General features: G+C 42.8%; 2 protein-coding genes across 5 annotated transcripts; one reads left to right on the top strand and one right to left on the bottom strand.

The window, feature by feature from the left end:
- Nucleotides 1–4,559: 4,559 nt before the first annotated feature.
- Nucleotides 4,560–15,993, top strand: spop (speckle type POZ protein). Of its 4 annotated transcripts, none has more exon segments than NM_203672.1 (11): nt 4,560–4,625; nt 5,666–5,821; nt 9,035–9,165; nt 9,277–9,398; nt 9,916–10,067; nt 10,148–10,275; nt 10,787–10,964; nt 11,286–11,341; nt 13,224–13,346; nt 14,724–14,866; nt 15,202–15,991. In NM_203672.1, coding segments are annotated over 9 exon segments (1,125 nt in total). In that variant the 5' UTR covers nt 4,560–4,625; nt 5,666–5,821; nt 9,035–9,087; the 3' UTR covers nt 15,347–15,991.
- A 17,946-nt stretch (nt 15,994–33,939) lies between these two features.
- nxph3 (neurexophilin 3) lies at nt 33,940–56,225 on the bottom strand. The gene is given in 2 exon segments (NM_001103007.1): nt 33,940–35,192; nt 56,089–56,225. Coding segments are annotated over 2 exon segments (810 nt in total). The 5' UTR covers nt 56,143–56,225; the 3' UTR covers nt 33,940–34,436.
- Between the last annotated feature and the right edge of the window lie 15,864 nt (nt 56,226–72,089).

Raw genomic sequence — 72,089 nt, 5'->3', positions numbered from 1 at the left:
CCAGAGCTGCTTTCGGGAGACATGAGACAGTAAAAAATGAAACTAAAAGTTTCGGTAAAAACTTAAAAAACATAAAACGATTTTAAAAAGGTCTATATTTTTGGTTTACGACTGGTAAAAAACGGAAAAAAAGTATTTACAACCCTGAGAAATTGCAGCAAAAAGAACGTCAGGTACACAAAGCTGTAACTCCAGGCTGGATTGTACAATACAGTGCGTACACACAATTGCAGGTAAATTGTCCTGAGTTGTTGTAATGCAAACTGAATAAAGTAGCATATAGGATCACAATATTAAACACATCCAAAACAATTAAAGACATTCCTGAAAGTGAATGTTTTTCTCATGTCGAGTGAATTTAGAGAAGTTGGCTTTAAAAATTTGACTCGACTTCTACACCAATTTAAGATGAGGCCCGCTTTTGTGACTCTTAAAGGGACAGTAACACCTTCTCCTTTTTCCAGCTTGAATGGCTGACCCCAAGGATACAGAGGAGCTTTGTTTATATAAACTATAGTAGGGATACTGAAGCAAACACACAACTTTTACCAGTGCAGGGAAATGGTACATAATATATTACACTGATAGACTTTGCATTTTTTGTTGTTACTGCTCTCTTAACCCTTCTACCCACTGTCAAATAAAGCTGACCATACACCTTAAAATTCCCTCATTGGCAAGGCTGTCAAACAAGCAGATCTCTGGCTAATTTGGCTACCCACCCACTGGCCCATATGCCCTGCATCACATTGCCAAACTACAGAGACCTATTGTATCATGCACTGATGTATTCCTTGCCCAACAGAATTTTAAACCTGGCAATCAATATGTCAGGAAGGCTGCCTGGAGGCCCCCACACCCAGGACAAATAGCAGATGGCAGTCTGGAGGAAAAAAAGATGGCATGTATATGTGAATGTATGCCCAGCAGGCCCTATCAGGTCTGCTGGGAAGGAATTCCATGTACCCCCTTTTTGAAAAGAAGTGCTGCACTGGCAATCAGTATATTAAGGGACATGCCATAGGGCCTGCAGAGTTGCCATGTGAAATAGCGGGACCCCATATGGCAGAATGGCCATGCCCTAGTCTACCCAAACTTTGCCTTTTTTTTTTTTTTTTAGAAAGGAAGCCCCTTTGTCAAAGTGCCAGGCCCTTGACAGGATTGACATCCCTGGCTGTAAACTACTAGAGATTTGGGGGTTATTACCAAAGGTGGATTAAAGTAAAAATGGGACTAAGAAATTTCATAAAAAAGTAGTGATGCACTAAGCCCTCGGTTTTGGTATACAGTGGAATCCCCGAATCCTTGGGGAATAACAAACTTCCTCTGAAAAGGGAGTTGGTAGTGCGGCAAAGGAAGGGGAAAATGCCGGCATTTGCTTCAAACTTTTTTCATTACATAGAGTTCGGATTCAGTTCAGCCAGGCTCTTGGATTCAACTAAATTCTGGTAAAAAAAAGGCTCAGATTTGGCTGAATCCTGGATTCATTGAACCCCTATAAAAAGACTCATACTGACAAACACCTCACTCCATTTACATAAATGCAGGTTGTTTGTACACTTTGGCGCTAGACTGTTGTTCCATGTTTAACAATCTGGAAATGGGTGTAAGTTTTTGTGTTATTAACTTCCATTTTTCTTGTGTTAATAACCTCAAATTTGTGAAAGATGGGCTTTAAATTGGCAACCTCTTGGGGCCGAGATATGAGGTGGGGGTATAGTAAAATCAAAGTAGAAATAGGACATCAAGCACTCCGGACTTCCAGGGTCTGTTAAAACTTGGTCTTTATTTCATCCCATTAAAAACAAACAAGCGCCTGACGCGTTTCGTGCGTTAGTGCACTTAATCATAGGCAAACATTGATACACATGAAATGACTTAAATAGCGGAAGTGATGTGACGATATTACAAAGGTCACACCTCTCCCCATCAAAAAAATAAAAATAAAACAGACGTGACAAATAAACCATTACACATTCTTTCTTCACAGACCCGGTTGAAATTTGAAAAGCTTACCAAATTAAATTAAATTAATTATGATCTAATCAAATTAGAAAAGTTTATACTAATAGTAAAAGTATATATATATTTTTTTAGTATAATTTGTAAATAAATATTTAGTAAATAAATAAATAAATAAATGTATTACAATACAAAAGGGATAAAAAAAAATGTTTTTGTTATTGTGACAGTGAATAACTGATTAGTATAGGTCATTATGCACATAAGAACATCGCTAAATATAACATCGCTAAATATAACATCACTAAATATAACAGCTGATGTCAAAAATTGAATTTAAACCAACGGGGTGGCGGGTATTCAGGATAAAGATCCATTTTATTTCTAAAGGTCCCCATACACGGGCCGATAGTAGCTGCCGATATCGGTCCCTTGGACCGATTCGGCAGCTAATCGGACCGTGTATGGGCACTCCCGACAGGCCTGCCCGACCAAGATCTGGCCTTAAATCGGCCAGATCTCGATCGGGCAGGTTAGAAAATCTAGTCGGATCGGGGACCGCATCGGCTGGTTGATACGGTCCCCAAACCGACTTTGCCATTGCCCGTTGTTGTAATTCGATCATATTACCCTGGATTCTCCCGATATCGCCCACCCGTAGGTGGGGGATATCGGGAGAAGATCCGCTCGCTTGGTGACATCGCCAAGCGAGCGGATCTTATAGTGTATGGGGACCTTTACCGTAAAAGTCTATTCAGTTTATCTGAATCCCTTTCATCAGGCATAACCCTATCTATTATTTGTATCTGTAACTTAGAGACGTTTGATTCGCAACATTGTTTAAAATGTCTAGCTACTGGGCTACTTTCATTGCCAGAAATTATGTGTCTAATATGTTCCCGCATTCTATTTTTTAAAGGGCGAGTTGTACAGCCAACATATTGGATGTTGCAGTTCAAACAGGTCAAAAGATAGACTACAAATTGTGTATTGCAGTCTGCATAGAACTGCATATCGAAGATTTTACCAGTGACTGAACTGCAAAAACTGGTAGAACGTTTAATGTAAACACAAGTCACACACTTTCGTGCTCCACAAATATATGTTCCTTTTGTTTCTAACCATGTTTTTGTTTCAGGTTGTGAACGCCATAGAGTGGGAGAAAGGACGTTACCCAATGTAGGGGCTCTACATGCCACCACCCTACATCCATCTTGTAAAACTATGGCCAGATCAGGATCATTGATCTGGCCATAGTTTTACAAGATGGATGTAGGGTGATTTTAGTTGAATTCAACATGAAACCCAAATTCATTTTTATATTAACACATCCAAACCCATTATAAAGGCATTTAAAAATCCCAGCTGTCAATCATATATTGCTTGCCCCACCTCTATGCCTTAGGCATAGAGGCAGGGCAGGCAATAACTTTAGCTTTCTATTCAGCACTACCTAGATGTCACTGCACATCTCACTTTTACCCTTCCTCCTCCTCATCTAACTGTGTAGCCAGTGCATTGGTATGGGCATCTGGTCCCCCATTCTGGCACATAAACAAGATTTTGGCATGATACAAAGCTTATTTATTTTGCTCAACTAACAATACAGAAAATATTTTGGAGTTATTGCTTAGGGTGACAGGTCCCCTTTAAGCACCAGAAACTGCAATATCAAAATGAATCAGACTATACAAATTTATATCTTATACAACAGTGATCCCCAACCAGTGGCTCAGGGACAACATGTTGATCTCATTGCCCCCAAACCAGGTAGTTATTTTTGAATTCCTGACTTGGGGGCAAGTTTTGGTTGAATTAAAAACCAAGATTTCCTACCAAATAAAGCCCCTGTAAGCTGATAGGGTGCATAAAGGCTGCCTAATAGCCAATCACAGCCCTTATTTGGCTCCTCCATGAACTTTTATGAGGCTCCTGGTGTGTTTATACAAAGACACGGTTGTTTTTTTTGCGCCTATTCTACATTGCCTGATGAAGCAGGAAATGCCTGCGAAACGCGTTGCAATATTGTTGTGAATAAACTATTACTGAGAATTACCACTTTTGCCGGTTGTCTGCCTGGAGGAGGTAAGTTCACCACTACCTCCTCTGAATTACCTGTTGGGTTTTTAAGTGTTTTTAGCTAATTTTATCCTTTTGGCGCCTCTGTTTTGTCTTATCACTATGAACTTTTATGATGCTTGTGTTGCTCCCCAAGTCTTCATTTGACTGTGGCTCACAAGTAAAAAAAGTTTGGGCATCCCTGTGTTACAACACAACAACAGTTAGCAGATGGGACATTTTTCCATCTATGAAAAGTTGTGGTTGTAATGCCCCCCCCCTCCTTTCTATTGTATCTTAATGAATGGTCACAGACCTTCACACAAAAAAGCTCAAACCACTACTTTTAACATAGAAAAAAGACAGCTGATATATAGCACTAACAACACAGAGCAGAGCCTCCTCCTTTTGAGAAAACATATTAATGTTTGCATTTCTATTAGTAACAACTGACCGGTTCCCCGCTCATAATGTGAGGTGAGAAGTCATGTGACCGCCCTGAGCATGCGTACACCGCCTACTTGCTTATTGTTTGCGGGCGGTGACGTCACGGAGGGTTCGCGTACTTCCCAGCTGTATGCAGAGAGTCGGACCGTATCTGTGAGGTAAGTTATAGGCGGCTCCGCTGCGGGTTTTGCCTCTCGTCAACCGTAGAGCACAAACAGTGAGACTTTGGAGCAAAGGCCATTAAGTGAGAGACTAGGACGAAAAATCGAGAAAGTGTAGTGTTGGGCATGCGCGCTGTTTAGGCTGCCAACTCCCTACTGCGCATGCGTCGGGCTGAGGCGATTTCCACATGCGCTCGCCTTTCGTTTTTACGCATGCGCCCTAGTGCTCTGCAGGGCTACTCTTCTGCCAGATATTGAGCACTCCTTGCCCCTCTAATGGTGCCACATAGTGAGCTGCCCTCCATGGCGGCTTCTAAGGGATGTTAGAGGGGAGGGGGCAGGATCGCACAAAACACAGGTACCGCGCGTCTTGGTGAGAAAGGGGGGGGGGGGGTGAAAGGGGCCCTTGGGAACCTGAGTGGGAGGAGCTCTAACCAGGAAATTGACAGCTGGAATGTATACTTCCTGTGATTGGAGGGGGCTGTTGAGAACTAATACATTATAGTGAGTTCGAGAGTGGGATGCTGTATAATAATAAGTATGTATGCGGATATATTTATATATGTATGTGTGTCATAGAGGGGATTATGTATCTTGTATGTGCTGACAGGAGCCATATGTGTCTCTGTTCTCTAGCTTCTATACTTGCCTATGTATCTGCCTGCTCTTTGTATTACTTTGTATTAGAAACGTCCAAACCCAGGGAGGTGACTGAAACATTATTATTCGTTACTGTTGTATCTTCTCCTGGCCATGACAAACAATGTATCATTGTACTAACACTGACAAAATCAGCAGTTCTTTTTAAGCAGGGTTGTTTGGAGCAAAACAAACCCAATAATCCCAGTGATGGGCAACTGGGGGACTTCAGATAATGGGGGGGGGGGGGGGGCTAATTTAATAGACATGGGGGAATCTAACTTTATAACTTGTGACACAAGTGTGGTGTACTTCCCAGAGGTTGCAACCTATGTCACGTATGTGTGTGTATATCATTTTATAATTTGTCTACCTTTATTTATATTTTTTATATTCAGGCACAGATACTATTGGAATTATAATTCGGGATCGCAGTATGTCTTAACTCACGTCTGTTCTGTAAGGTTGGAAAAAAAACAGTCACCGGTGGGGAAACATCCACCCATCATTCTCTAACTGCTTCTATCATCACTGCTCTGATACCCTAGTGACAGGTGAGACATATGAGTATGGTTGCTTTTCATTTCGTTCCATGTTCGCTGGATATGCTTACCTGGGCTTTATTGGTAAGCAGTGTTGGACTGGCCCACTAGGATACCAGGAAAACTCCCAGTGGGTCCAGGGGTCAGTGGGCCCTCCTGCTTCTAATGATTTGGCCTACTTCATGGTCATTCCCTATTTCTGAATGAGAACAAAGAGGAAAACTAGATGGAAGAATAGATGCTAGCATGTAAATAAAAGAATGTTAGAAGAGGAACATCAAGCACTCCGGACTATAGAGATCTGCTGTAAAAAAACGGACTTTATTTCTTCATTTTAAAACCAATATGCCTGACGCGTTTCGTGCGCTCATGCACTTATTCATAGGCAAACAATTACAGACATGAAGGGCTTTAAATAGCAAAAGCACAATAAGAGGAACACCCCCCCCCCTTTTTTTTTTTCTTTTTTTCTCTTTATATAAAAAACAAACATGAGAAACAAGCCCCTCAGAATTGTCATTTAGCAGATCTCGTTCACAAATTAGCATTAATTCATGATCATATTAGGTAGAACCCATTAAAATACACAAATATATTTAGAAAAATTCACATAATTTAAAGTATATATAATCAATCAATTCAAAATAAATAATTAATTAGATAAATATGTAATAACTACAAAAAATCTCTGTAAGAACAACACTCAAAAATACATCAAATGGAAAAGAAGCTCATCTTAAGAATCACTCAAAATATCAGAAATAAATGTAAATGTAAATAAAAGAAACTTTGAGAATAAAGGGGTTGAGTGAGGAAAGGAGGAAAATAGTTTGGAGAGTGGGACTATGGTCTAAGGTTTTCTGGTGAGCCCCTGGGGTCCCAGTCCGAGACTGTTCATAAGGAACAAATATGAACTGTGATATTTTATAATACACACACTGTAAATAATACAGGGAATAATGATCCCCTATTGTACAATGGAACAGTATTGGGTATCACCCAGGACATTCATCAACAAAGTTTGAGGTTGCAGGCAGAGTGCTTTGATATTGGTCATAGAACTTTGAGCTATATCCTTGTCTAATTAGGAGGTACATTATTCATTATAACGCAGAAGTTTCATTGAGTCACATGACACAATTTAGATTACTGAGCACTGATTATATTTAATATATTTATACCTAGGGGCACATTTACTATGGGTCGAATCCGAGTCCAAATTGGAAAAATCCGATTTGAAAACGAACATTTTGCGACTTTTTCGTATTTTTTGCGATTTTTTCGGCGCCTTTACGACTTTTCGGAAATTATCACGACTTTTTCGTTACCAATACGATTTGCGCGAAAAAACGCGAGTTTTTTGTAGCCATTCCGAAAGTTGCGATTTTTTCGTAGCGGTAAAAAAAAAAGTTGCGCTTTTTTCGTAGCGTTAAAACTTAAAAGGTGCGACGTTTCGCGCAAGTTTTAACACTACGAAAAAATTGCAACTTTCGGAATGGCTACGAAAAACTCGCGTTTTTTCGCAAAAATCGTATTGGTAACGAAAAAGTCGCGTCAATTTTCCGAAAAAAAATGGCAAAATACCGATCATTACGAAAAAAACGCAATCGGACGCATTCGGCCCGTTCGTGGGTTAGTAAATGTGCCCCCTAGAGTATACATATCTAGGTTGTAATATGAGGAATTATGTGCCCCTGATAGATATATATATATAACGCTATTAGACAGCCTGCTATCTCTTATGTTTTGGACTCCATTTCCTGCCATTTGCAGAAAGTCTAAGTTTATTAGTAAGTGCTGGAATTTGAAGTTCAGCTATGGCAGAATGGGCAGTAAAAAAAAAAAAAGTCTAGATTAGAGCCTTGGGATCTATGTAGTAGTACGAGACCATAGGTCAACAAGCAATTAACCCCAAAGATAGACCTGAATTACTAAAAAATGTTTTGCTACCTTTTTCCAGAAACTTAGATAGTATAGTTTATCCTGTGGCTTTTTGCCTGTATATGTGTTTACGTATCTGTGCAGTTTACATTCTACCCTTTCTATTAGAAGTAATGGGTAACCATGTAAGTCTTTTGGCAGATGAGACTTTCATTTCTGCTCATATTTGCTTTATTTTTCCCTTTTTCCTCTGTCCTGAGTACTTTTTTCCATCTGTATTGCCTCATCCATTGCCATTTCCATCTGTATTGTACTGTCTCAATCAGTGCATTTTACTCTCTCTTTCTAGGGCCCCGTCAGTCTTTTTTTTCTTTAGTGCCCCTGGTTGCACAATAGACAGTCTGATGATGCAGCATAATTATGTCTAAGGGCCAGTTTTTGGGGAATGCAAGTGGACAATGTCCGCAGTAAGGGTGTATCATTTGTGGCTTGGGCTTGTGATTGACAATAGTAGTCATAGTTGAATGGAAATACAGGGTTTTAGCTCAGATTACACATTTAAACTGAAGGTATATGAGGTCACACTCTGCCATGTTATAACAGAGCTGTTATAACAATCTGTGAGTATTGCTTATTGTGTTCACAGAGCTAAAGTGGTCCTTTAAATGTCAAGTTTTTCTGTGGAAACACTGTCTCCATAGCAACAAATCTTCATGTGCAATATGAGCTTTAGTTGCCCTTTAAGATGTGCTAACATATTTATTTGTGACAGTTTTCCCAAGATACAGGTGTCCATGTTTAAGTGATTGCTTCCAATACAATGCGCTTCCCATAAAGTTTAGAGACCTTTTCAGACATTTTGTTACTGATTGTTTTCCTATGAAAAGACCAAGTGACAAATCACCATGTGACATGCCCATGTGTCTCCCTGTTTTCTGCCTGATTTCTCTGTTTTTCTGGCTGTTTCTCTGTACCAGACTGTTCCATTGGTTCCCCTGGGTGCCATATATGTGTTTGGTAGTGTATATGTGTTCTATTAAGTTGTGCTTCTTATGTGAGCTGTGTTTGCCTCTTGTTGCAAGCGCTGGGATTTGTTTAATAGCCATTATGTACTGAGACACAACTAGAGCAGGTCTGGAATAATGAAATTGGGCCATATTTTTCAAAAGCAAAGGCCCTATGCAGTATTTTCTTATGATGAATATGTACCAGTCTGTTTGCACAACTATTGCTTCATTTATATTCTGGTCCATCAAAACCTTTTGAAACACCCAATATTCCTTTGTTTTGGAGACTGTGATCACATTGCTTATACTCACTTTTTCAATGAATTTTTGTTGCCAGGAGAAGGTCCCTTGGGTTCCTTACTCCAATCCTAAGGAGTTATCAAGCTGGCGATGTCGCGAGTACCCAGTCCCCCTCCCCCGGCTGAGATGTCCAGTGGCCCTGTGGCAGAAAGCTGGTGCTATACTCAGGTGAGTGACCAGAGCATAGCTAGATTGCTGGTCCACTGGGAGACCTAATTACATCACTGTGATATATGGAAGATTGACCCTTTTAAAATGTTTATTTTATGACCTCCTCAGATTAAAGTTGTCAAGTTTTCCTACATGTGGACCATCAACAACTTTAGCTTTTGCCGAGAGGAGATGGGGGAGGTGATCAAGAGCTCAACCTTCTCTTCGGGCGCCAATGACAAACTCAAATGGTGAGTCTGTTGCATCTCTTTATTTAGATCCCTTTCCAACTTTGCTATCACTTTCAATATTCAAATCCTCACAACCTCACCTTTCTCCTACACAAAACAGAGCAATAACCAGCATTAGTACATTAATGACCATGTTTGTAGCTCCTAACTAGCTTTTTAAATACACATTTGAACAGGAATTTACTGCACTAATTCACAGATGTCTTTTTTAGAATTTAAACTAGTATGGCTGGTGGGTCTCAGCTGGTGCGTTGTAAGTTGGAACTCGCAGTTATAAATAGTGAACTGAATCATATGAATCTACTGGAATACAGCAGATATTTATTAGAAATGATTGACTGTAGGTGATTATACCACTTTTTGTGGTTCAGATAAAACCCAGAATGTTAAGCTGTATGGGACAGAAATTCTGTTTCTGAAATGTAATCTGCCAAGGGGTATATTTAGTAGCATTAGCATTTATCACAGATATTAACTTGAGACCTGATTGATTTGTATTTTACTTCTGTACATGCAGGTGCTTGCGTGTTAACCCCAAGGGACTGGATGAGGAGAGTAAAGATTATCTATCCCTCTACCTACTGTTGGTTAGTTGTCCAAAGAGTGAAGTGCGCGCCAAGTTTAAATTCTCCATTCTAAATGCCAAGGGAGAGGAAACCAAAGCAATGGGTAGGTGTGCCTTCCACCCTCTCACACTTTACTTCTTTTTGCTATTTGCCTTTCACATCCACCCATTTCTTCAACCACAGAGAGTCAGCGTGCCTACCGGTTCGTTCAGGGGAAGGACTGGGGCTTCAAGAAATTTATCCGCAGGGACTTTTTACTTGATGAGGCCAATGGCCTGCTTCCGGATGACAAACTAACTCTGTTTTGTGAGGTATATGTTTTTGGTAACCTTCTAGCATTCCCCAAGGACATCTAATGGCTTGGCATATGTGAAATATATTTTTATGATGCTATTCTGTAAGTGAATTACTATAACAGGGAGGGAACTATATCCTATGCTGATTTTTTTCAAAGAAACCAGTAGTGCTTTTCTTTTACTCATTACACCAATGCTGTAGCAAAAAGTACCGATGAACGGTCTTGCCTGTTTTACTGTGATACATTCAGGAGTGTGTCGGGTGCACGAGGGCACAGTAAAAAACATGGTCCACTGCCAACAATGGATTTCTGTGCACAAAGACAAAGCTAACAGGACAAGCAATATTAATCTGGAGTCATACTTTCCAGCCAGTACAGCACCTTAGGGAACGGTGCCCATATAATACCATTGTTCTTAGTGCTCTTTGCAGTACAGCTTTCCACCAATAAACCTCACATCTATAGATGTCCTTAACTCAAGAGACTTGATATAACTCACCCTGCCGTTCTGCTTTCCATGCTAGGTTAGTGTGGTGCAGGACTCTGTCAACATTTCTGGCCAGAACACAATGAACATGGTCAAAGTCCCAGAATGCCGCCTTGCAGATGAACTTGGAGGACTGTGGGAGAACTCTCGTTTCACGGACTGCTGTCTGTGTGTGGCTGGCCAAGAATTCCAGGCACACAAAGCCATCCTGGCAGGTCTGAGCTATTTGTTTTTTTTCTTCCAGTGAAATTACAGAAATATTAAATGCAGTCTGGGTTAGGCAAACTTTACCTGTGTATATGTATAAGTTTGGAAATGAATAGCAATCAATCTGATGGTGCTTTTCGTTATTATAACTGCACCTCTAGAAGTTTACTTACAGGGCTAGGGCTAATTTTGCTTGTCTTTCCCTATAACCCTTCTTTTTTTTCTGGCATATGTTACAATCATGTGCACCTCTTTCTTAACCAGAGGATCAATGTCGTTTTACATGTCACTTTAAGTAAATTTGTGATTTTGTTTTTTCGTTTGTTTAGCACGGTCTCCTGTGTTTAGCGCAATGTTTGAGCATGAAATGGAAGAGAGTAAAAAGGTATGCTTGTTTTGCTTTTTCTTGGGATCCATAAACAAATATAGGTCTCGTTTCTAATCCAACTTTGCATTTTCAGTAATGAAATGAGGCTACAGTATGGGGTTTATCTGGGATTTCAGTTCACTCATATTGCCCTATAGGTAATGAACATAATACACAACAGTCTGTTGGGCAGGTTTGGATATTGCCATTCTAATCATATACCATTCCTATAAGCCAAGGGAAGGAAAGATGTATCAGTTTATCCTTCAACAGATTTACTATATGTAATTTACTAACATTGATATATAACACAAAATTCACAAATAACCTGGAAAATAGCCTTGCTACTTATGCTTAATTATGCCACAAGTTAAAATCATTATTCAGAATTTCTACATTACCCTACTTTTTCATGATGCCATGTATTTTCTGAAGTGAACCAGTCCTTTTTCCCACCTTTCCCCACCATTCCCCACAGCATGATGCTGCCACCCCAATTCTTCAAAGATGAAATGGTGCTCTTTGGCATAAAATCATCATCATACATAACGATGACTGTTATGGTCAAACAGCACAGCTTTTGTTTTATCTGACCAGAGAACAATCATCTAAAATGCTAGGGCTTTGTACTGTTGAACATCTGCAAACTTCATTCTGATGTTTGTGCCGTGCTAGAAGCATGTCCTTCACCAGTTCCTTTGCTATTGTCCTCCTATGGTTGAGCTAGACTTTACACAGCAAAGTTTGGTTATGCCTGAGCATTAATATAAGCTTTCTTCCCGAATGATGCAGTGTCTGTGTGGTCCCCAGATTTTTATATTTGCATTTAATTGTTGTACAGATGCTTGTGGAACCTTCAGCTTTTTAAAATTGTCCCTAAAATGAAACCAGACTTGTGAAGGTCCACAATTTTGTTTCTGAGGTCATGGCTGAGTTGCTTGGCTTCTCCTTTAGTATCAAGGGCAAGCAGGAAGTGGCTCTAAGGTACATCCTCAAATACAGCTACAGGTGCACTCCTATTTAACTAACAATTAAGACAATCGGAAGCTTGTAGAAGTCATTACATTGCATTCTTGAATCTTTATTTCTAAAGGCATAGTCAACTTACATATGTTCAATAAAAGCCGAAATAAATTGGAGTCTAAGCTGTTACTCTAATATGACCTTTTGAGAGTACATAAGTGGTTTTTAGTATAGGTATATGTAAACTTAAAAGAGAAGGAAAGTCATTTTGGCATTTTACTGCCAATAGATTTGCCACATTAGTGCCACCGAGAATGCTATATTTATTCTGCAGAAAGCTTTATCATACCATAGTAAACAGCCTTAGAAGCTTTCTCTGATTGTTTAAGATTGCAGTTGCCATTTTAGCTTGGTCTTCATAGCTTCCTACAGCAGCTCTAGCCATTATAGCTCAGATTACAGATTCCTAAGGGTGGGGGGGAGTGAGTTTTATGAATTTTTATGGGAGGGGGGAGCAGGAGAGAGGAGAGAACTGTGCAGACTCTGGTACTGGTAATGAACGATTTTTTATGAGAGAGGAAGTCAGAAACCCTAAGGATATGTTTACAGGAAATCCTGTGTTTCTTTTGATAGAGGACTCTAGCTTTTCTGTGAGTGCTTATGGCTGTATTTACATAGACCTTTCTGATAAAGCTTACTTAGTTTTTACCATTCCTTTTTAAGACTTAATTGTAACTTATTCTGCACAATAGGGGTAAATTGTTCTCTGTATGAAATATAGATTTGCACTTTAAGTATTGTTTCCTCCTCAACAGTTATAGTTATGATACATTCAAATATTCACATACAGCGGAGGTGTCAGGGGCTGGTTTTTTGCACTTCTTAGCTTGCTGTTACTTTGAACTTGTCAGAAGAGTAACAGGTTTCTTGATTCCAGAATCGTGTGGAGATAAAAGACGTGGAACCGGACGTGTTTAAAGAAATGATGTGTTTCATCTACACGGGGAAAGCCTCCAACCTTGACAAAATGGCTGATGATTTATTGGCTGCAGCAGACAAGGTAGGAGTTTTGCAGACTGGGGATGTGCACTGAATGTTGCTGGGCTGATGGTGCCTTTTTATATGAGCTTCTATAAATCTGACGAGTGTGTGTACATGTAATATAGAATCATGCATTTTTTTTTAGTATTACAGTATTTGGTGGCTTTATCCAGGGATATGCCTATTTTTTAAAAAAATATTTGCACAAACGTACATGTTATGTATTTTCTGTAAAGATTCTTTGTTCAGGGGCCTGAGAGAGTATAATCACGTAACAAAACAGTTCACAGTTTGGTCAGATCTAAAGCTTAAAAAAAAAATCATAGGATTTGTCTGAACTCTTTAAAATAAGCAAAACCATTTTAAGAATCCAGCGTAGTAAAATAACAGTAGAATTTTTAAACTTGGATTTGAAAGTAGAGTTGTCACTTTTTCCGGATAAAAAATACCGGCCTTTCTCTGTTTTTATCTTTCTTCCCTCTCAATAACAATGGCACCAAGCATCATTTTTACTGTCCAGACCGGCAAAATACCAGCCAGGTGGCAACCCTTTTGAAAACGTTGTGTAATATTTAGATATTGGTTGCACTGTTACAAGCATTTGGGTTAATGAACTAGAGAAAGAGCGTCCGGAACAGACTGTGTTCTTTTGTCATGTGACTGTAACCTAATCAGGGACATGACAGAGTTGGGACTTGGCTCCCTTTCTGCGGAGGGAAGGATACTGGTGAGAGGCCCAAGTAAAGAGAGAAACAAGATATTAAAATATGCCCTGAAGGTGCAAATGAAAAGTAAAACACAGGAAGAGGATAGGGAAAGAGAGGAGAAACATTATACTAAAATGGAACTCCCCAGAGCTAAGAATCCCTGGCAGTGGTACTTTAACCAGAAATTATAAATTGGCTGTCGCTGCCACAGAGAAAGACTGGATGGCAAGAAAAATGCACAGACAAAATGCTCAAATAAACTGGAAGATTAGGGGGCACTGGGTAAAGAGCACCCTGCACATTAGGGCTTTCAATCTAAAAGGAAGAAAACATGAGACAGAGCAAAAATGTGAGTTAGGAGATTAACAAATATGACACTATGGGGGGGGGGGTTATGTATTAGCAGCTGCTTATAGTGTATCACGAAGGAGTGGACAAAGAGCAAAAACAAAGAAAAACATGGGTACAATTCTCTAAAGAAGTGCAGTTGAAGAGCTTGTTTGAAGGCTGGAAATGGTAAACTGTTGAAATTTAATCCAGTTACACAGGATATACCATGTTCGACAAGTGGCAATTTAAGGGAAAGTGAGATCTGAAATCGGTATGGAAAATGGTACAACAACTGGTACATTTTTAAAAAGTACCTATATGTATTATATTATTATTATATACCCCTTTTATTCCTGCAGTATGCTCTAGAACGCCTCAAAGTGATGTGCGAGGAAGCGCTTTGCAGTAACCTGTCAGTAGAAAATGCAGCAGAAATCCTGATCTTGGCTGACTTACACAGTGCAGATCAGCTGAAAACGCAGGCTGTGGACTTCATCAATTAGTGAGTATGGCACAGAGGGAAAATGTGATGCTTAGAAAAGGGATGCAAGCTACAAATGGGTATGGGGTGGGCTGAATATTCCAACTTTTTCCATTGAAGAAGCCCACAGATATTTTAGATGCAGGTTTTCTTGTATCATGTATGGGGGGGATTAGGCTGCAGGACCCACCCTCCACTAGAGTGAAGGAAAAGTACAACAAAGATAACCTGCCTTTGTTTCTGAATGTATTAGCTACACCAGTGACTGCATGGCTCCCATTTTTTTTCCATAGCGTAGCTTTCTTACAACCCCCTCCTACATTGTTTAATGTTTCCTTTTCAAAATCTTTCCTTAGCCATGCCTCTGATGTCATGGAAACCTCTGGATGGAAGTCTATGGTGGTCTCTCACCCACACCTGGTAGCAGAAGCATACCGCTCGCTAGCATCCGCCCAGTGCCCCTTTCTGGGCCCTCCACGCAAACGCCTGAAGCAATCCTAAAGCTGCTTAGTGGATAGCCCAACGTTTCTCCTGGAGCCACTCTACTTTTCCTCAAAGCATGAGAGACATTGGTGGGGGAGACTGATTGGAGGTTCCTGTCTTTACCTCCTCCACATTGTGTGATTTGCCACCCTACTCCCCATGCCGCGTTGGCTGGACTGAGCCTCCTCTCTCCCATATTTCTGAGTGAGGAGCAGGGGCCATAGTGGATGTGCCCTGAACTGCGGAACAAAATTTTATATTTTATGGATGGCCGGTGTGTTTAAGACTGGGACTTTCCTGTTATTTATAGGGACAGAAAGCAGCTTTAATTAGCCAGTTGCATTTTTTCTGTCCCAAAGGACATTGGAGTAGAGAAATTTAAGGGCTGAGCAATTTCCGCAGCTCTCCTCATCTTCCCCCCCGCCCCCAAAAAGGACAGAGTTGGAGGCGGGCACAGTTTATACCATTTACTCTGGGATGTTTTACTTTTTTTTGATATGCCTCCTTCAAAGTTTGTTGTTAATCCTTCCACGTTCTTTTACTTCTCCTGTCCATCTTGCCTTTTAGTTCTTACAGATATCCCTAAGCCTAAAGGTCCTTCACTGATGCTTCAAAGCCGTTAGATTTATTTTGATTTTCGAGAATATAATAATTCCTATTTTGTATTGTGCAGTACAATCCTTTAAGCGTCATATCTGAAGGCTTCCCACCAAGATGGCCAGCTTGGGCTTCCAGGTCAAGGGGTCAGACACATGCACGTGACAACAAAAGCTGGCCAGAACTAGCCTTCATGTCAACTCTAATGCCCATCATGCTTTCTGGCAAGACCCCTGCCAACATTTATGGTTATAACATGCTGAAATCTCTGTTCTATAAAAGCACTTTGACATATCAAGCCTAAAAATGAAGCCTGCAGAGTTTACAGGAAAAACTACAAGTCGCTCCATTTGAGTGTTTTGAATCATTATCAAATATTTAAGTTTAAGCTTATTCCTAAGCAAAAATGTATGGCGCCGAAGTGCCATTAGCTTGTCACTAGGATAAAGCATTGGTCTTGGTTAAGCTGTTTTCCTTTGGTCACTTGGCCATTATGTAAGTTTGTCTTAAACATGGTTAGACTATGTATATGTGCGTGTATGTGTGTGTTACCTGTGCAAACACAGGACTGTAGCACCCCAAGCTTAAACTGATTATGGATTTCAAAAACCTCATATCTGCAGCACTCTGGGAAACCTAAATACTGCAAATATTACGTAAACGTTGCAAAATGCAGATCACATATAGCTTTTCTTAAACATATTATTTAATGGTTTAGTTCTCCTTTAAATTCACATTTAATATGATATAGGTATAGGACCTGTTGTCCAAAACGCTCAGGGCCAGGGTTTTCCGGATAAAGGGATCGTTCCGTAGTTTTGGTTTCTATACTTTATAAAAAAATCATTTAAGCATTTACTGAAACCCAAATAGGATTGTATTGTCTCCAATAAGGATGAATTATATTTTAGTTGGGATCAAGTACAAGGAAATAATTTTTTTAAAAAAAATTAAATAATTCAGAGCTTTCTGGATAACAAGTTTTCAGATAATGGATCCTATACCTGAATAGACTGTGATAGTCTGACATGATTTGCCATTAATCTTAATTTTTCATGGTTTCTGGTTTTATTTTTCATGGTTTATTTTACATTTTGTTTAGTAGCTTTCAGTTTTGCATTCAAACTGCTGCCTGGTTGCTAGGGTTGCTATGGTTGCTAGACCCTAGCAACCATGCAGCAGTTTGAATGCAAAACTGAAAGATGAATAGGAGAGGGCCTGAATAGGATATTTTATACAGCATTTATGAACCCCAGATAAGGACCAATAGTGCCGTAGACATATAAAATGAAATGATTTGTGGCTAACTCGAAATCTCTCTCCAGCTGAAGCAATTCTTGTTACAGAGAGGAAAGGCTGTGTATTTTCTTAGCTGGGCGCTGAGCAGATGCAGAGGTGGGGCAGTCTTCAGCACAAAGGGGAGGGGAAATGGATGCTAATAAAGAAAAAAAAGGGGGGGTGAATTAATGGCGTGGTTTCTAATGGAGAGGTTTGGTTGAGTTTCCATTATATATTCCAAAGCAAGTTGCTTCAGGTATCCAGACCAACAATTGTACAGGTACGGGACCTGTTATCCAGAATGCTTGGGACCTGTGGTTTTCCAAATAAGGGATCTTTCTGTAATTTGGATCTGTTTAAAAATCATTTAAACATTAAATCAGCCCTACAGGTTTATATTGCCTCCAATCAGGATTAATTATTTATTGGTTGGGATCAAGTTTTATTATTACAACAAAAAAGTCATTTTTAAACATTTTAATTACTTGATTATAATAAAGTCTATGGGCCTTCCCATAATTCAGAGCTTTCTGGATAACAGGTTTCGGGATAACGGATCGCATGCCTGTATAGCTTTATGCTTTGCCCTTTAAAGCGGCAGTCTTGCCTTATCTCCAATGAGAATTCTTGGTTATTGTCCCTGTTTACATTATTTGGAGTTGGTTAAACTCACCCCCCCCCCCCCATAAATGAGTGCATCCAGGGAAAAGTTCCACTATGTTTTGTTTTATTGAAGCCCTTCCCAATGTAGAGTGCAGGCTGCAGGTTCATCTTTTGCTTTGCCAGGGTTTGTGTTGAGGACATTCACTCCCCCTTCCATTGTCTTCTCTTATGGGGCACCCCATAATGACTTATGTTTTATATCGGAAAGGGGATCATTGATAGATGGAGATCTCCTGCAGAACATTGCTGCGGTCTCCCACAAGTAAACTGTAATATGAAGGATGCCTACTTGTTCCTATGTTTCCTGCTGCTTAGAGTAAATTTACCCCTCTTTAGCCCTTTCATTTCTGCAGTTTCTCTTTAAATCTCTACTCAAGATGATTTAATGGCAGTTAAAGCCACTTATAGTTTGTCCTCTTGGTGTCTCTGCTCCGTGGGCCCCAGACATTGTCTTGCAGGAGTTGGGACTTTGCTGTAACCATCATGCAAAGTGCAGCCGCGTGGCGTTCTTCGTGTGTAGTAAAAAAGGACGTGACAGCAAAGCGCTGAGCTGCACTGCTGTGAATTGTTTTTGCTGACAAAAATTGTTTCTTTTTATTTTATGTTTTTTCCTGCCGCAGCAAAGCTTTATACCCAATAAGGATGATCACTTTATAATGAACTGTCAGTATGATGGTAGATAATGGTATTCAATGCTGAGACCCATCTGTTTTTACTTTTTATGTGCATCCTTTATTTTTTTTTGATTTTCCAGTTATTTAAAAGGTCAGTGATTTCAAAAGGGACAATTTCATCTGGCTTAATATTTATTTTTAACCTGTACATGTAAAAATCCTTTTCTTTAAAAACCAAAGTCCTGTTTTTTTTAATGGCAGCACCAGGGATGGGGTACATGGGTGGGGCCAAAATAAAAGTCTGAAGGGCACGGGGGGGGGGGGGGGGGTTTAGATGAATAGGAGAGGGCCTGAATAGTAGAAGTAATAATACTGTAACAATGTAGCCTCACAGAGCAAACTTTTTTTTGGCTACCCTGCTTGAAAGAGACAGAAGAGAAAGGCAAATAATTGATCATTGTATTATAATCACCCCTAGTGGCCCAGGGTTCACCCACCCTAGCATAACAATTACCCATCCGCATTCCCAGTGTTAATAAAGGGAAACGATAGAGACTGACATTCTACTCACTCGGTATGAGAATTCCCATTTCATTTACCGCCCTGGTAAAGTCAGCACAGTGATTTAGCTTTGGCAGTGTCACTTTAATTATCACAGAGACAGTACCTATGGGGAGGGGGGGAGAGACACTGCCTGATCATTCAGCACTTTATTACTTGCCCAGAGACTGAGATTTATCACCCCACGTTGAATAGGCTGCATTTGATCAGCCTTCCCAATCACACACTGGGGCATACTCAACAAAATGTTAAAGGGGAACTATCGTATTTTCTTTAATGAGAACCAAACTAAAAACAGTTTTCATTGTAGCGCATTGATCAAAGTGTGCGGTCATCAGACAGACACCGTGCCATGATCCAGCTGACTGCAAACAGACTGCAGTTGTAGGGGATCTGCACCCCACCTTTTGTTCTGACCAGACCCTCCCTTGTAAAAACACAGGAGCTGGGTGTTTGTGCTGCTGCGTTATTGGTCCCTATTCATGCTTATACACAGGGTTAGGCTGGCCTACCATAGGAGCAGGGAATCTTTTGGTGGGCCTTTCTATCAATCCTGAGTTTGAGCCTTGGCCTCCCCAAGCCTTCACTAAAACCCACCCATGCCAAAATGTCAGCTAACTCCATATCAAGAACACAGTGATCTGGACCATATTGCACTTTACACCAGATTGTAACATGCAACATAAGCTCTGCACAGGGCTGTATATTCTAAATAGGAGTCCAAGGGTCCAAACCAAAGGAAGGGGGGATTTAGGTCTCTTCCATCCACCCACTAGGGTGGTACCTTTGTCCTACATGATTGGTGCAAGCACATAAAATGGAGCTAAGGGGGGTGGGTACCCCTGTCCTACACTATCGGTGTATGTGCATGAATTTTCCAGTGCATAAGTCAACTGTATAGGTAAGTGGTGGGATGGGGCAGTGCCCAGGGCAGCACCATATTTAAGTCTGGCACTGGTTATTCAAAATACTGGATCATGACTTCCCTAATGACACTGGATCGGCAGATGTCTTTGGAGCCAGGGTGACCACCAGATAGGGTTGCCACCTTTGGTGGAGGCTAAACCTGAACAAAAAGGGCGGGGCAGATGGCATTAGGGTGGGGCAGTGATTTTAGGTTTGGGCATGATGACATCAGAGGCGGTCACAATGATGTCAGAGGGATTATGAAGCCAAGGTGGGGTTTTTGCCAATTGGCTTGTTTCTGTTCAGTTTTCTCAGTGTTTTCAATTGAAGAGAACATTGTGAACTAGATAGCCCTTTGAAGAACTGGGATGTCCGGTTCAAAACCACATTGGTGCCCTATCTCTATCTATATTCTGCCTGATGAGTAAATCTTATCCATGGATTGAAGGTATGGGATCTATTATACAGAAATCAGTTATCCAGAAAGCTTTAAAATATAGCAATGCTACTCTGGGTCTAAAATTTTCCAGACACTTCCCTGGCTGCCCCCACCCAGAATGGTGGCCCTCTGAACAGACACCATTGATCTTCAATGGCAAATGGATACATTTAACCTGTAGTCTGTGTCATGCATCTTTATTAATTAGTCGTGGAAAGTTTGTACTTAAAGTGGTGAAGTGGCAGCACTTTTAATAGGTTTACATAGTAGGTTCCAGTACTGAAAGGTGCAGAGACCCTCAGATGGAGGTGGCGAGGGGGGTATTCAGAAAGGTGCCAAGCAATGCGGGTTAACTGAGTACTATTTGTGCTAAAAATATATGCAGAATTTGTGGCAACTAGGGTTGCCTCCCTGCCAGTATTTTACTGGCCTGGCTGGTAAAAATTACGTTTGGTGCCACGTTATTAACAATTAAAAAAGGCAAAAATATAGGAAAGTATTTTTTTCCAGGAAAGGCAACTCTAGTGGCAACCCCTAGGAACCATTAGACATCGGCACTTACTGATCTAGGGCCAGGAAAATATCTAAGCAAACAATTCACTGGTGGCCAACTGGCTATGAGTTACTATACCTAGGCATATGGCCCTTTGTATGAAGCAACCCCAATAAACCCCATTATCCTAGTGACACATGTTCCCACACTGTTTGACAACTGGATTTGTGGCTAATTTGGCCACATGTGGTTGGCTGTTTGGATAAACTGGCATTTAGTGATGGGCAAAATAATTCGCCAGGCATGGATTTGTGGCTAATTTTTTACGTTTCGCCATTGGCGGATTTTTCATGAAAATTTGCCACGGGAAGATTCGCCGTTTTGCTACCTTTCCACCATTTCACAAATTTTTTAACTAAGCTAAATGGGCCAGATTCACTCATCACTACTAGCATTGCTATAGACTTTTTCTCTGTCTCCACAGTAAGTGATATCTGGGCTTATAGTCAGTATGCCAGTGACAGCCTTATACCCTGCTATGTGACTTTATCCTGAAACCTACAGTGTTTGCAGGTCTTTGGGGAAAGCCTGTCATATTTTTAGAGCTAGAGATGTCACTGACATTTGCTGTTGGATAGCTGTCTCTTTTGTTCTGGCTGGCTGATGTCTATTTGAGGAGAAGCTCCCCTTTATTTGTCATTATTCTGCAATTGTACATAAACCCTCTTTAACCACAAAGCTTAGTGTGCCCTAAATTATTATTTATTGTTAATCCTGGGATAAGTAGCTCAAAAAGCATCTTGGATGCATAGGGCCACCATCATGGGGCCTCAAACTACAAGGAGGTCCACATTATTAGCCTATTGGTCAACTGGGCCCCTTGGGTAGTGGGCAGGTAAAATGTTGGTTGCTATGAAATCAAAATGGTCCTCTCATGCATGACCACGGCTGTAATTGAAATGGTCCTCTCATGCATGGCCACGGCTGTAATTGAAATGGTCCTCTCATGCATGGCCATGGCTGTAATTGAAATGGTCCTCTCATGCATGGCCACGGCTGTAATTGAAATTGTCCTCTCATGCATGGCCACGGCTGTAATTGAAATGGTCCTCTCATGCATGGCCACGGCTGTAATTGAAATTGTCCTCTCATGCATGGCCACGGCTGTAATTGAAATGGTCCTCTCATGCATGTCCACGGCTGTAATTGAAATTGTCCTCTCATGCATGGCCACGGCTGTAATTGAAATTGTCCTCTCATGCATGGCCACGGCTGTAATTGAAATTGTCCTCTCATGCATGGCCACGGCTGTAATTGAAATTGTCCTGTCATGCATGGCCACGTGCTCAGAAAGCAAAAGGGGGTGGAGCTTCATGCTAGACAAGGAAGTAAGTAAAAGAGCTGTCGTTGAAGTGGCTGTAATAGAGAACACATTACACATTATTAGCCCATTGGTCATTTGGGCCCCTTGGGTAGTGGGCAGGTAAAATGTTGGTCGCTATGAAATCAAAATGGTCCTCTCATGCATGGCCATGGCTGTAATTGAAATTGTCCTCTCATGCATGGCCACGTGCTCAGAAAGCTAAAGGGGGCAGAGCTTCATGCTAGACAAGGAAGTAAGTAAAAGAGCTGTCGTTGAAGTGGTTGTAATAGAGAACACATTACACATTATTAGCCCATTGGTCAACTGGGCCCCTTGGGTAGTGGGCAGGTAAAATGTTGGTCGCTATGAAATCTAATTGGTCCCCTCATGCACGGCCACGGCTGTAACTGAAATGGTCCTCTCATGCATGGCCACGTGCTCAGAAAGCAAAAGGGGGCGGAGCTTCAAGCTAGACAAGGAAGTCAGCAAAAGAGCTGTAGTTGAAGTGGCTGCAATAGAGAAACAAAATAAATCTGTAAGTAGGTAGAAAGGTATTTTATTAAGGGAACTGTTTAGAGTGATTTTAGGGCATTTTAAAATGAAAGGCTTAATTATCCTTTATACTAAGGGGATGGTTTCCATTCAAATGGATTTTTTTTGCACAAATTCAAGTAAACAAAAATCAAATTTTTTCAGTTTATTAACAGTTCAATTTAGAATAAAATATTCTTTCTAGTGATTTTTTCATTGAACTAAGCATGACATATTTCTAGGTGTAGATACTTATATCCTACACGTCCCATCGCCAATTGTCCCCCGTGGCCCTGACCGGCCTCCCGGTTATACGACTGATGTTTACGAGAACCCTAAGCTGAATAATACGCTGCCAGGCAAAGAATTCTGGGAGCCGCTCATCAAGCAGCAAAGTAGGGGACTCAAAATAATTTCTATTGGCTGTTTTGCTGGGAGTATGATGTAGTGCACAGGAAATAGTAAGGAATTAGAGACCTGGACTTCAGCAGTTTGTCATAACAATGCCCCCACGCCTCATACATTGATGCTGTTGGCGTGTGAGCACCATCTGCTCTGGATAACAGCAGTGTGGAACAAGCTGTCTGTGCTTCTCCTTACACTGAGAATGTTGGCTGCCAGCTCAGCAGTTCCGAGCGAGCCTTGTCTGCTCCATTTGGGAGGCTCGGAGAAAGCGAGACGCAGAGTGCAATAAAAAGAGGGAATATTGGGGGTTGTTGGTGGAGTCCTTGCTTTATAGAATGAGCAGTCTCACACAACACTTTAAAGGAAAACTGTCATGGGAAAACATGTTTTTTTCACAACACATCATTTAATAGAGCTTCTCCAGCAGAATCCTGCATTGTAATCTGTTTTTCAAAAGCACAATCGATTTATTTATATTTAATTTTGAAATTTCACATGGGGCTAGCCATATTCTTCATTTCCCAGGGTGCCACAGCCATGTGACTTGTGCTTTGAAAACCTTCAGTCACACTTTACTGCTGCGCTGCAAGCTGGAGTGATATCACTTCCCCCCCAGCAGCCGATCAGCAGAACAATGGGAAGGGAACAATATAGCAGCTCCCAGTAGGTATCAGAATAGCACTCAATATTAAGTAATCCAAGTCTGGCTTGGGACTCCTCCAGTTACATGGGAGTAGGAGAAACAATAGGTTAGCTGAAAGCAGTTCTAATGTGTAGCGCTGGCTCCTTCTGAAAGCTCAGACTCAGGCACAATGCACTGAGATGGCGCCTACACACCAATATTACAGCTAAAATAAATTCATTTGTTGGGTCAAGAATACAATTTTAAACGGTATAGTAAATTATTTTCTATGTACACAGTGTATTTTAGAAATAAAAAGTACCCCATAAAAATTATGGCAGTATCTTTGCCAAAAACACAACACTGATTTCAATAACTGTGCCAAGATACCCCATCATGGCTGCCTCACTATAAAGAATTGGTTGCTCCTACTCCAACTGGCTCCAACACGCAGGCAGGACCCTCACAGTGTAAATGGAGGAATGAACTTGATCACTTAACACAGAAACATATTTATCAATATAATACAGGAGAATCAAAACAGGCCTCAGTGAGAGCAAAGGGTAATAAAAGCCTTATTACATTATACAGTTAGGGCAAAGGATAATGGCACCCCCAACACATTATACAGTGATAGCCACTGACCCCCGATGAATTAATTGATTTATTGTACCTATTTATATGAACTGCTTATTATAGAGTAACATCAGATGTTTATATTGGGATCTTTTTACTATTCTACATGAACTTTCCAGCAGTGGAATGACTGGTAATTGGGCCCCACAGTAACATCACTGGGCCCCTAAGCTTATGCTATTTACGTAACTTGTGCAAAAACTAAATAAAAAAACTAAAAAAAAAAAAAAAAAAATTATATATAAACTTCACTGACCCCCCAATTCAAATACTGGCTTATTAGCACATTAATTGTTTTTACTATTTTTATGAACTACTACTGACTAGTTATTGGGCCCCACAGCAATATCATTGGGCCTCTAAACTTACACAGTTTACATAACGAACACTTATGTAATCTCCATATCAAGCAATGACAGCGTAGAGCAGGGGCAGGTAGGTGGGAAGGGGTTATAGGGGTGCACTGCACTGACCCCTATAAACTGAATGACTTATTAGCACATTAATCAATGGAACTCTTTATATGAACTGCTTATTATAAGGTAAAGATGGCCATACATGCTAAGATCTGCTCGCTTGGCAACCTCACCAGAACATTGTACAGTGAGGGCAAAGGGTTGTGGAACCCCTAGGAAATACTACAGTGAGAGTCTTTAAACATATAGCTCAATTGCATCCTGTGATCAGTTGACCTACAACTGAATTGTACCTAGCCATGTAATTACTTAGCAAACACAGTAATTTTCATTTTTGGCTTATTGTTTTACTCTGAAAACTCCTGCATGCTTATAACACAATAGGAGGGCTATGGGGAGTGCTAAGGAAATTTGTGATGCCTCTTTTGCAGCTACTTCTGTTCTTACCGTAATGAAAGAAAGCAAAATCATTCCCATACTGCTGAATTAGTGATTTTTTAATATAAAACCCAGCATTGTGCTGAGATATATCACCGACCAATCTTAGTTTTGTGATTTGAATAGCAGAGACACTTTGGTGATAACTCGCCCTGAATATACAGTGACAGTCCGATTCTGAGCAGGCTTTTAAGTATTCACAGCGGCGGCGGCTGTGCTTAAGCCGGGCATAAATTGTGTCACTCGCTACATTGCTGGAGGGTTTTAACTCCCCGGCTCAGAATCAAGGTAAGACCATAACTCTTATAATAAAAATCTTATTAGGGGGAGCAGACTGTAGCTTCCCGTTATGGAATTGGAATTTAAAGGGGTATGGGGTGTATATTTGCACCTGTAAGAAATAGGGATTTTTGCTCCCCAGGTTATAAGTTGTTTTTTTTCTGTTTGTCACCTTCCACTTTCCACTGGCAACCTGCTATTGTTCCCTAGTTCTCATTGAACTTACGGTCATGACTGGACCGGCCAGTGGTTTTCTGTAGGGCAGGGATCCCCAACCTTTTATACACGTGAGCCACAATTAAATGGAAAAAGTGTTGGGGAGCAACACAAGTATCAAAAAGGTTCCGGGGGTGCCAATTACAGCTATAATTAACTACTTTATAGCCCCTTTTTGGACTGACAGCCTACACAAGGCTCTGTTTGGCATTATACTTGGTTTTAATGCAACCAAAACTAGCTTTCAAACCAGAAATTCAAAAATAAGCCCCTGCTTTGAGGCCACTGAGAGCAATATCCAAGGGGTTGGGGAGCAACATGTTGCTTACAAGCCACTGGTTGGGGATCACTGCTGTAGGGGCTCAAACAGGTATCATGATGCTCACCAAAACCATTCAATCCAGTGGTACAGATGTGAAAACAGAATGGTAGGAATGTAGTTAGGGTAAGGCTGGGACTAGGGTTGCCACCTTTCAGACTTCTTCTTACTGGCCAGAGCAGGGGGGAAGGGGAATGAGGGGCAGGTCCATGATGTCAGGGTCGGAGCAATGATGTTAATGGGGGAAATAGTTTAAGAGTGGGCTTGAAAGGGAGCTGGGAGAGGGGATAGGAGGCAGGGTGGATCCAAGGCAAGCTGGGGGCACATCGGAGGCAGGCTGGGGACAGTGGACACAGAACTACAAATTTACCGGCAACTACATTGCCATTAAATTTGTAATACCAGCCCCGGCCCTTGCTGGTATTTTATCAGTTAAGCTGGTCAAACACTGGCCAGATGGCAACCCTTGCTGGGACAGTGAATCGATGCCCTTAGCTCACAAATGGACGTGCCATTATAGAGAATCCATAGTCTGTTTATACGTACAAATGATCCTCTATTTATATTTTATTAAATAGACAGTAACATATGAAGGCATCGCTGACGCTGCACAGAGCATTCTTCCTCTTAGCTCTTGGATGGGAACTGCTATATTGCTTTCCTCCCTTCTCAATGGTTCCCTAGGGGGTTCGTTTCTAATATGACCCATATTCTCCCCAGACCAGCAGCCCTTAGCAGCTAATTAGATGTTTGTTTTCACTACACTTTGGCAAGGTCAATACTCTACTGCTATTATCTGTTATTTATATAGCTCCAACATATTCGACAGTGCTTTACTGATATTATACATCATTCACATCTGTAAATGCTAACTGGTTGCTGCTTGGCTCAAAACTTCCAACTGCCTATTGCTAAAATCGTAGACCTTACAATGGGTAGGTTTGCTAGAAAGTATTCAGGGTTTGGAGATGTGTGCCATTGTATCTAGATGTGATCTGAATATATCTTTGGATGTGGTTTAATGACCCACTTTTTAAATACGTAATAGATCCCATCAAGTGACTACACATAGATTACTGTATACTGGTTATTACTGCCTAAAAAGTACTTCAGCACAGCCAAGTAATATATCTATAACTGCAAATGATCAGAATAGGAATGTTATGTGCTTTTTTATAGCCAAATTACCGATTATGAATGGATTTTGAGACTGTAAATGATTAGCCTTACTTAGAAAAACAAAGATATTTGCATTAAAGTCTATATTTCTAGCAGTTCTAAAGTAAAGCTGGTTATACACACCCCAATATGAGCTGCTGACTCCCCTCCAGATAGAGACAGTACCTTATTAGTCTGTGTATGGGGCCCCTTTGACCAATATCTGGTTACAAAATAGCCAGATATCCCTAGGCGCCTATTGATATAATATTCAGTTAATATCTGCTGGATTGATATTGGCTAAAAACAAATCTTCTGGTGTACCACTGGGCCAGACTGGCAATCTGTGGGTTCTGGAACATGCCAGAGAGTTTTCTATAAGATTATATAGACAGTCACTATTTATTGGGCTGGTGGGGGCAGGGACGGATTTGATGACACAGCGCCCCACAGCTCCCTTCATTGTGGCTTGGGTGGCATGCCGCCCCATCATTTGTGCCACCCTAGACCTAGGCCTTTGTGGCCTTGCCACAAATCCGGACCTGAGTGGCGCACTGTTTGGGCTGCTGTGTCTTTGAAATGCCATTGCATAGTTTGAATCCCAGTCCAGACCTGTTACTCTTCCTTCTAGCACTAGGGCTGTAATTATCTATAGTTGAAAATTAGACATGAACAAGGGTGTGTATCTAAATGACTAATTAATCACCATTATAGAAATGTTTCAAGCAGATCTATGCTCAATTTGGCCACCCACATGCTTGGCCCAGTGTAGTTAATTCAATTATTTTTTTTCCAATGGCTAAAGATTGGTTCCCATGCCAGATATTGGTCAGGCACTGAGGAAGAACCCATACATTAAACTGCCAACTTGGTCTGTAGGGGCCAAGCCAGCAGCTTTGATTGGCATGGGTATTGCCACTGCAGTGCATTGAGGCTGTGGTCGAAACCATTGTATTCACCTTTTAATGCTTCCCAACTGAAAAGCAAGAGACACATTCTGCCAATGGCATACACTGCTGATGGGTGGGTACCACTTAGACTTGCCTGAGTGTACAGCTTCCAAAGCAAAATCATTCTATTACCCCTAAACTATGAGAATAAGATATTTTTCATGAAAGCGATCAGTCAGTGCCCCTAAACCTACTGACTCCATAAGTCGGTCTATAGTTATGGCCCATCTGTCTGTCACTGGAAAGCCATGACAGACTAATAAGAGTGTAATAAGTGTGGTTCTGCCTTAGGGGACCACAGCTGTCAAAACGCCACATGCGCCATAGCTCTAACCATATGCTTTGGTTTGTTTTATTATCTCCCCGGGTTTCACTGTGTAAATAAATCATCAGGCTGCAGGGACCAAAGGGACAAAAGGTCCCTTTTTTTTGAAACCTAAAAAAATAGGGAAACATCTTTAAATTGGCATTGTTGCCCTTTAAACTGTTATGTTGCCATGAGGAAACTATGGCTGCTGATTAACGATCTGCGGTGTAACTACTGTACGGTACTGAGCCAGTCTGACCCGATACAGCTGCGTAAGCTTCTGTCCAGCAGTAATTACTCGGCTTTAATTAGATTTCCTTCGATCTTTCCTGGGACACCTATTAGACTGGGCTGCAAATTCCGTGAACTTGTTTACTCTTAATGACATCTTGGCTTAATTTAATCACCTCGGATTTTAATTGTGTGGCCCACCACAGTCGCCAGTCCATTGTAGTGCTAATATGTGTACAGTTACACTTATTGGTTTTAAGGAGAGGATTGTTTACAAACTGCAAGAAATATATCTTAACCCCCCTATATTTTATTACATAATAGCAGTTATTTTAGTATGTAGATGTAGAAATGCTTTTGCCCTGTGGAGTAGTTCATCAGGTAGGCAGGCCTGTAGCTAGCATTGCCTGGGAAACCAATCAGTCTCTGAAAGCCCCTAGGTATATGTTTTCTTCTTTCAACAATGCACTGTCAGTGTGCCTTCACCAGGGTTGGACTGGCCCACTGGAAAAAACACAGTGGCCCCCAACCCTGTTGGGCTGTACCACCTGCCCTCATCCTGCTCCGCCTTCAGCTCTGCTACTTATTTGCTGTGAAAAGTCAGTAAGTAGTGAAGAAGCGGGAGTTGCGGTGGCTGGGGACAAAGCAACAGTGGGCCCTTGAGTCAAGTAGCCGATGGGCCCCAGGTAACCCAGTCCGACTCTAGCCTTCCCATTGGTAAGATGAGCAGGACCAGGGTTATGGTAAAATAAGTGGTAGATTGAGGCTTTGGACCTTTGGAAACTCCTAGATATATATTATTTACCTTTTCCACAATGCACTGCTTGGTAGTTGTCCAATTCTCTTAAATGGAGCAATCTCATTGGTCATATGGACAAGCCTGTGATTTTGGGGTAAATAGACAGCAGATTGAAGGTCAGCACATTAGGAAACCCCTATGTGCAGGTTTTGTTGAACTGGGTTGTAACCTATCTATTGGCAAAATCTGGTTGACCAGATAGATTGGAAGACCGTTGTAGGCAGAGGGAGCAATTATTTGGTAAGAGAAAGTCAAAGTCATGATATGAAGACAGTGCCTGGAAAGTTTGTTACACTCTATGCCCAGATTAAAGGTTTGTGGCAACATGAAATACCACTATAGGCGGGAAGCCTGAGATGTGCTGGGACATTGCACAAAAAATACCAGTTTGTTTTTTGACCTGCCTATTAACTTCCAACCTGATCTGGGCTGGGATTCAAAATAGGCCCTGGCATTTAATTAGGATTCAAAATAGGCACTGGCATCCTGGCATTTCAAGAACACAGAGGCCCAAACAGCCCCCCAGCAGCCCAATAAATAGTGACTGTCTATGGCATCTTACAGCAGCCCCTCTGGCCTTTGCCAGTCTGGGCCTGCCCTCATAATTTAGGCCATGGCCCGATCCATGCCCATTCCTTAGTTCCACAAGAAACCTATGCCTCCTTTCTGTTGGAGGCATGGCCGAAGCATAAAAGAGTTTTCTGGGCCATGATACAAGTGTAAAGAGCTCAATAACCCTCCACATATGTAGCTCTTGACTGCATTTAGTGTAACGACTCCTTTCGTACAAGTGAAAATCAATGTATGCGAGAAGAATAGAAAGCACATGTTGAAATGTAGCATGTAAAGATGGGCAGAAATAAAGTACCTTTACTAAGGCAGGAAAAGAATGTGTGCCAAGGGAGGGAGTTTGTGAGATGTTGAAGGTGGAAGCAGTGAAGATTAGTAGATGAAGACATGTGTGATGATACAAATAATGAAGATTGGTAGGGAAAGAGTTGGATCCTGAGGCCATTTGTAAAGCTTTGTAATTGTTGTATCTTGAAGAGCTTTGTGTCTCGGAGCATGGTGTCTGCATTAGAAAGGGAGGATCCTTGTGTCATGATACTTGGACTTGAGATGAGTAAGAAGAAACCTTGAGCTAGAAAGGTGCAAGGGAGGGAAAGACAGAGCAGAATGACTGAAGATGACTTGATATAAAAGAAGGAAAGAGGGTGTAACCAAATAAGGTGAAATGGTGATGGGATAAAAGAAGGGCAAGACCTTGATGGGACATCTGAATAAAACAAGGAGCATTAGTCAAGACTGGCAGATACAGAAGGCTAGAAATGGGAAGAGATGTGAAGGAGGGAGGGCAGGAGGACGGGAATGATGGCTGCTGGACGGGGGGTGTAGGTGTAAGGGCTGGAGCAGAGAGAGGGTGATAAGGAGGGGGAGAAAGATGGATGGTGTGTTGTGGCAGAACAGCTGCTGTTGGGATCAGTACAGAAAGATGCTGAGCAGGGGACGTGTGGACTGGTAATTAGTGATTAATACACACAGCTACCGGGATCACACACACTGTTCTCTCTCTCTTTATATTTAGTTGCACAGAATGAGCGCAAGAGAGGGGGAAAGAGAAGCTGATAAAAAAAAGAATGGGGATTCCAGTGGGTTCTGAGAACGAAGCCGGCTGATACAAGCAATTCTTTTTCGTTTGCAAATTCTGCTTCTATATCAGGTACAGGTAAGCAGGAATTCAAACAAATGCACATGCAACTACATTGTAACATGCACATGGAAAGCCTTGAAGTATACAAATAAATAGGTTTGAGAACAAGGGTGTCTTTTACTATAGAGACCCCAAATTACTGGTGACAAATATAGGCATATATGTCACTGTTGATCTAGTCTTCCTTCTGATAGGCAGCACTGCTGCATGGACACCTAGCAGGGTACATCCATACTATTTATTGGTGGTCACTTCTTAAAAGTCTGTCCACCTTCTGAAGTCCAACCAATGATGGACCCAAAGGATTGGGTATTTCTATTGTTCTGTTCCGGGATGCCCTAGCTATTGAGCAGGGTCAAGTATAGGAGGGAGGAGGACCCCCCCAAGATAAAGGTGACTTAGGGGGGCAGATGCTTCTGTAGTCCCTAGTAGAGCAGGTGGGACTAAACTTTTCTGCAAATGGAGGAAGGAAAGTCCTGTTAGACCTGATAGGGAATCATATAACAATCTTTCTAATACTTTATTTGCCATAGGGTCCTTCCAGCAGACACAAGGGCACCCATTCTGATTAGAAGAAAAGAGGTTATGTCTAAATATTTGGAAAGAGTTTTTTACAGTGAGAGCTGTGAAGTTGTGGAATTCCCTCCCTGAATCAGTCGTACTGGCTGATACATTAGATCAGTGTTTTTCAACCTTTTTTGGGCCAAGGCACACTTGTTTCATGAAAAAAATCACGAGGCACACCACCATTAGAAAATGTTAAAAAATGTAACTCTGTGCCCAGCAGCAGTGCCCCCCTAGTACATTGGTGCCCAGCAGCAGTGCCCCCTAGTACATTGGTGCCAAGAGCAGTGCCCCCCTAGTACATTGGTGCCCAGCAGCAGTGCCCCCCTAGTACATTGGTGCCAAGAGCAGTGCCCCCCTAGTACATTGGTGCCCTGCCTACGGCACACCAGGCAACATCTCGCGGCACACTAGTGTGCCGCGGAACAGTGGTTGAAAAACGCTGCATTAGATAGCTTTAAGAGAGGGTTGGGTGGGTTTTTAGCAAGTGAGGAAATACAGTGTTATGGAAATACAGTGTTACCAGGGCCGCCATCAATGGGGTATCTATCTATCTATCTATCTATCTATCTATCTATCTATCTGTCTATCATCTATCTATCTATCTATCATCTATCTATCTATCTATCTATCTATCTATCTATCTATCTATCTATCTATCTATCTGTCTATCTGCTGTATCTATCTATCTATCTATCTATCTGTCTATCTACTGTATCTATCTATCTATCTATCTATCTATCTATCTATCTATCTATCTATCTATCTATCTATCTGTCTATCTACTGTATCTATCTATCTATCTATCTATCATCTATCTATCTATCTATCTATCTATCTATCTATCTATCTATCTATCTATCATCTATCTATCTATCTATCTATCATTTATCTATCTATCTATCTATCTATCTATCTATCTATCTATCTATCTATCTATCTATCTATCTATCATCTATCTATCATCTATCTATCTATCTATCTATCTATCTATCATCTATCTATCTATCTATCTATCTATCTATCTATCTATCTATCATCTATCATCTATCTATCTATCATCTATCTATCTATCTATCTATCTATCTATCTATCTATCTATCTATCATCTATCTATCTATCTATCTATCTATCATCTATCTATCTATCTATCTATCTATCCATCTATCTAACATCATCATCTACCATCCCCTACAATATTCATACACCTTTTTCCACTTGTGCAAACCGAACCAGGTATAATGTTTTTTCAAAACTCATAGATGTGGATAAATGTTATATTATCTATCCAATATGTCATTTTGAATATACTATGGACATTATGCCACAGCATGGACAAAACTTGCCCAAGTAAGACATAGCAATATAAAAAAATACCTTAACTACAATGGATGAGTAAATGGTAACCATTGACTGGTTACTGTACTGGGGAAAGGTTCCCCATGTTACTGTAACACCCATTTACTTATGCCAGGGTGCAGCAGCCCATAGAAATCAGATTAGATTTCATCGGCCTACTACAGTTAGAGCAGTGGAAAGAAATAGTTAAGATGCCACTGAAGTACCCAAGAAGCCTGTATATAAAGCCATACCCAACTCAATGTATTTCATATAAACCCCAATGGGACAAGAACTTGCACACAGCAGATGAGTAGTTTATTTGTTGCAGCAAGTGTACACAGATCATGTCCATCTAGCACAGAACCGTAGAAATTATATGACAAACACCCAAACCGTACACATTGTATTAAAGTAACTTCATTCTTATGGGAAATCCTATCCCAATATATATATATATTTATATATATATAAAAAATAATTTTTATAATTGTGTTTATTGAGAAAATAATGGGTCATTCTCAGTAAATGGTATCTAGTAATGGGTGGAAACAGGGGTGCACAGCTTCTAACAAGCAGAACACGGGGGGGGGGGGGGGGGGGTAAGGGTTTCTGCTGTGGAGGTAATGTGGGTACATGTTGTACCAGGACTAGTTGGCAGGTATTGGGAGTAGGGCTAAAACAGTGATAAACTGGAGGTATGTGCCCTGCCACCAGTGGTGCTATTCTAAAGGCTACATATCAGACACAATAATATACAGGAGTCACAGAGTATTCTTTTTTTTTTTTTAAAGGGGTACAGAACATCACACCTTTTTAAAACACCATCGCTGAAGTGTCAGTCTCAGAGGAGCAGATAAACTGTGCATATTGCTCAGAAATGTAACCATTTTAGGTCAATGTGTTCAAAAGGAAACAAATATAACCTTTTCTGCTTTTGGCATTGACCTTAATTTCTTTGCTGTGTAGAGATACGAGTACGACCCTTGGTCCTGTAACGGAGAAACATTCCTAACAGCCTGTAAATTAAAGGTGATCGGTCACGCCAAATGTCCCCGGTGTCTGTACATGAGCTTGCTGTGCATACAATTCAGTTATCAACTGTGTACATTTCTGGCGTAAAGTGACCGCTCTACTCTGTGTCCACATTCTCCACAAGTACAAAGACACCACAATAGACCAGACCAAAGGCACAGGAAGTCCATATAAGTTCCAAAGTCGGTTCCACTTTGGCATTCCTGCTTGTATCACCATCCAACATCGTGGTCTTTTCTTCAGCCAGAAGGCGAGTAAGGAGAGCTGTTATGGTAGTTGTAGTCAGGACAGACTTTTTGCACCAGCCTGTAATCAGTGGTGTAAAAGGAGACATAAACACAAACAATCTTGAATGGATGAGAGCAGGTCCAGGAGACCCGACTGTGAGTTTGCTGCTGATGACAAGTTTTTGACGGGTCATGGGGGCACAGACCTGTTTTAATTGCCTTATCCACCTTTTCAAATTCAACCCTGCAGTTGAAGATCTTGGATTCCTTCGCTTCAACATACATTTGCTGCTCCAGGTCAAAGTCAAGAATTTTGGATGGTGGGACAAGGCTTACGGACACATTACCATGCCCGGTGGAGTTGTGTCGGAAGTACACGCTAAAAGACCCATTTCCGTGGTCAACCACTTTCCCAGTAATAAGGAGGTTGAGTTTCACGGTCTTGATATTAGAGTAGAAGTCCCCCCAACCAAAGACTTTTTTTGCTCGCCCGGTTGACCTCAGAACCGATTGCCGTTTACTCCTGGATGGTACCGGGGGTTCTTGATTTTGACCCAACTCTGAAAGACTGCTTAGAACATCCCAGAACTCAGGGGAGTTTGAAAGAAGTTGGAGAACAGTGGAATTCTGGGTGCTTGAGAAGCGAGATCGAGAAGACGAAGACGAAGGGGGTTTTCTCCTGGATATTCTATTTCTTGGATGGGGTTTAGACTCTGGCTGGTCTTCATCATCTGGATCACTGGAGGAATCTTCCTGGCCACATATTACCTGCAGGACAGATATATTGTAAACTGTGAATATTGGGAAAATTGACATTTATTTGTACGGAAATAAGAACATGAATATATAACTACAGATTTGTTCATGTCTCCCTTTTGCCCCAATCCTTTCTCTCCATGTTTTCTCTTATTCTTCCTAAAGCTGCTCTCATTAAACATCCTCTCACCTGAAAGCACCAGCTGTAGCAGATGCTGTGACTGATCATTAGTGGTACTGAGTACTAATCAGTATGACAAGTTTAATGAGAGCGGAAATTCATTGTGGCATATGCCCTTCACTGCCCCAGGTCAAAGATTCAATAAAGCTGGCCATACACATAGCAATCTTTCTCTCCTTAACAAGCAATTTCAGTGCAATCCGACAAATCCATCAAATGATCGGAAGGTTAGTGGGCACTGAATGATTCTACATCTAGTGATTTTTCATCAGAAAACCGATCGGGCAGGTTTGAAAATTTTTGTTGTTGACAATAAAAATGTATCTATTGTCCAATCGTTTGCAAGGTCAAGCAGGCAGCTGCCCACAGTTTCCCGAGCTTTAAAGTAGGGATGCACCGTACCCACTTTTTTGGGTTCAGCCGAACCCCCGAACCCACCCTGAAGGATTCGGGTTAATCCCAAACTGAATCTGGGATTCAGTGCATCCCTACTTTAAAGGGATACTGTTGTGATTTTTATGGGGTACTTTTTATTTTTAAATTACATTGTTTACATAGCAAATAATTCACTCTGCCATTTAACATTGTGTTCTTGAACCAACAAATGTATTTGTAGCTGTAATATTGGTGTGTAGGCGCCATCTCAGTGCATTGTGCCTGAGTCTGAGCTTTCAGCCAGCGCTACACATTAGAACTGCTTTCAGCTAACCTATTGTTTCTCCTACTCCCATGTAACTGGAGGAGTCCCAAGCCGGACTTGGATTTCCTACTATTGAGTGCTATTCTGATACCTACTGGGAGCTGCTATCTTGCTCCCTTCCCATTGTTCTGCTGATTGGCTGCTGGAAGGGGCAGTGCAGCAGTAAAGTGTACCTGAAGTTTATCAGAGCACAGGTCACATGGCTGTGGCACCCTGGGAAATGAAGAATATGTTTGTGTTTTTGTAAAACAGATTTGAATGCTGTATTCTGCTGGAGAAGTTCTATTAACTGATGCGATTTGAAAAAACACATGTTTTGCCATGACAGTAATGCTTTAACCTGCTGATAATGCTTGAAATTGGTCATCAAAATGGTCATTGATGGATAAACCTTACTTTTAAATGATCATTTCAAGTAAAGCTTGGTTGTACAATAAAGAAAAGATCTTTTAGAATTCTACACATGTATGGCCAGCTCAACACTAATATTTACTAGAATTATCCAATAGAGGCTCACACACACACAATCCCAACATTCGGTCATGATACACAGTAATGATGAGCAGCAATAACACTATTTCGGCAATTACACAAAGGAATTAAAAAATTAGTATCATACAGTTTTGATACACAACATGAATACACGTTCATGTTCACCCAGAACACAAACCAAGAATGTTTGCACACTAATACCCAAATTGAATACACAGTTTTGAAAGAAAGATGGAGAGTAACAATGGCTGCAAAATGCTCACACAATTAAGCAATTTGGAGGAAGCACAGATGGATAAACATCAGCCCACAGTGAATAAACAAATGCATGGATATCTATAATTATTATACAATGCACATACAAGTATAGAATGCTTTATTTATTACAGTACGAAGATGAACCTCATGAAGAGTCGGGCTGCCGTTGGCATTAGTGATACCGGAGGCAAGTTCGGATGTATGAGGGCCCATTATTATTTTATTGTTACTGTTGCCAGTTTGTTTTATTATACACCAGGGATGTCCAATCTGCAGCCTTCCAGCATTTTGTTGAACTACAAGTACCAGTATGCTGGAAATTGTATATCCACAATGACTTAAGGGCAAGAGTCTGTTCTGTTCCTATTATGCATTCTATAGCAAAGCCAAAATACTATTATCCCACTGCTACTATAGGCATCATCTCTCCCTACTATACCTGCTATCCCACAGCCCCAGTCCCTTCCCAGAGGCTATTATCCCCCCACTGCTACTATAGGCACCATCTCTCCCTACTATACCTGCTATCCCACAGCCCCAGTCCCTTCCCAGAGGCTATTATCCCCCCACTGCTACTATAGGCACCATCTCTCCCTACTATACCTGCTATCCCACAGCCCCAGTCCCTTCCCAGAGGCTATTATCCCCCCACTGCTACTATAGGCACCACCTCTCCCTACTATACCTGCTATCCCACAGCCACAGTCCCTTCCCGGAGGCTATTATCCCCCCACTGCTACTATAGGCACCACCTCTCCCTACTATACCTGCTATCCCACAGCCCCAGTCCCTTCCAAGAGGCTATTATCCCCCCACTGCTACTATAGGCACCGTCTCTCCCTACTATACCTGCTATCCCACAGCCCCAGTCCCTTCCCAGAGGCTATTATCCCCCCACTGCTACCATAGGCACCATCTCTCCCTACTATACCTGCTATCCCACAGCCCCAGTCCCTTCCCAGAGGCTATTATCCCCCCACTGCTACTATAGGCACCATCTCTCCCTACTATACCTGCTATCCCACAGCCCCAGTCCCTTCCCAGAGGCTATTATCCCCCCACTGCTACTATAGGCACCATCTCTCCCTACTATACCTGCTATCCCACAGCCCCAGTCCCTTCCCAGAGGCTATTATCCCCCCACTGCTACTATAGGCACCATCTCTCCCTACTATACCTGCTATCCCACAGCCCCAGTCCCTTCCCAGAGGCTATTATCCCTCCACTGTTACTATAGGCACCATCTCTCCCTACTATACCTGCTATCCCACAGCCCCAGTCCCTTCCCAGAGGCTATTATCCCCCCTCCCCCACTGCTACTATAGGCACAATCTCTCCCTACTATACCTGCTATCCCACAGCCACAGTCCCTTCCCAGAGGCTATTATCCCCCCTCCCCCACTGCTACTATAGGCACCATCTCTCCCTACTATACCTGCTATCCCACAGCCACAGTCTCTTCCCAGAGGCTATTATCCCCCCTTCCCCCACTGCTACTATAGGCACAATCTCTCCCTACTATACCTGCTATCCCACAGCCCCAGTCCCTTCCCAGAGGCTATTATCCCCCACTGCTACTATAGGCACCCTCTCTCCCTACTATACCTGCTATCCCACAGCCCAGTCCCTTCCCAGAGGCTATTATCCCCCACTGCTACTATAGGCACCATCTCTCCCTACTATACCTGCTATCCCACAGCCCCAGTCCCTTCCCAGAGGCTATTAACCTCCCCCCACTGCTACTATAGGCACCATCTCTCCCTACTATACCTGCTATCCCACAGCCCCAGTCCCTTCCCAGAGGCTATTAACCTCCCCCCCACTGCTACTATAGGCACTATCTCTCCCTACTATACCTGCTATCCCACAGCCACAGTCCCTTCCCAGAGGCTATTATCCCCCCACTGCTACTATAGGCACAATCTCTCCCTACTATACCTGCTATCCCACAGCCCCAGTCCCTTTCCAGAGGCTATTATCCCCCACTGCTACTATAGGCACCATCTCTCCCTACTATACCTGCTATCCCACAGCCCCAGTCCCTTTCCAGAGGCTATTATCCCCCACTGCTACTATAGGCACCATCTCTCCCTACTATACCTGCTATCCCACAGCCCCAGTCCCTTCCCAGAGGCTATTATCCCCCCACTGCTACTATAGGCACCATCTCTCCCTACTATACCTGCTATCCCACAGCCCCAGTCCCTTCCCAGAGGCTATTATCCCCCCACTGCTAGTATAGGCACCATCTCTCCCTACTATACCTGCTATCCCACAGTCACAGTCCCTTCCCAGAGGCTATTATCCCCCCACTGCTACTATAGGCACCATCTCTCCCTACTATACCTGCTATCCCACAGTCACAGTCCCTTCCCAGAGGCTATTATCCCACTGCTACTATAGGCACCATCTCTCCCTACTATACCTGCTATCCCACAGCCCCAGTCCCTTCCCAGAGGCTATTATCCCCCCACTGCTACTATAGGCACCATCTCTCCCTACTATACCTGCTATCCCACAGCCCCAGTCCCTTCCCAGAGGCTATTATCCCCCCACTGCTACTATAGGTACCATCTCCCCCTACTATACCTGCTATCCCACAGCCCCAGTCCCTTCCCAGAGGCTATTATCCCCCCACTGCTACTATAGGTACCATCTCTCCCTACTATACCTGCTATCCCACAGCCCCAGTCCCTTCCCAGAGGCTATTATCCCCCCACTGCTACTATAGGTACCATCTCCCCCTACTATACCTGCTATCCCACAGCCCCAGTCCCTTCCCAGAGGCTATTATCCCCCCACTGCTACTATAGGCACCATCTCTCCCTACTATACCTGCTATCCCACAGCCCCAGTCCCTTCCCAGAGGCTATTATCCCTCCACTGTTACTATAGGCACCATCTCTCCCTACTATACCTGCTATCCCACAGTCACAGTCCCTTCCCAGAGGCTATTATCCCCCCTCCCCCACTGCTACTATAGGCACAATCTCTCCCTACTATACCTGCTATCCCACAGTCACAGTCCCTTCCCAGAGGCTATTATCCCCCCTCCCCCACTGCTACTATAGGCACCATCTCTCCCTACTATACCTGCTATCCCACAGCCACAGTCTCTTCCCAGAGGCTATTATCCCCCCTCCCCCACTGCTACTATAGGCACCATCTCTCCCTACTATACCTGCTATCCCACAGCCCCAGTCCCTTCCCAGAGGCTATTATCCCCCCACTGCTACTATAGGCACCATCTCTCCCTACTATACCTGCTATCCCACAGCCCCAGTCCCTTCCCAGAGGCTATTATCCCCCACTGCTACTATAGGCACCATCTCTCCCTACTATACCTGCTATCCCACAGCCCCAGTCCCTTCCCAGAGGCTATTAACCTCCCCCCCACTGCTACTATAGGCACCATCTCTCCCTACTATACCTGCTATCCCACAGCCACAGTCCCTTCCCAGAGGCTATTATCCCCCCACTGCTACTATAGGCACTATCTCTCCCTACTATACCTGCTATCCCACAGCCACAGTCCGTCCCTTCCCAGAGGCTATTATCCCCCCTCCCCCACTGCTACTATAGGCACCATCTCTCCCTACTATACCTGCTATCCCACAGCCCCAGTCCCTTCCCAGAGGCTATTAACCTCCCCCCCACTGCTACTATAGGCACCATCTCTCCCTACTATACCTGCTATCCCACAGCCACAGTCCCTTCCCAGAGGCTATTATCCCCCCACTGCTACTATAGGCACTATCTCTCCCTACTATACCTGCTATCCCACACCCACAGTCCCTTCCCAGAGGCTATTATCCCCCCACTGCTACTATAGGCACCATCTCTCCCTACTATACCTGCTATCCCACAGTCACAGTCCCTTCCCAGAGGCTATTATCCCCCCACTGCTACTATAGGCACCATCTCTCCCTACTATACCTGCTATCCCACAGTCACAGTCCCTTCCCAGAGGCTATTATCCCCCCACTGCTACTATAGGCACCATCTCTCCCTACTATACCTGCTATCCCACAGTCACAGTCCCTTCCCAGAGGCTATTATCCCCCCACTGCTACTAAAGGCACCATCTCTCCCTACTATACCTGCTATCCCACAGTCACAGTCCCTTCCCAGAGGCTATTATCCCACTGCTACTATAGGCACCATCTCTCCATACTATACCTGCTATCCCACAGTCACAGTCCCTTCCCAGAGGCTATTATCCCACTGCTACTATAGGCACCATCTCTCCCTACTATACCTGCTATCCCACAGCCCCAGTCCCTTCCCAGAGGCTATTAACCTCCCCCCCACTGCTACTATAGGCACCATCTCTCCCTACTATACCTGCTATCCCACAGCCCCAGTCCCTTCCCAGAGGCTATTAACCTCCCCCCCACTGCTACTATAGGCACCATCTCTCCCTACTATACCTGCTATCCCACAGCCCCAGTCCCTTCCCAGAGGCTATTAACCTCCCCCCCACTGCTACTATAGGCACAATCTCTCCCTACTATATCTGCTATCCCACAGCCACAGTCTGTCCCTTCCCAGAGGCTATTATCCCCCCTCCCCCACTGCTACTATAGGCACCATCTCTCCCTACTATACCTGCTATCCCACAGCCCCAGTCCCTTCCCAGAGGCTATTAACCTCCCCCCCACTGCTACTATAGGCACTATCTCTCCCTACTATACCTGCTATCCCACAGCCACAGTCCCTTCCCAGAGGCTATTATCCCCCCACTGCTACTATAGGCACCATCTCTCCCTACTATACCTGCTATCCCACAGCCCCAGTCCCTTCCCAGAGGCTATTATCCCCCCACTGCTACTATAGGCACCATCTCTCCCTACTATACCTGCTATCCCACAGCCCCAGTCCCTTCCCAGAGGCTATTATCCCCCCACTGCTACTATAGGCACCATCTCTCCCTACTATACCTGCTATCCCACAGCCACAGTCCCTTCCCAGAGGCTATTATCCCCCCACTGCTACTATAGGCACCATCTCTCCCTACTATACCTGCTATCCCACAGCCCCAGTCCCTTCCCAGAGGCTATTATCCCCCCACTGCTACTATAGGCACCATCTCTCCCTACTATACCTGCTATCCCACAGCCCCAGTCCCTTCCCAGAGGCTATTATCCCCCCACTGCTACTATAGGCACCATCTCTCCCTACTATACCTGCTATCCCACAGCCCCAGTCCCTTCCCAGAGGCTATTATCCCCCCACTGCTACTATAGGCACCATCTCTCCCTACTATACCTGCTATCCCACAGCCCCAGTCCCTTCCCAGAGGCTATTATCCCCACTGCTACTATAGGCACCATCTCTCCCTACTATACCTGCTATCCCACAGCCCCAGTCCCTTCCCAGAGGCTATTATCCCCCCACTGCTACTATAGGCACCATCTCTCCCTACTATACCTGCTATCCCACAGCCCCAGTCCCTTCCCAGAGGCTATTATCCCCCCACTGCTACTATAGGCACCATCTCTCCCTACTATACCTGCTATCCCACAGCCCCAGTCCCTTCCCAGAGGCTATTATCCCCACTGCTACTATAGGCACCATCTCTCCCTACTATACCTGCTATCCCACAGCCCCAGTCCCTTCCCAGAGGCTATTAACCTCCCCCCACTGCTACTATAGGCACTATCTCTCCCTACTATACCTGCTATCCCACAGCCACAGTCCCTTCCCAGAGGCTATTATCCCCCCACTGCTACTATAGGCACCATCTCTCCCTACTATACCTGCTATCCCACAGCCCCAGTCCCTTCCCAGAGGCTATTATCCCTCCACTGCTACTATAGGCACCATCTCTCCCTACTATACCTGCTATCCCTCAGCCCCAGTCCCTTCCCAGAGGCTATTATCCCTCCACTGCTACTATAGGCACCATCTCTCCCTACTATACCTGCTATCCCACAGCCCCAGTCCCTTCCCAGAGGCTATTATCCCTCCACTGCTACTATAGGCACCATCTCTCCCTACTATACCTGCTATCCCTCAGCCACAGTCCCTTCCCAGAGGCTATTATCCCCCCACTGCTACTATAGGCACCATCTCTCCCTACTATACCTGCTATCCCACAGCCCCAGTCCCTTCCCAGAGGCTATTATCCCCCCACTGCTACTATAGGCACCATCTCTCCCTACTATACCTGCTATCCCACAGCCCCAGTCCCTTCCCAGAGGCTATTATCCCCCCACTGCTACTATAGGCACCATCTCTCCCTACTATACCTGCTATCCCACAGCCCCAGTCCCTTCCCAGAGGCTATTATCCCCCCACTGCTACTATAGGCACCATCTCTCCCTACTATACCTGCTATCCCACAGCCCCAGTCCCTTCCCAGAGGCTATTATCCCCACTGCTACTATAGGCACCATCTCCCCCTACTATACCTGCTATCCCACAGCCCCAGTCCCTTCCCAGAGGCTATTATCCCCCCACTGCTTCTATAGGCACCATCTCTCCCTACTATACCTGCTATCCCACAGCCCCAGTCCCTTCCCAGAGGCTATTATCCCCCCACTGCTACTATAGGCACCATCTCTCCCTACTATACCTGCTATCCCACAGCCCCAGTCCCTTCCCAGAGGCTATTATCCCCACTGCTACTATAGGCACCATCTCTCCCTACTATACCTGCTATCCCACAGCCACAGTCCCTTCCCAGAGGCTATTATCCCTCCACTGTTACTACTGTATAGGTACCATCTCACCTACTATCAGTGTAGGTACTGCACACAATTCTCACATATCACGTGGCCTGGTTTAGCAAATCTTAAGCTGATGGTTTGAATTCCAAAGTAATTATGTATACTCTACACATGCCATATTCAAGGCAGCGGCACAGTATTTGATGTTACATTGTGAATATAAACAATGGGAAATAATAATAAAAGTTACAAAGTTAGTACCAGATTTAGTAAATAACGCCAATCAGTAGAAAGCATTTAGTTGTCACCTGTATGAAATATCTAATAGGATTATATGGATTACTAGACCTGGCATAAATTTTGAAACTTTTATTGCATTATTTCAATAAAAATGTGTTTTATTCTAGAGACATGGATTCAGTATAAAGATATATGGTCTGGAGGGCTATCATCTCAGATGAAACAGGAAAGAACAGATTGTCTCATATAGCAGTGTGGAATGGGTTAATACTAAAGGAGAAGGTATAACCATGGAGACAAAGAGGGGGTGAGGGGGGTGCTGGAAAAATTAGCTCGGCCCATTGGGAGTTGAATAGAGTAAGCTACACTCGCAGGTGGTAAACAACAGGGCCTTCACAACTGCACACCATATACAACTGCAGTAACACACTGATAAGGATAATACAGACTGGCAACTGTTAGCCTTCCTATCCCTGTTTGGTATCAGGGAACATTTCTACGGAATGGGCCAGTAGAAAACCAACCAGATATTACACAGCAAATGGCATATTATATATCACAAGCCTACAAAATAACACATATATTCAGCAGTGATAGGTAGATTTGCAGCTTTTCCTGAACACTGCCTTTTCTGTGTTTTTCAGAGTAGCATAGTACAGTTTATCTGACCCACATACCCTAAGGGGCTGATTTACTTACCCACGAACGGGTCGAATGGAGTCCGATTGCGTTTTTTTCGTAATGATCGGTATTTTGCGATTTTTTCGTATGTTTTGCGATTTTTTCGGATTCTTTACGAATTTTTCGTTACCAATACGATTTTTGCGTAAAAACGCGAGTTTTCCTATCCATTACGAAAGTTGCGTAAAAAGTTGCGCATTTTTCGTAGCGTTAAAACTTACGCGAAAAATGCGCAACTTTTCGCGTAAGTTTTAACGCTACGAAAAATGCGCAACTTTTTACGCAACTTTCGTAATGGATACGAAAAACTCGCGTTTTTACGCAAAAATCGTATTGGTAACGAAAAATTCGTACAGAATCCGAAAAAATCGCAAAACATACGAAAAAGTCGCAAAATGTTCGTTTTCAAGTCGGAACTTTTCCAATTCGGGTCGGATTCGTGGGTTAGTAAATCAGCCCCATAGAATGAGCAAAAAATAAGAAATCAGTGCCGGTCTTTGGAAAACAGATTTCATGCAAAATAATCAGGTCTCTAGTGAGCCCCAGATAAACAAGACATCAAATGGAATAATAACCACAGAGTTGGCACCTTTTTTTCTGAAGCAAATACCGACCCATCCTTATTAATAACATCGGCACCAGGTATCATTTTTACTGGCTAGGTTGGTACAATACTGACCAGGCTGCAACCCTGACAACCAAGGTACCAGGAATCTTACTATAGCAAATAGTAGTTAAAGAAGTTTTAAAAATGACTGTGCCGTGCCATCCTCCTTTTAGATTGTAAGCTCTTTTGGGCAGGGCCCTCTTCACCCCTTTAGCAGTTGCTTTATATGTTATGCTGTATGTTTAATGCATAAACCTATTTATTGTACAACTCTGTGGAATATGTTGGTGCTTTATAAAAACATGTTAATAATAACAATAATAATAATAATAACTGATTATTGGTTGCTATGGGTGACTGCAATGGCACGTTTCAGCACCTACGTTAATAATTCAGCCACCTTGCCCCCTCTCTCTCTCCTCCCCTTACATACCCCTGTGTGTGATGGTTTGTAGATCTGTCACAATAATCAATCATTGACTGCTGTCTTTTAATGACGGGAGCGCACCATCACTCATAGGGGTGGTATCTCCGTCCCTATTCCTGGCCGTCCTGCTAATCCAACTCACTTATCCTTTGTCTGTGTGATTTTTTTTTTGTTAAAGACTGAAAAGAGCTTATTTGCTTCCAGACAAAAAGACACTTTCCAACAGGGAAGCCTTGAGAAAAGGTTTCAAAGAAAAGTATGTAAGTTACAAGAATTCAATCCAATATATAAAGCAGATTTCCCTTTGATCCATTCAGTTCTACTGGGCTGAGGTTGCCTGCTATTTCTTAGGAAAACTTCTTTTTTACTCAATATTTCTACAATGTATACAAGATATATGTATTAAATGCATTCTTTCAACTGTCCCTATTTAGGTGGGACAGCGACCCTTTCTAGACAAAACAGGGGAGGGGCTTATTAGAAAGAGAACATAAATTAGGGCATGTCCAGTTTAACTGGGTCTAGAGTGGGTGGATTGAGGGGTTGTGGTCTAAGACGTCATCATTTACCAGTTGGTAATTGTTGAGAGTTATTGCCCCCTGGGCGGTATTTCACCATTTTAGCCACGCCCTGTTATGCCCTGGCCACTCCCCTGATCACACCCTAAGTTCTGCCCAAATGCTGGGCATTCTCCAGTGGGTTATAAGCATTTTCATTTGGAGGGGTATAAAGATAATTTAAGAGTAATATATGGGGAGCAGGATTCTGGACTATTAGGTTACCAGGAGCTAAAGTAGGGTGTCTCCTTGAAAAATGGAGAGTCTGGTTTCATTGGCTTTGCCAGAAACATCCATGGTAAGCTTGGGCCAATATTATAAATTTATCGTCCTGTATTTGCCTGTAAATATAGGCTCCACCATTGTTCCCCAACACTGCACCTATCAAGTTATGCCCATATCTGTCCAAACCCTGTTCCCATCCAGTGGTGGATTTCCATCTGGGCACTTGCTCATAGTTTAAAATGGGGCCCAGCGTCTGCAAATGGGAAGAGCTTGGGGGGGTGGGGGCAGAGATGGGGTGAGGGGTGGGCACTACACAGGGCCATTGCAGAGGGCCATTGCCACCCTGGCTCCCATAAGAAAAACAGTAGATTCCTCCAGTCACCTTTGCCCACCACTTGTCTTCTTCAGTCTCTCCCTTATGTCGCTACCTCCCCTCCACACATAGAGAAAAAGCTATAGTACTTGCTATTGTTGAACCTTTTCTATATGCCCTGTTAGTTCCAGGAACTGAGGGAGGCTACTGGGGTGTTTAAGGGACAATACACTAACCAGCTGCTTAGTTCAAAGCGTAATGATTAGTAGAATAAAGAGCGCAAGCTACCATTTTGCTTAAAGACTGAACACCAGAGGGCACTGTTTCCTTTCCAAACTCTGCATGAGGTTACCTCCTTAGAGCAATGGTATAAATAAACACATGTATACATGGAAACAGAGCTCCCTGTTCAGAATCGCCTAGGCCAATCCTTTTCACAGACTACAAAAAAAAGTACTTATTAAGAAATAACTTGTACAAAAATGTCAAACTAAAATATTCAATGGATGTTGATTTAAGGAGAACTCTTTGCCTTTATACTGATTTTTTTTTTAAATTGATTTCTGTCTCTCAGGTCATGGAGAATGCTGAATGCAAAATCTAAATGCTTAGAACAAAGAAGGATCATGCAGGATTTATACATGGGTCAGTGGGCCATTTATTTGTAGCGTTTGACCCCAAAACATTGTATTTATTTGCTAATGAATGGAGCCCTCGCCCCTGGTTAAATCCTGTTGCGCCCTGCTTCATTTGCAAACTGTATTCTATTAACGATAAAAAGCCTGCTTAAAGAGACAGAAACACAAATGCAATTTTTTTGGATACATTTTACATTAGTTCTCAAACAAGAAATACCATAGAAGTGCCTAATTAAAGATCATTACCAACACTGTTGACTATGGGGACAAAGGTAGAAGTGCGGATTTGCACATTTCTAAGCAAATGTAAAGGATATAGATGTTTTAAAGGGCAACTATTCTTAAGGCACACTATGGGTAAAATCATTGGCACATTGACAACCTAGAAGGGGGGGCATAGTGCTTTATTTGCCAGAATGGCCAGTAGGCTTGGATTTTTGGGAAGGGCATGTAGGCCTGGTTCTAGGGTGGGGAATTGTTATGGGCAAAGGATTGCCACCGCTCCACTTTTGGGGATATCCGGTTCCATGTTGCCAGTTAGACCATGCAAATCTCTGCCCTCAGACCCCCACTCTGCCCAATACCTGCCCCACTGATTACCCTGCCTTCCAGGGTATCTGGTCTGGTCTGGTTTTCTAAAGGGGGCAGCAGGAACCAAGCAGGAGACATGCCAAGTCTCATTCTTGCCCAGTCCCCAATGCTGGACCCTAGTTTGCAACTAGTGGCGATGCTGGTAGCGGTGGGCCAAGCTAAGAGATTGGGAGGTGGAAATCCGCCCATATCTGCAAGGCTAAAACTGGTGAATTCAATGGCTGTTATTTACCAATGCCTATAATAACAATGAACTCATTCTCATGCTTGATCATACCCCTTGCTGGTTTATGTGTGGGGATTATAACATAACAGGAGAGCAGTGGGAGCTGATACGATAAAATGGTGCTAGCCAGAAGAATATGGCATCTTATACATGGCTAACTGTACAGCCATTAACACATTCACATAAGCTATGGTTAATAACGAATATATTCATCTGCATATCTATGTATACACCTTGGTTCAAATCCCAGTGTCAGCTCTTGTCCAACCCTCCCGGGCAGTGTTAATGCAGCCTTAAATGGTTTTTTTGATTGCTGCAAGGAAATCTGATTCCCACAGGAGAAAAGTCCTAAATAAACACTCTCTCTTCCCCTTTAACTGCTCTAAACACAGTTTGGAAATAAAATACTCTGCTGGCAACAAACTGCGGCCTACGCATGTGACGTTACCCTTCTGCACTTCTCGGAGGCTCTTAAGTCCACCTACCCACCCGAAGGATCTCATTTATACATACAGTGCCAATCCCGAGAAGGTCATTAAGTCAATGTTTGGAGACAAATATAAAGAATTATTTTTCTATAGCGGTGTACAGAGCGCTCGTTTGGCGAGGATAAGGCACAGATAACGAGACAAACTCTGCCAACTAATTGGTGTCAGGTACAGTCTGTAAAGCATAATGCACTGATCCATGCACAAATATAATAAAATATTAATACACAGTATTAACACAATAAACAGTATATTTACCAGCGGTAATAGGCATGGATAATGCTGTTTCCCAGTTGGGTCATCTATTATACAAATATATTCAGGCACGACAATACACACCTGTATGATGCACATAGGCACCCAAAGCGCACCGCACAACTGAAGAACCCGGGGTGGGTGCTTATTAATAGATACAGAGATTCCAGCTGCATTCACAGCACAATAAAACACAATCACCTACACGAATGAGGGTAGCATCTGCTGGATGGAGTTGTAAATCCGCTGAGGCACCAATAAAATGATACACTGACACACAGCAATGCAAATAGGAACCCGGCACAGTCTGATCACGTCCTGAATATCAGCGGGCGGCAGTGGGTGCTGCTTTAGGGATGATCACTGCTTGACCCAGTCCCTAAGACTGTATGGTACTGAGTACATTCAGGGACCACCTGTGTAGATGGATCTCATCCTGTGTTGTGTTGATACTGTCAGAACCATCCAACATAAAGTCTGAGCTTGTCCTGGTAAAGTACATTTAGAACCATGCTATGTCCGGACCCTTCTATATAGCATAACCTAGCTAGGTATGAGCCTGTCCTGATACTGTTAATTCAGAACCATCCTATACAGAGTAACCTATCTGATTCTGAGACCTGCCTGATACTGTTCATTCAGCACCAGTCTATAAAACATAATCAAGCTAGGTCTGATCCTTCCCTGATACCATTTATTTAGAACCATTCTATAAAACAGGGGTGCTCAACCTTTCTTACTCGTGAGCCACAGACAAATGTAAAAAGACTTGGGGAGAAACACAAGCACCATAAAAGCTCATGGAGGAGCCAAATAAGGGCTGTGATTGGCTATTAGGGGCCTCTATGCACCCTATCAGCTTACAGAGGGCTTTATTTGGTAGTAAATCTTGTTTTTATTCCACCATAACTTGCCCCCAAGTCAGGAATTCAAAAATAACTCCCTGGTTTGGGGGCAGTGAGAGCAACACCCAAGGGGTTGGGGAGCAACATGTTGCCCCTGAGCCACTGGTTGGGGAGCAACATGTTGCACACTAGCTATAAACACTGCTATAAAACATAGCCTAGCTAGGTCTGAGCCTTCCCTGATACAGTTCATTCAGAACCATTCTAGAAAACATAACCTAGCTAGGTCTGAGCCTTCCCTCATACAGTTCATTCAGAACCATTCTAGAAAACAGTGATCCCCAACCAGTAGTTCATGAGTAACATGTTGCTCCCCAACCCCTTGGATGTTGCTCCCAGGGGCCTCAAAGTAGGTGCTTATTTTTGAATTCCTGACTTGGAGGCAAGTGTTGGTTGCATAAAACCCAGTGTAAAGCCAAACAGAGTATTCTATAGGCTACCAGTCCACATAGGGGCTACCAAATAGCCAATTATAGCTCTTATTTGCACCCCCAGGAACTTTTTCCATGCTTGTGTTGCTCCGAAACACTTTTTCCATTCGAATGTGGCTCACGAGTATAAAAGGGGATCCCTGCTATAAATCATAACCAAGCTATGTTTGAGACTTCCCTGATACTGTTTATTCAGAATCATTCTATAAAATATAACCAAACTAGGTCTGAGCCTTCCCTGATAACGTTCATTCAGAACCATTCTATAAAACATAACCAAACTAGGTCTGAGCCTTCCCTGATGCCGTTCATTCAGAACCATTCTATAAAACATAACCAAACTAGGTCTGAGCCTTCCCTGATGCCGTTCATTCAGAACCATTCTATAAAACATAACCAAACTAGGACTGAGCCTTCCCTGATACCATTCATTCAGAACCATTCTATAAAACATTACCAAGCTAGGTCTGAGCCTTCCCTGATACCGTTCATTCAGAACCATTCTATAAAACATAACCAAATTAGGTCTGAGCCTTCCCTGATACCATTCATTCAGAACCATTCTATAAAACATTACCAAGCTAGGTCTGAGCCTTCCCTGATACCGTTCATTCAGAACCATTCTATAAAACATAACCAAACTAGGTCTGAGCCTTCCCTGATACCGTTCATTCAGAACCATTCTATAAAACATTACCAAGCTAGGTCTGAGCCTTCCCTGATACCGTTCATTCAGAACCATTCTATAAAACATTACCAAGCTAGGTCTGAGCCTTCCCTGATACCGTTCATTCAGAACCATTCTATAAAACATAACCAAACTAGGTCTGAGCCTTCCCTGATACCGTTCATTCAGAACCATTCTATAAAACATAACCAAACTAGGTCTGAGCCTTCCCTGATACCGTTCATTCAGAACCGTTCTATAAAACATAACCAAACTAGGTCTGAGCCTTCCCTGATACCGTTCATTCAGAACCATTCTATAAAACATAACCAAACTAGGTCTGAGCCTTCCCTGATAACGTTCATTCAGAACCATTCTATAAAACATAACCAAACTAGGTCTGAGCCTTCCCTGATACCATTCATTCAGAACCATTCTATAAAACATAACAAAACTAGGTCTGAGCCTTCCCTGATACCGTTCATTCAGAACCATTCTATAAAACATAACCAAACTAGGTCTGAGCCTTCCCTGATACCGTTCATTCAGAACAGAAAAAGCCAGTCTACTGGAGAAATACAGAGTTTTGTGTTCATGTTGCTGATAATCTGCATAAACATGATTTATTTGAGCCAGTCCTGTTTTTACCCACGTCTGGAACGTGTGACGTAATCAAGTATGGGCATTTGTAACTGACCAAAGCCTGCCTGAAACCAGCATTACTACCGCCTCGTGAGTAGTCTGGGCTTACAAGCACCAGTACCAGAATTGCCACACTTCTCCTTAGGGACTTAGGATAGTTACTGGACAATATCACACCTCTACTGGAACCCCAATGGAAAAGATGGGAATCAGGCAGACTTATGACCTATAAAGAGCACTGTTGTGTTTAAATGAAAACTCACAATGAGATCTATATATATATATATCTAAATGATGCACATCCAACCAAGGTATAAGCTACACCTTTACCTATAAATATGGTATTTTTTGCAGTTAATGTGTCCCTGGTGAACCCCAAAAGGGGGATCTTTCTGGGCGATAGCTAGTAGAAGTACTATGGGTAGGTGTGATCCGGCAATTCTCTTCCTTCTGTCTTCTGTGTGTAAAAAGCTGAACTCTAACAAGGAAGTTGGCATTTTCACCCTACTGCGCATGTGTTGGCCCCACAATTCGGAAGAAGAGGATCGTTCGCTAAGGGCTACCCCGTGGTATAAGGTAAGCGATTACAATCACTGGGGGGTGCCTTTCCTTCTCCTTTAAGGAAATACGGGTGAAAGAATGCAAATTACACTTCCCAACCATTCAACCAGAACCAGTGGGATCAATAGTATAGATTCAGACCTATAGTCAGAGCCAGAAATTCAAACTTACGTATATAGCAACATGTTGTCCCACATTTGAACTGGGTCCCTCCACCTACCCATTGACACAACCCGCCTCTGACCCCCAACAGGCAACTCAACCCACTCAGCACCACCTGCCCTGAATTAATATCCTATAAACATGAGTGAAATACTGGAAAAGAGGGAGAGAAGGTGCTCTGAATGAAGAAGAGCAAAAAATTCTACCACACTCGCACACTAATACTAGCCAATACTGGCCATTCTACAGGTACTGTGGGTTACCTAAGGTTGCCACCATCTGAAAAAGCATTCCAGCCTGGATGTAATGGGTCTGGTGATGTAAGGTGTATGGGCAGGGATGAAAGGATGGGGGTGGGGTTAAGGCAGGGATCCCCAACCTTTTTTAACCGTGCGCAACATTCAAATGTAAAAAGAGTTGGGGAGCACAAGCATGAAAAAGGTGCCTGGAGGTGCCATATAAGGGCTATGATTGGCTATTTGGTAGCCCCTATGTATACTGGCAGCCTATAGAAGGCTCTGTTTGGCTTTACACTGGGTTTTATGCAACCAAAACTTGTCTCCAAGCCAAGTATTCAAAAAATAAGCCCCTGCTTTGAGGCCACTAGGAGCAACATCCAAGGGGTTGGTGAGTTACATGTTACTCACGAGCGACTGGTTGGGGATCACTGGGTTAAGGCAAGGGGACAGATTGGGTGGTTATTGGGCAGGTAGAGTGAGGGCATAGTGAATAATAGATAAAATGGAAGCGGAGACAGAGATTTAATGTAGATTTACTAGATGGTGTTTTAGTGGATAGGCTGCTCAGTTGGGCAACCCTAGGGCTACCTGACCCATTGCAGGACTCTAGAATGGCTTCTTTTAGGGGGTAGGGATAAAAGGGAAAGGGAAGGTGATGATGCAAGGGGGCAGGCTTGGGGGGCAATAACATGGAATGGGGACTGAGGATTAATGCAAATTTACCAGGTTGTGTTTTAGCGGATAGGCTGCCCAGCTGGCAACCCTAGGGCTACTTAGCCCATTGCAGGACTCTAGAATGGGTTTCTTTTAGGGGGTAGGGATAAAATGGAAAGGGAGGGTAATGATGCAAGGGGGCAGACTGGGTGGGGATTGAGCAGGTAGGGGCAGGGCATAGTGAATCATGAATAAAATGGAAGAGGGGATTGAGGATTAATGCAGATTTAGGCTTCCCAGGTATCAGCCCCAGGGTTACCTGACCCCCTGCAGGACTCTAGAACGGCTTTTTTTAAACCCTGGTTCCCTAACCTTAAGGGTTCCGCTGCTGGGAAGGTACCAATAATAACATGGCAAAGGGTTCTGTGCAGATCTCCAGTAGAATGCTGCTAAGTACTCTGCTGACAATTGCTTGCTCTGGATTAAACAGCAGCATAATCTGTCTCTGCTAATACACAGCTGAAGCCTTTCTTCTCCCCTCTATTAGATTAAATCCTGCCAGTGTGTGTGCGCCTCCTGAGCCCACGGATTGGCTCTACCTTTCATAAATGCCCGGCACAGCAAAAACCTGCTCCTGCTGATCTCAAAGTCATTACTATTGCCCGACGCTCTCTGGTTCGGGCAGACGTTCATACAATGGTTTCTGCTGCCTGGTTGTTAGGACTACTGGAGTCCTAGCAACGATATACGAGTTTAAACTATAACATGAAGAGCTACAGAAATAATGAAGAGCAAAAAATAAATAAATAAATAATAAAGTCATTACTATTGCCCGACGCTCTCTGGTTTGGGCAGAGGTTCATACAATGGTTTCTGCTGCCTGGTTATTAGGACTACTGGAGTCCTAGCAACGATAAACGAGTTTAAACATGAAGAGCTACAGAAATAATGAAGAGCAAAAAAAAAAAAATATATATATATATATATATGTATGTATGTATATATATATATATATATATATATGAGTGTGTGTGTGTGTGTAGGTGTGTTACTATAATTATGTCATTGCACCACTTAGCTCATTAATATAAATGACCTGTTAACCCATTACAAATGTCATTCTCAGGGTGCTTTGCTGCTAGATAGAATTGACCCTTTATACTGGTTATCATAAAGACACTACACTCCCATGGGAGAGCTGAGCTGTTTATTATATGTATATGTCAACCCCTTTAGTGTATCATTAACCTTGGAAGTGCAACATATTTTTCATTTTCTATTAGTAACCCCCTTCTCCCATAGCAAGGGGTTGCCTAGAAGCTAAGAGGGAATAAGGGTTAAACTTGATGTATATATTTATTTTTGCAACCTTAGCTGCTATATAAATATATATATACAGTATATATATATATATATATATATATATAGGGACCTGAGGCTATTCTGGGACATTGCTAATGGATAATACCCCAAATCTGTAGTAATAAAAAGGGAACCTTGGGAAATAACACCCTTTCGTCGCTTTAGACTGAATTTGGGCTGAGAAATGGGGGCAGCGCCTGTAGATACAATATTTAGGACGCGCACCTGTTTTTGTGTTACAGACATAAATCTTAATGCCGTAAACCTTGATTTGAATCTAGAAGCCTAAAAGCCAACCTTCCAGAAAACCCTGATAGACCCTAGTGTAAAACTCAGCCAAATATGTTGCCATTTTACTAATTGAACATAATGAGATCTCTGTCCATCCATTCATACACAGATATGCCTCTCCATCCCCGGTGTATATACTGAGTCAGAACAGCAACAGGTAGAAAGCAGAAAACTGCCACAGCATCTCACTATCCAACACACGAGAGCAACATTTAATCCCCAAATATATCGCCTGTGCTCATAAACCTTATTTACAGTGAATTCATAGCTGACAGAAAAAGATGGCTAGATAGAGACTGATAAACCTAATCACATCATAAATAACAAGGTTAATTCATGTGATGGATTGGGCGAGAGAGGGGGGGAGACAGAGCATTTAATAGAGATGGATAGATTATAGATAAATAAATGACAGATAAAAACATATTAGACAGACACACAGATATAGATAGATGATAGATAGATAGATAGATAGATAGATAGATAGATAGATAGATAGATGATAGATAGATAGATGATAGATAGATGATAGATAGATGATAGATAGATAGATAGATAGATAGATAGATAATACATAAATAGAAAGATAAATAGATAGATAGATAGATAGATAGATAGATAGATAGATAGATTCTAAGATAGATGATTAGCTAGTTAAAACAGATAGATAGACATAGGTACTGATTAGATAGATAGATAAAACAGATATCACATAGGTACTGATTATATAGATAGATGATAGATAGATAAATAGATAGATGATACATAGATCCAAATATAGCTGGATGGATAGATAGAGAGACAGAGAGTTATAGAGATAGATAGTTCTAGAGGTAGATTAGATAGATAGATATATAATAATTGGATTAACCCATAACATAAGAATACTTAGAACATAAACAGGGGAAAGGGAGGATGTGAGTGTCGGGGTGGAGGGGACTATGATTTGAATAGAGGTGACAGGGCTCCCTGGGGGGCATAAGAACAGGGCACAGTGATACAGGGGTGGCAGAGAAATGTGGCACCTACAAGAGCACAGCTACATGTAGGGTGCCAGACAGGGGCATACCCATATAGCATTGTTGTTGGCAGGGACAGGGGGACACAGTGATACAGAAGGGGTAGTGAGAGGGGAACTGGGGGGTGAGAATTGGGCGCTGTGATGAGTGACAATAACAGTGATGATAACATCAGCTGTAACATGGGCATGGGAGAGAGACACTGTGCTACAAGGTTGGTGGCTGGGGCACTGAGCGAGGGGTGTGCAGGAAAGGTAGGGTTACATATATATACAGAGGTGAATGGCACTCAGGTACAGGGTAAGGGTGGGGTGAGACTGGGGTAGAGAGAGCAAGAGATGAGAGAGTGGGGTTAAAATCAGATAGAAAAGCCAGGGATGAGCGGAGGCAGAGCCTGCCCGTGTATATGGAAACCATGCACTCACCAGATAGATGCTCCCCTGGACCAGGAAGATGAAGCAGCATTGTGTCAGTTGCATGTTGCTCAGTCTGGCAGCGTCCACTCACCTGCCTCCAGCATCCATGTGCATCTCCAGCTCCCTGCCTGCCTGTACTGACTGCCTGTACTGACTGCCTGTACTGACTGCCTGCTGCTCAACCCTGCCTGATCTTATCACTCCCCCCTCTCACACCTTCCCCACCTCAGCCCTGTACCTCTGCCCGTCTGTCACTATCCCCCCTCCCTGTATTCCAACACTAGCCCCCTCTTATTCCACTCTCAGCTTTCTGCTTCCACTCACTTTTTACCTCTGTCTCTCACTCTTCTTCCCTGTTATTCTTCCTCCTACTCCTCCTTCTCCCAGGTATTCACCCCATGTAACCCCCAAATGTTCCTATACCCTCCCCAGACTCTAGCTGCTCTCCCCTTATTACTCTTTCCTTATTCTTCAGTTTCTCTCCCTCCCCTCAGCACTGCTTCTCTATTCACTTGTTTACTATGTTTCTATCTGAATATGCTCCGTCCCTGCCTTTAGCTGCTGCCTGTGTTACCTGCTTGCCATTCCCTGCTCCCTATGTGCCTCCTTGCACACCTTTCTCTCCTTCTCGGGCTCTCATTGGCTCTCCTCCTCTCGCTGTCTCCCACCCTCCTGCCTTGTGTCTGCTTCTCTCCTGTGCTGGGTCTGACACCCCCACCTACACACTGTCCCTCCTTTTTTTCTTTCCTTATGTCTCTCTCTTTCTCTGACCTTCTATCTCCCTCCCTTTCTCTCCTCCCCTCAGACTCTCTCCTACTGTCGCTCTAGGATTCTCTCTTCCCTGTCTATTTGCCTCACGTACTGGCATTCTCCACTCCAGACCCCCTTCTCTTTCGCTTCACTCTCTGCTTCTCCCCTGCTTTATATTCACCCTCTCTATTCACTTTCATTAACCGGCTCCCTTGCACTTTTATTTCCCCTCTCATTGCTTACTCCCCTTCTTATTTAGCCCCTGCTTGTCCTGTTAGCAGATATTCTCCTTCCCTTTCTTACCCTCACTTAAAATTCTCCTTTCTGCTTCACCCATTCTTGTAACCCCCCTTCTCTAATATTGCCCTTCCCCTTCATCTATTTCCTAATATTCTCCTGATTCCGTTCATACTGTAATCCTCTCCTGTGCTTTTCCTATTCCTCATACACTTATATTCACTTTCCACTTATATACTCTCTTCTCCTTCTGCCATCTTCAGATATTCTCCTTTCTCCATTTCCCCCCATTCGTCTTACTCTCTTATAATCATTATCTTCTTTCTTTCATTTGTAATTCTTTTCTTTACGTACCCCTTTATATTCTCCTGCTCCCACAGACCCATATTTACCCACTTCTCCCACATTTACCTCTGTGCTACTCACATTGCCTTACATTTTGGTCTTTCTAATTCCCTTATATTCAAACACTTCCATTCACTTATATTCTCACTTTCTCCTTTCCTTTATATTCTAATTACTGATATTCATCTGGCCCCATTAATTGACATGCATTGTCTCTTTTAAATTTCCCTAAATTCTGCCTTTCTCCTAACATTTCCTTATAACCTGCCTCTCCTTCCATTCTTTTATATTCTTCCTCTCCTCTAAATTAACTTGGATTCTCCTTCTTTCTGTCACTTATATCAACAGTCCCTTATATTAACCCTCTCACATTCACTTAATTTTCTCTCTCCTGTTCTTTATCCTTCTTTAAACCTCATCGGTTCTCCCTTTTTGCATCTTCCCATTCTATTTTTTACATTTCTCCTTGCACCTCTCCTCTCTCTTTCATATATTCTCTCTCTCTCTCTCTCTCTTCCATCCTTCCCCACTCACTAACCTCTCCAACTCTCCATGCCATTACCACTCACTTTCTCCCCCATACTCCCAGTGCTATTGTCCCTTTCTTACTGTGTCATATAACTTCAAATTCACCCTTTACAAATTCCCTTCTTGGATCCCTTTTCTCATTTTCCCTACTTACTTTCTCACATTCTTTTCTGCCTTTCTTGCATGCTTTCCCTGCTATGCTTATTTCCCCTTTGATTACTCTATTACAAATGTATCCATCCTTTCTTCCTTCTTTCCTTCTTTTTAACTAAGACCCTCCCTATCAACATTTCTATCCTCTTCTCTAATATTCTCTCTGAATCTTGTCCTTTTATCCCCCTGTTATCTTCCTCTCTTTCTCTCCTTCTCCTTGTGTGAAGCAGTGGGTCAATAAACCAGGTTAGATACATGGCTTTTCCAATTAAACTGACGTGTAGACTGACATCTTCATTCAATGCCTGTTAGTGTCAGGGAATAAAGGGATAGTGGTGTGAATTAACTCCAAAATTTATGTCTTAGAGGGAGGCGTATTTATAGAGCAGTAGGATGAGTTAAAACAATGTTTTAACTCAATGCTTAAAAGGGAGGGGGTTATAAAGTGTTAGTTATAAAGAGGGGTTAGTTATAAAGAGTTATATGGAGCAATAGGAGGATTTATAGGGAGGGGTATATGGGGCAATAGGAGGAGTTATAGGGAGGGTTATATGGAGCAATAGGAGGAGTTATAGGGAGGGTTATATGGAGCAAAAGGAGGAGTTATAGGGAGGGTTATATGGAGCAATAGGAGGAGTTATAGGGAGGGTTATATGGAGCAATAGGAGGAGTTATAGGGAGGGTTAAATGGAGCAATAGGAGGAGTTATAGGGAGGGTTATATGGAGCAATAGGAGGAGTTATAGGGAGAGTTATATGGAGCAATAGGAGGAGTTATAGGGAGGGTTATATGGAGCAATAGGAGGAGTTATAGGGAGGGTTATATGGAGCAATAGGAGGAGTTATAGGGAGAGTTATATGGAGCAATAGGAGGAGTTATAGGGAGGGTATATGGAGCAATAGGAGGAGTTATAGGGAGGGTTTTATGAAGCAATAGGAGGAGTTATAGGGAGGGTTATATGGAGCAATAGGAGGAGTTATAGGGAGGCGCTATATTGAGCAATAGGAGGAGGGGTTATAAATGTAGCATGTGAGAGGTGTTATAGGGTTTTTATGGTTTTATAGGGAAAGAGACAACAGTGTATGTGAAAGAAGCCGTTTAGGTATAGGTTTTATGGGGGTAAATGGGTACAATAACTCAGAGCTAACAAACATGTAATAAAAAAAAATGTTTCTACGGATTGTGGGAATAGTGGTGGATAGTTGGAGGTCAGTGAGTCTGATCCCCCTGCATTAGCTATTGGAAGAGTACAATAATTCCTGGCACAGGCATCACCAGCTTTATTTACCTGGGAGAGGTTATGGCTTCTGCTGGGTATCCCATAGTAGCATCAGCAAAAGGAGCTAACGCAACATTATTATTCACATGATGTAATCACCCCCCTAAAGGGTATCGTTGCCTTCTGTCCCCAGAGGAGAACATGGCTTTGTTTCCTAAAATTGCATCATTGCTCAATACGCAGGGGGCAGAGACACATTCAGTGGCACAGGTGACATAAACAGATGTTCCACTGGGTTTAAAGGCACAGGGAGCAGAAATATAAAGATACCTTTAACTCTTTGCCACTTCCCATAATAATAATAATGATCCTGTTTTGTGTTTTAGGGCTTGTGTTACATTGGGGAGGCACGGGCAATGAGCCCAAGGCAAACAGAGAAAGTACAAAGCACATATTATACTTGTATAGTTAGGGATATTTGTAGTAGATACATCAAAAAGGCTGTCCAAGGATGCTGGGAGTTGTAGTCATAGTTGCAATAGTTGCTTGTTATGAGTAGAGGGTTATATGGAGCAATAGGAGGTATTATAGGGGGGTAATATGGAGCAATAGGAGGTATTATAGGGGGATAATATGAAGCAATAGGAGGAGTTATAGGGAGGGTTATATGGAGCAATAGGAGGAGTTATAAGGAGGGTTATATGGAGCAATAGGAGGAGTTATAGGGAAGGTTATATTGAATAATAGGAGGAGTTATAGGGAAGGTTCTATGGAGCAATAGGAGGAGTTATAGGGAAGGCTATATTGAGCAATAGGAGGAGTTATAGGGAAGGTTATATTGAGCAATAGGAGGAGTTATAGGGAAGGTTCTATGGAGCGATAGGAGGAGTTATAGGGAAGGTTATATTGAGCAATAGGAGGAGTTATAGGGCGATTTACGTGACCCCCCAGTAGAACAGAACTGGGGGGGTTGCAACTTGCAATGCAACAAAAAGCAGAGTGCAAAATGTGTATAAAAGTATGCAGGTCCCATAGCATGGGAATGAATAACCTATGATGTGACTAATCAATTGCGATAAATGGTGTCGAAATTGCATCACACTTAGATACGCGCAAGGCCTTAACTGGATACAAGGGACCTGTTATGCTCAGGATGGCTGGGGAAATCTGAAAATAGAGGCTGCAAACAGAAAATGCTTACAACAAAGAATTCCAGACGTGTGCCAGGCGTAGGGCATTTTACAATTTATTTACTTTTTTTTATTTTAGAGAAAATTGCCAATATGTCAAGAGAATTTGACATTCCCAGTTTAAGATGTTGAATGACAATATATTGCCACCTAGTGGCTGCTAGTGTAAAAACGCTCCTTTCTGTACTCAAGATACATTTTTTTTGCTCTAAATGGGTAAAAATAAATCCAAGTGGATCGATTTACACAAAGTTGGGGATTTTTTTTTTATTATTACTACAACAGTCCTAATATATAACAGTCATTGCACAGTCATTGTGTTTGTACTTGTATTTAAAATGCCCTCACTACTTTACAAGGATGTTATTGAATGTTGGTTGTTTTTAAATTGTTATTTAGGAAGAAAGACAAGTAAAACCAACCCATTCTGACTGTGGGTGTGCCAGACACCCCATGCAAGTATATGTAAAGAAGTGACCAGAGCTCTCATTGCTGTGATCTACAGTCCTAATGATCTTTGGATGCTGATGCTAACATGCGGTTGCCTAGCAACCAGGGGAGAATGGAGGGGCTTAGGAAGTCCGGCGAGAGGCCTGGGGGATATCTGGGAGACAGGCTGAGTGTGATGAGAAGTGGGACCAGTGAAAATGTAATAGCTATGGGGGGGGGGGGATAAAGGAGTTAAGTGCAGTTTGAAATGTGCATCAAGGGACTGTCCCCCTGTCAGATTGCCTAGAGCACAAGCCCAGGGGCAGCCTGTACTTTTGGCTTCACTATACCCTTCTTTACGTGAGGCCTAGGCAGCTCTTTTGGAACTGAAACTCTCAACACCCCAGTGGCTGTGGGTGAGAAACTGGCAGTTTAAGTCACATCATCCCCATTAATGATAATTGACACTTGCCATAGGGGAGGCTGTGAGTACAGGGCTTTGTTGTCACCTGAACCTACAAGCATCCCCTAACTTGTATGTCTGAATGACACAAAAGTTAGAAAATAGTTAAGCATTATATTTAGTTTGGTAGCCAATTATTAGTGTTAAACAACTAGTCCCACAGGTAAAGTCTCCTATTAATAATACCATGTAAAAATGGGCATCCTCCATACAATAATATAACCCTTCTGCAGCAGCCGAGGGCTGAACGCTGGACCAAAGGGGAATTGTTTATTAGAGAAACATGCAGAAAAGGTCACTGTCCGGCGCAATAATGACAGCGATTGCTGGATAATATCCTATTCCCTGCGTTTCAGTAAGATGCAATTTCTGGATTATTGGTGTGTGAGTCAGTGGAATTAGCATGCAGCGAGCCTCTTTGGCTGACTCATAAAATACACATGAAACCGCGCATATCTGAAACTGATGCTGCTTGAAACAAATAATACTGGAAGTGTGCGCGTTACATATGTCTGACGTACATTATATTGAAGGGGACCTGTAGGCAGAGGGTTGAGAGGTGAAATGATTGAGCTGGGTCAATAACACCAGTCCTTAAGTAAGAAGAGGGTGGAAAAGCTGAAGTATAGGGAGGGGACTGTGGGATAGCAGGTATAGTAGGGAGAGATGGTGCCTATAGTAGCAGTGGGGGGATAATAGCCTCTGGGAAGGGACTGTGGCTGTGGGATAGCAGGTATAGTAGGGAGAGATGGTGCCTATAGTAGCAGTGGGATGATAGCCTCTGGGAAGGGACTGGGGCTGTGGGATAGCAGGTAAAGTAGGGAGAGATGGTGCCTATAGTAGCAGTGGGGGGATAATAGCCTCTGGGAAGGGACTGGGGCTGTGGGATAGCAGGTATAGTAGGGAGAGATGGTGCCTATAGTAGCAGTGGGGGGATAATAGCCTCTGGGAAGGGACTGGGGCTGTGGGATAGCAGGTATAGTAGGGAGAGATGGTGCCTATAGTAGCAGTGGGATAATAGCCTCTGGGAAGGGACTGGGGCTGTGGGATAGCAGGTATAGTAGGGAGAGATGGTGCCTATAGTAGCAGTGGGGAGATAATAGCCTCTGGGAAGGGACTGGGGCTGTGGGATAGCAGGTATAGTAGGGAGAGATGGTGCCTATAGTAGCAGTGGGGGGATAATAGCCTCTGGGAAGGGACTGGGGCTGTGGGATAGCAGGTATAGTAGGGAGAGATGGTGCCTATAGTAGCAGTGGGGGATAATAGCCTCTGGGAAGGGACTGGGGCTGTGGGATAGCAGGTATAGTAGGGAGAGATGGTGCCTATAGTAGCAGTGGGATAATAGCCTCTGGGAAGGGACTGGGGCTGTGGGATAGCAGGTATAGTAGGGAGAGATGGTGCCTATAGTAGCAGTGGGGGGATAGTAGCCTCTGGGAAGGGACTGGGGCTGTGGGATAGCAGGTATAGTAGGGAGAGATGGTGCCTATAGTAACAGTGGGGGGATAATAGCCTCTGGGAAGGGACTGGGGCTGTGGGATAGCAGGTATAGTAGGGAGAGATGGTGCCTATAGTAGCAGTGGGGGGATAATAGCCTCTGGGAAGGGACTGGGGCTGTGGGATAGCAGGTATAGTAGGGAGAGATTGTGCCTATAGTAGCAGTGGGATAATAGCCTCTGGGAAGGGACTGTGGCTGTGGGATAGCAGGTATAGTAGGGAGAGATGGTGCCTATAGTAGCAGTGGGGGGATAATAGCCTCTGGGAAGGGACTGGGGCTGTGGGATAGCAGGTATAGTAGGGAGAGATGGTGCCTGTAGTATTTATTAATCTTTCTATTGCCACAACCCATAGTTGCTGCTCTGCTATAATTGCATTCTAGGATGAGGGATGGTGCATATAGTAGCAGTGGGTCTGGAGCCCAACCAGTTGGGGGTAAGAAGTGATTGCTGAATGGGCACTAAGGGGAATGCTACTCCATCCCACCAGGGGGCACAGGGTTGCCCTGTCCTTACCACCCATATATCCCAACATACCCCAGAAATAGGAAGATCACAGAGAATGATTGGAGGTAAGGGGAGGGTGTGGCCAAGATACAATGGAAATACAAAATACAAACTTCTCATTGTCCCCAGAAGCCCTTAGTGGCAATCGTTGCTGGTTTTATTGTAACTGGGTTAAAATAAACATTGTGTGTGTGCAGTCAGGCCTGCTGAATGGATATTACATAAGGATGAGATATAAGAGCTCATTTATAAAAATAGGTGGAAAAAAAGCGGAAGGACTGTTGCCCTTAGCAACCAATCATCAATTCGTTTTAATCAGTCTACTGCCAGCTATAAAATGAAAGCAAAGATCTGATTGATTGCTATGGGCAATTTCAGTGACATGCCAAGTTTAATAAGTAATATTAAAGGGGAACTCCATCCAAACACAACTAAACATTATTTCATATTCCACTTTACACTATACATCAATTAAAAAAAATTGCAGCCGTTTCATGATTTTTAATGTAAAAATATGGTTTGGAACAGTTCCCTAAGCCCCGCCCCCTGTTGCCCTGCTGATCTGGCTGGCAAGTTTGACACTCAAATAAAATGTAACAGTAGTCGACTGTCCTTAGCCTGCCTTCAGCCTGCCTCCTCCCAATCCCACACTATAATCCCCTGCAGATGTGATGTCAATAAGGAAAGGAACATCACAGTGCAATGCATTATGGGTTATGTAGTTCCTGCATGCTGTCTGTCAGCTATGGAGAAGTTGTTACAATTTGTAACATCAGTGTTTTAGTCCCTCCTCCCCTGACAGGATTTCAAATGGGGCTGAACTTCCAGGAGTGGGTGTTTTTTTCCACGTAATGGCATACCCCCCAACTGTCCCGCTTTCTGCGGGACAGTCCCGGTTTTTATAGCGCATCCCGCTGTCCCAGATAGTTCAATGAATGTCCTGCATTTCCGTAATAGATTATGGGACATTTATTGAACTATCCAGCACAGCCGGATATGCTGACTGGAGCCGGGCGCTTTGGCTTCTTCTGCTGCTCTGTTTCTTATGCGGCACCTTGTACGGCGGTGCCAGGCCCTTTTATATGGTTGCACCCTGTGTGTATGTGTGACGCCAATATGCATGGGGTGCAACCTTAAAAAAAGGGCCTGTCACCGCTGCACAAGGCGCTGCATAAGAAGCAGAGCAGCAGAAGAAGCTGGAGTGCCTATGGGGGATACTGTGTATGGGGGGTACTGTCTATTGGGGCACGGTGTATGGGGGTGCTGTCTATGGGGGGTACTGTCTATGGGGGCACTGTGTATGGGGGGTACTGTCTATGGGGCACTGTGTATGAGGGGTACTGTCTATGGGGGAACTGTGTATGGGGGGTACTGTCTATGAGGACACTTACTATGGGGGCATTATGTATGGGGGCACTTTCTATGGGGACATTGTGTATGGGGGGTACTTTCTATGGGGGTACTGTGTATGGGGGCTACTGTCTATGGGGTCAATTTGGGGCACTGTCTATGGGGGATACTATCTATGGGGGCACTTTCTATTGGGGTACTGTCTTTGGGGCACTTTCTAGGGGGGCACTGTGTATAGGGGTTACTTTCTATTGGGCCATTGGGGGCACTGTTTATGGGGGTACTGTGTATGGGGGGGCAAAACTGGTACATAGTTATAACTCACTTATAACTGACTGTCTTCTCTCTATATTTGTATTTTAATGTAGGAGTTGCTATATTGTTTTCCTTAGGTAGTACAGTATGAGGGTATAACACATTTGTGTCTGACCCCGCCATTTCAACTATATAAAAGGAGTATTTTTTTTTTAAAAAAATGGAGTGTGGTAATTGGGGCGTGCCCACAAAAGTGGGCGTGGTCAAAAAATTGCGCCAAAGCTTTTTCTCCCTCTTTTCATTTTTCAAATGTTGGGAGGTATGTAATGGGGCATTGCAGGGCCATGTTTTTCCTACCAATTATTGGTGGGACCCAACACCCAGGGGGCCCAGGTAACTGGGGGACTGATAATTAGGGTCTCCTGGGGAGGAGAGCACTGCTAGTGATTACTGATGGCAGCCCCGGGTTAAAGGCTCGCTAGGTGTTTGCTTCCGTTTAGCCTCTTTGTTTACAGCGAATCTAATTATAAAATCACTTGGCTTTGGTTGAACTCAGCCATGATGGAACAAGCAGTTTAAAGCCCTAAATGACCTACAATAAATGTTTGTGCGAGTGCCAGTTTGCCACTTGTGCCACTTCAGGCCCGGGCATGCCTGTTATCCCCAGAGAGCTGAGCACAGGGAAATGCTTGTATTGCTACTTAACCCTATCCACTCAGGAAATTCCCATTCCCTTCTGCCGTTGCCTCACTACAAGCTCATTGGCTCTCAGGGAAGGCCCTCTAAAGGCAGCGCTGGGGGAATGCTGGGAATTGTAGTTTAACAACAGCCGGGGGGCACATCATGACTGTAATGCACACACAGCTGCTCCTGTTTGCAGTACACTTTCCATAGGGGCACTTAATCTATTCTGTGCGGCGCTCCAATAAAATCAGATTTATTTCCTGTGCAAACAGTTATTAGATGCAAGCAACAGTTCCCAAGTGGGGAGCTGGGAAATCTCCGCCGTTCTTAATGCCATTGCTGCATGGGAAATAAATCTTAGGGTTTTTATTGGCGTGCTGGAGCCGGGGGTCTGTGCGTGCATAATCTACCCACCTCTGCATCTACATACACTGCGTGATCATTAAACACAGTCACATACAACATGTCTAACATACATGTACAGGAACACATTAATCCCTGCGAGGCAGCCATGTACCTTCCTGTAAGCCACGGGCACGGGGGGGTGAGAGGATAAAACGAGGGGCGTATGCAAGTGTTATTAAATGGTTACACTGCCTTCCTTCTTCCCACAGTACAGGTATAGGATCCCTTATCCGGAAACCTGTTATCCAGAAAGTTCCAAATTATAGAAAGGCCATCTCTCGTATCTCTCCATTATAAGCAAATAAGTTTTTATTTTTCTGCAGGGGTGACCCAGCCTGATTAGGGTATTTTACTGGCTTTTGGCAACAGTAAATTACACCAAGGATCTTGGACTCCCTGTGGCGTCAATCATACCCCCAATAGTCCAGTTGTGATACAGTCCTGCATGGCAGACCCAAAAAGAGACAGAGGTCTATTGAAAAGGTATGGGCAGATCAAGGGAATGACTGTGTATATGTGGGTATGGTTAGGGCACAACAGGGCATGGTCTAATTCAAGTATACTAATTACCTTACCATAAAGCATGACAAAACTGTGGTACAGGTATAGGACCTGTTATAAAGAATCCTCGGGACCTGGGGCTTTCTGGATAAGGGATCTTTCTGTAATTTGAATCTCCATACCTTACGTCTACTAAAAAATAATTTAAACATCATTTAAACACAATAGGATTGTTCTGCCCCCAATAAGGGGTAATTATATCTTAGTTGGGATCAAGTACAGGTACTGTTTTATACTTACAGAGAAAAGGGAATCATTTAACCATGAAATAAACCCAATAGGGCTGTTCTGCCCCCAATAAGGGGTAATTATATCTTAGTTGGGATCAAGTACAGGTACTGTTTTATTATTACAGAGAAAAGGGAATCATTTAACCATTAAATAAACCCAATAGGGCTGTTCTGCCCCCAATAAGGGGTAATTATATCTTAGTTGGGATCAAGTACAGGTACTGTTTTATTATTACAGAGAAAAGGGAATCATTTAACCATTAAATAAACCCAATAGGGCTGTTCTGCCCCAATAAGGGGTAATTATATCTTAGTTGGGATCAAGTACAGGTACTGTTTTATTATTACAGAGAAAAGGGAATCATTTAACCATTAAATAAACCCAATAGGGCTGTTCTGCCCCCAATAAGGGGTAATTATATCTTAGTTGGGATCAAGTACAGGTACTGTTTTATTATTACAGAGAAAAGGGAATCATTTAACCATTAAATAAACCCAATAGGGCTGTTCTGCCCCCAATAAGGATTAATTATATCTTAGTTGGGATCAAGTACAGGTACTGTTTTATTATTACAGAGAAAAGGGAATCATTTAACCATTAAATAAACCCAATAGGGCTGTTCTGCCCCAATAAGGGGTAATTATATCTTAGTTGGGATCAAGTACAGGTACTGTTTTATTATTACAGAGAAAAGGGAATCATTTAACCATTAAATAAACCCAATAGGGCTGTTCTGCCCCCAATAAGGGGTAATTATATCTTAGTTGGGATCAAGTACAGGTACTGTTTTATTATTACAGAGAAAAGGGAATCATTTAATCATTAAATAAACCTAATAGGGCTGTTCTGCCCCAATAAGGGGTAATTATATCTTAGTTGGGATCAAGTACAGGTACTGTTTTATTATTACAGAGAAAAGGGAATCATTTAACCATTAAATAAACCCAATAGGGCTGTTCTGCCCCAATAAGGGGTAATTATATCTTAGTTGGGATCAAGTACAGGTATTGTTTTATTATTACAGAGAAAAGGGAATCATTTAACCATTAAATAAACCCAATAGGGCTGTTCTGCCCCAATAAGGGGTAATTATATCTTAGTTGGGATCAAGTACAGGTACTGTTTTATTATTACAGAGAAAAGGGAATCATTTAACCATTAAATAAACCCAATAGGGCTGTTCTGCCCCCAATAAGGGGTAATTATATCTTAGTTGGGATCAAGTACAGGTACTGTTTTATTATTACAGAGAAAAGGGAATCATTTAATCATTAAATAAACCTAATAGGGCTGTTCTGCCCCAATAAGGGGTAATTATATCTTAGTTGGGATCAAGTACAGGTACTGTTTTATTATTACAGAGAAAAGGGAATAATTTAACCATGAAATAAACCCAATAGGGCTGTTCTGCCCCCAATAAGGGGTTATTATATCTTAGTTGGGATCAAGTACAGGTACTGTTTTATTATTACAGAGAAAAGGGAATCATTTAACCATTAAATAAACCCAATAGGGCTGTTCTGCCCCAATAAGGGGTAATTATATCTTAGTTGGGATCAAGTACAGGTACTGTTTTATTATTACAGAGAAAAGGGAATAATTTAACCATGAAATAAACCCAATAGGGCTGTTCTGCCCCCAATAAGGGGTAATTATATCTTAGTTGGGATCCAGTACAGGTACTGTTTTATTATTACAGAGAAAAGGGAATCATATAACCATGAAATAAACCCAATAGGGCTGTTCTGCCCCCAATAAGGGGTAATTATATCTTAGTTGGGATCAAGTACAGGTACTGTTTTATTATTACAGAGAAAAGGGAATCATGCAATCATGCAAGTGTCACAACAGGACTGCCCGCACCTCTGGTGGGAGAAACAATTTTGAGTGATAGGTCCAGTGGCATCAAGCAGAGGGGATCTCAGCATTTTGGTTGGATTGGTGATCTGAATAGGCTCTGCTGATACTAAATCCTCTCTTTAACTGAGGGTTGGGCAACCTTTTGGAATGGAGAGACAATCAGAATGAAGTCTTTTAATTATACAGTGAGGAGTGTTAATAGGGATGGTGTCTGCTTGCCAAGCTGGTGTCTGGAAGGAATGCTTCTGTTTCATATGTAGCAAAAGTAGCAGTGATATTTACATTAAACACAAATAAATGCACCTATGTAATGGAAACTATTTGCACAACTCCTGATGCATTAAAGTTTTTGAAAAGCAACTTTGCAATATACATTATAAATTAAAAAATATGCAGCCTTTTCATGATTTTAATGTAATAATATGGTTTGGAACAGTTCCCTAAGCCCCTGTTCCCCTGTTCCCCTGCTCATCTGGCTGACTACTTTGAGACTCAAATAAAATGTAAAAGTAGTCACCTGTCCTCAGCCTGCCTTCAGCCTGCATCCTCCCAATCCCACAATTCCCTGCACTTGTGATGCCAATAATGATAGGAACAGCAGAGTGCAATGCATTGTGGGTTATATAATTCCTGCATGCTGTCTGTAAGCCTTGGAGAAGTTACAATTTGTAACATCAGTGTTTTAGTCCCTCCTCCCCTGCCAGGATTTCAAATGATGCAGAAACAGAAGAACTGTTTTGCAGCTGGAGTTCAGCATATAAAAATGGTATTTATTGCTACTTTTTGAAGGAACAGATTACAGTATTTTAGGGGTTTCTGTGTTGTGTGGGCCTCAATAACAAATTTTGCCTCAGAAGCCGGAGTTCCCCTTTAAGGCTTAAGGCACAAGAGGCGTATTGTCCAGTGGAGAAGCCCCACAACCTAATAGAGCAGCCTACCATTTGCACTAATGGTGACTGGCGGATTCCATTAATGCAAATGAAATACTGCTCACACATACAACAGATAGAAACAGTTGCAAACTATCATGGAATCAGACCCTGCGACTATGCGACTATGGGAGGGGGGTGCTGGTAAGTGGAGAAGCCTAGCAGAAACTGGCAGAGTGTGGACATGGGATGATTGCCCCTGTGTTGAACCTGTAAAAGGGGCACATTAAATGAAAATGGGGTAATTCAAATGTATTAATATTGTTTGTTACTTTAAAAAGCAGGCTGAACCTAATGTGCCTGTACAGGGAGGGATATTGGGTAGATCAGCCATTTATTGGCACCAAACAATCCCTTCCCTAATCAATGACAGAAAAGAGCTTGATTAGACATCAGTCTGTGAAGTTCCATTGGCTCAGGACTGCATACGTCTGTGCATGCACTGATCAAGTGGGGGCTCTCAATAGGTCCCCGTGGTGAGCAAGTTGGTGGCCTGTGTGCTATTGAGCTTTCACACACTTTTCCTTCCTTTACTGCTTGAGTCCATTGCTAAGTGCAAGGCAGGGTGCAAAGTCCAAAATAAGTTGCAGTCTGCCATCTTTTTTCCACTTTGCACAATGCCCTGCATTTTCATTGCCGCAGGTCTAAAACAGAACAAAGAGACCTGCATTCTCCCAAAAAACACAGTGATTACTGCATTGGGCAGTGTATTATTTATGAAACTGGCAAGAGACGGCACATAGGTGTCACCTCTCCCAGCCCCCAGTTTTCATGTTTTTCCGATGAGCAGGTTAGTGATTACCAGTGGGTACATGATCTATGGCAGATGGTAAAGACAGGGCTGCTTTGCACCCATTGCCACTGTTTTCTGCACCTGATTTTTTATCTGGCACAGGGTGCACAGGCTGCCTACAGACACTAGTAGTATTAGCACAAGAACTAAGGGGCATGCTTAGTGCTCTTACACTTGTGTCCGGGTTTATATAAATCAGTGATCCCCAACCAGTGGCTCAGGGGCAACATGTTGCTCCCCAACCCCTTGGATGTTGCTCTCAGTGCCCCCAAACCAGGTAGTTATATTTGAATTCCTGACTTGGGGGCAAGTTTTGGTTGAATAAAAACAAGATTTACTACCAAATAAAGCCCCCTGTAAGCTGATAGGGTGCATAGAGGCCCCTAATAGCCAATCACAGCCCTTATTTGGCACTTCTATGAACTTTTATGATGCTTGTGTTGCTCTCCAAGTCTTTTTACATTTGACTGTGGCTCACCAGTAAGAAAGGTTGGGGACCCCTGATATAAATGACCCCTTAGACCAGTGATCCCCAACCAGTAGTTCATGAGCTCACTTACCCCTTGGATGTTGCTCCCAGTGGATCAAAGCAGGAGCTTATTTTTGAATTTCTGGCTTGGAGGCAAGTTTTGGAGGCATAAATACTATGTGTACTACCAAACAGGCTGCCAGTCCACATTGGGCTACCATATATAACCAATAGGGATGTAGCGAACATCGCCAAAAATGTTCGCAAACCCGTTCGCGCACTTTCGCCAAAACTCGCGAATATTCGCGAACTTTGCGAACCCCATAGACTTCAATGGGAAGGCGAACTTTAAAACCTGGCCAGAAAACTGATTTTAAAGTTGTTTAAAGGGTGCCACGACAGTGGCATGCAGGAGGGGGATCAAGGGCAAAAATTTCTCTGAAAAATACTTTGTAAAAAAAAGCCAAAAAAAAAAACGCAAAAAAAAACCGCCAAAAAATAACGCCAAAAAAAACCGCAAGCTATTCCTATGTATACGCAAAGGCGAGAAACCGAAGTGAAAAAACACGGCGGAAAAAACCGAGGCGAAAAAACGCGGCGCAAAAAAACCCGCGGCGAACCCAAAATGGCGAACATCGACAAAAGTTCGCGAATTTGCGGACTTGCGAACAGTTCGCTACATCTCTAATAACCAATCACAGCCCCTAGTGCTCACCACCTAGGGACTTTTTTTGTGCTTGCGTTGCTCCCCAACTTGCTCATGGGTTAAACAAATAAGGTTGGGGATCCCTGCCTTAGACCCTGTAATGGTCTAAAGACAGCTGTGGCCCCTTGGCTGTGGCAAATGATCCTTCTTATTATCAGCCCTAGGTACCAAATCAAGCACAATTATTACCAACAGAAAAGGAAAGGTGTTCGGGGACAATGAAGGTTACATTTGTGCATAGGGCTACTCTACAAGGAAATGCTCAGGTATAAAAATCTGGTCGCCCTAAGCTCCCATTTTTAGACATAATCCTAATAGCGACAGAGTAAGAAACCTGGTTTTTGTTTGTGAGATTTTCCGGGTCCCTTGATTGCCATTGCATTGGGAGGAAGCAGGTGAAATAAATTTGCGAAGTCATAGACATAAATATGCATATTTGTCTACACCTGCTTT

The sequence above is a fragment of the Xenopus tropicalis genome, chromosome 10, assembly GCF_000004195.4.
Source record: "Xenopus tropicalis strain Nigerian chromosome 10, UCB_Xtro_10.0, whole genome shotgun sequence".
Taxonomy (NCBI): Eukaryota; Metazoa; Chordata; class Amphibia; order Anura; family Pipidae; genus Xenopus; species Xenopus tropicalis.
This window is presented reverse-complemented; position numbering and strand designations above follow the sequence as displayed.

Coding starts and splice junctions, on each gene's coding strand:
- spop (XM_012971593.3), top strand. CDS start 9,088: ATGTCGCGAGTACCCAGTCCCCCTCCCCCGGCTGAGATGTCCAGTGGC. Junction 9,166..9,276: donor AAAGCTGGTGCTATACTCAG/GTGAGTGACCAG, acceptor TGACCTCCTCAG/ATTAAAGTTGTCAAGTTTTC. Junction 10,068..10,147: donor AGAGGAAACCAAAGCAATGG/GTAGGTGTGCCT, acceptor CTTCAACCACAG/AGAGTCAGCGTGCCTACCGG.